The sequence below is a fragment of the Hemitrygon akajei genome, chromosome 2 (assembly GCF_048418815.1).
Source record: "Hemitrygon akajei chromosome 2, sHemAka1.3, whole genome shotgun sequence".
Classification (NCBI taxonomy): domain Eukaryota; kingdom Metazoa; phylum Chordata; class Chondrichthyes; order Myliobatiformes; family Dasyatidae; genus Hemitrygon; species Hemitrygon akajei.
The window spans coordinates 152761342-152833430 of NC_133125.1; the positions used below are offsets into that span (position 1 = coordinate 152761342).

Below are 72089 nucleotides of genomic sequence, written 5' to 3' on the forward strand. Positions count from 1 at the left end.
TCGTGCCTTATGAGCCTGATTAAATTTTTTGAGGATGTGATTAAACACATTGATGAAAGAAGTTGAGAGTTAAGGGGCAAAAGTTTAGGGGTATCACAAGGGGGAACTTCTTTACTTAGAAAATGGTAGCTGTGTGGAATGAGCTTCCAGTAGAAGTGGTAGAGGCAGGTTCGATTTTATCATTTAAAAAAAATTGCATAGGTATATGGACAGAAAAGTAATGGAGAGTTATGGGCTGAGTGCAGGTAGGTGGGACTAGGTGAGAGTAAGCGTTCAACATGGACTAGAATGGTCGAGATGTCCCGTTTCCGTGTTGTAATTGTTATATGGTTGTTATATGAAAAGCAGTAGATGTAGTGTATATGGATTTCAGCAAGGCATTTGATAAGGTACCCCATGCAAGTCATATTGAGAAAGTAAGGAGGCATGGGATCCAAAGGGACATTGCTTTGTGGATCCAGAAATGGCTTGCCCACAGAAGGCAAAGGGCGTTTGTAGGTGGGTCATATCCTGCATTGAGGTCGGTGGCCAGTGGTGTCCCTCAGGGATCTGTTCTGGGACCCGTAATTTTTATCAGTGACCTGGATGAGGAATTGGAGGGATGGGTTAGTAAGTCTGTTGATGACACAAAGGTTGGAGGTGTTGTGGATAGTGTGGATAGCTGTCAGAGGTTACAGCGGGACATTGATAGGATGCAAAACAGGGCTGAGAGGTGGCAGATGGAGTTCAACCCAGATAAGTGTGAGGTGGTTCATTTTGGTAGGTCAAATATGATGGCAGAATATAGTATTAATGGTAAGACTCTTGGCAGTGTGGAGGATCAGAAGGATCTTGGGGTCCGAATCCATAGGACACTCAAAGCAATGGCACAGGTTGACTCTGTGATTAAGAAAGCTTACGGTGTATTGGCTTTCATCAATCAAGGGACTGAGTTTAGGAGCCAAGAAGTAATTCTGCAGATATATAGGACCCTGGTTAGACCCCACTTGGAGTACTTTGCTCAGTTCTGGTTGCCTCACTATAGGAAGGATGTGGAAGCCATAGAAAGGGTGCAGTGGAGATTTACAAGGATGTTGCCTGGATTGGAGAGCATGCCTTTGAGAATAGGTTGAGTGAACTTAGCCTTTTTCCCTTGGAGCAACAGAGGATGAGAGATGACCTGATAGAGGTGTATAAGTTGATGAGAGGCATTTATCGTGTGGATAGCCAGAGGCTTTTTCCCAGGGTTGAAATGGCTAGCATGAGAGGGCACAGTTTAAAGGTACTTAGAAGTAGTTACAGAGGAGATGTCAGGGGTAGGTTTTTTTACACAGAGAGTGGTGAGTGCCTGGAATGGGCTGCTGGTGATGGTGGTGGAGGCGGATACGATAGGGTCTTTTAAGAGACACCTGGTCAGGTACATGGAGCTCAGAAAAATAGAGGGCTATGGGTAACCCTAGGTAATTTCTAAGGTAGACATGTTTGGTACAGCTTTGTGGGCCGAAGGGACTGTATTGAGCTGTAGGTTTTCTATGTTTCTATGCTATTTCTGTATTTTGGACACTGTAATTGATTTACTTAAATAAATAATTTTTTTCTTCTATATTATGTATTGCACTGAACAACTGCTGCCACTCAGCTAACAAATTGCACCCCACATGCCGGTGATAATAAACCTGATTCTGATTCCTCTTATCACTGGATCAGGCGTGATGGATTCAAGTCTCAAATAGCTCAAGAAGTAAATACTTTTTCATGTCTTGATCAATTTAAAAATCAAACTGGTGGTGGGGAGACCATCTGTATTACATTTATCAAAGAAAATGCTTCGATAAGGAAATTGGTTTTTGTATACGCAATGAAAGAAAATTGGAACATGTGGTTTTGGAGACAGGTTAATCAAATACGTTTATTGTGGTACTTTTTTAGAAGTGAAGTTGAAAGTAAATATATAGACACCATAATGTCATAGATAAAAAAACACTGATGAAGATGATAATGGAAAATGTATTTTAAAAATATAACAAGTTAGATTGACCAAATCACCAAGTCCTTGTACTAAAGAAGTCAGTAGCAAAACAATCTAACAATAATTTTCCTGTGAAAATGGATTTTGAGAGCAATTAATGTGGCATCTCTGCTCAGGGGTAGAGAAAAGGATGAAGTGAGTATCAATGTATAGCAAGTTTAATGTATTGTTTGTTAATTTTATACAATGGCAGGTTAGGTGGGTTAATCACATACAATGATCAAAGGTTTGTTAAGTAAAATTCTTTTGACAAATGGATGGAAATAGGTAAGTGGCTGCTTTTGGATTTTGACCAGAAATCATCTCTTCACACCTCATTACAGGGATATGGATTTGAAAACTGAAGACTCATTCAAAACTTTCAGAGTGATGGGCCAACAATGGAATATAATTTTGTGATAGAATGGAGCAAAAAATGAGTGTTATTAACCCTCCTGTCTGATATATAGTGTCATTATATATTCTATGTATTGGTGCGTGGCCAAGTGGTTAAGGCATTGGTCTAGTGTTCTGAAGGTCACTAGTTCGAGCCTCGGCTAAGGCAGCGTGTTGTGTCCTTGAGCAAGGCACTTAACCACACCTTGCTCTGCGATGACACCAGTGCCCTTGCCCTTCCCTTGGACAACATCGGTGGTGTGGAGAAGGGAGATTTGCAGTGTGGGCAACTGCTGGTCTTTCATACAACCCTGCCCAGGCCTGCACCCTGGAAACATTCCAAGGTGCAAATCCATGGTCTCTCGAGACTAACGGATGCCAATTGTATATTCTAGAACAGAACATTATAGAAGAGCACATAACCGCTACTGATTTGCTTATATGCACTTTATTTTATCACTAATTTCTAAAGCTGAGAGTTTCTAAGGTGCTAATTTGATGTGCTGTCAGTGAACTTCTATGACTAGGAGCGATATTCAGTGAGGAACGTATGCTTGCATGAGATCCTAATCAGGCATAATCAGCTCTGATAGGAAGACCGCATTGTCTGGCTGCCACACATCAGCCTCATGAAACTCTCATATTAATGTGTCTATCATGGCAAGTGATTTCCAGGGACTAAGACAACATCTCAAGGACTTTCAAAGCCACATCCTCATCAATCTGTTGGAAACCCTCCCACATGATTACTCAACTTGGAGAAGTTTCATCCAGGCAATGTGTGCTGAAGCTCCCTTGAGTGATTGGAATGGATCTTACCTGACATCCTGAGGTTATGAGTTTAATGAGAGTATCAGATGAAGCAATGGTAACATAACACAGTACAATCCAGCCCATCTGACCCAATTGTTAGAATCATTTGGTCACCTGCAGGCCAGTGAGGCAGTCATGCTAAAAGTTGTGCCACTGTGCCCAAAGGGCTTTGCATGTTCTTCCTCTGATGTGACATTCCTCTTAATGCTCTGGTTTCCTCCCACATCCCAAAGACAGGCAAGATGGTGGGTCAATTGGCCACTGAAAATTACCCCTGGCGTGCAGCTAAGTGCAAAATCTGAGGGGAGTTGAAGAGAATGGTAAGAGAATAAAAAAAGAATTTAACAAATGATATTAATACTGGATGGGTGGGTGATAGCCAATACAGACTTGATGGGCTGAAGGGCCTGTTTCCTCTAACTCAACTTGAACGTCAATAACTCAAACCTGGCACAACACTCATAGGCTATAGGATGTAACTGATCTCACCCTCCCTGTGCATTTCAGCGACACAGACTACCCACAGCACGTAGCTCAACACACTGAAGAGGCACCATCAATGCCACGTCCACAAAGTCCTCAGGCAGAATAGAAGAGAAAATGACAGCGGCAGCAGCCAGAACAAAGGCTTTGGTTACATTCGACCAGGCACATTATTCAAGCAGAAATTTCATGGAATTTCATCATGGCAAGAGATTAGCTGGAGGAAAGGGGAAACTAAAGGTATCTTTGAAAAGCCATTTTTAAAACAAAAAAGCAACATCCTCACTTCACTGACCTGTGGGAATCTCTGGCTTGTGACTGCTTTAAATGGAGATCAAGCATCCTGGGTGGAAGTGAGACTCAAGAGACTGCAGAGGCTGGAACCTGGAGCAGTTCAGCAAGTCAGGTGGAATCATCTGGAGATCATACATTGGGCCTCAACCACCAAGTGAAGTGATATAGAACTGCAGTGGAAACAGGCCATACTGGACTGAGGAGGACTATCTGAGAATGAAGTGATAGGAAGAGGATAATTTGGAGGAGGAGGAGGAAGTAAAAGAAAAAGGACAGTGAGAAAATGAGGCTGGAGAAATAACAACGGGGGACAAGGAGATGGCAGATGAACTAAATGAGTATTTTGCATCAGTCTTCACTGTAGAAGACACTAGCAGTATGCCAGATGTTGAAGGGTGCAAGGGAAGGGAAGTAAGTGCAGTTACTATTACAAGGAAGAGGGTGCGCAAAAGGCTGAAAGACCTAAAGGTACATAAGTCACCCAAGCCAGATGCACTTACCCTAGGGTTCCAAAAGAGGTAGTGGTAGAGATTGTGGAGGCATTAATAATGGATCTTTCAAAAATCATTGGACAAAATCAGCATGGTTTTCTTAAGGGAAAGTCTTGCCTGATGAACCTGTTGGAATTCTTTGAGGAGATTTGAAGTAGGATAGATAAAGGGGATGCAGCAAATGTTGTATATTTGGACTTTGACAAGGTGCCACACATGAAGCTGCTTACCAAGTTAATAGCCCGTGGTATTACAGGAAAGTTACTAACATGATTAGAGGATTGACTGTTTGGTAGGAGGCAGCAAGTAGGAATAAAAGGATCTTTTTCTGGCTGGCTGCCAGTGACGAGTGAGTCCACAGGAGTTGGTGTTGGGAAAACTTCTTTGTATGCTATATATCAATGATTTAGATGATGGAATAAATGGCTTTGTTGCCAAGTTTGCAGATGATACAAAGATTGGTGGAGGGGCAGGTAGTGTTGAGAATACAGGTAGCCTGCAGAAGGACAGACAGACTAGGAGAATGGGCAAGAGTGGCAAATGAAATACATTGTCAGAAAATGCATGGTCATGCACTTTGGTAGTGGAAATAAATGTGCAGACTATTTTCTAAATGGGGAGAAACTCCAAAATTCTGAGATACAAAGGGACTTGGGAGTCCTTGTGCAGAACAACCTAAAGGTTAATTTGCATGTTGAGTTGGTGGTGAAGAAGGGAAATGCAACATTAGCATTAATTTCCAGAGGTCCAAAATACAAGAGCAGGGACGACACGCTGAGGATTTATAAGGCACTGCTGATGCCTCACCTTGAGTATTGTGAACAGTTTTGGGCTCCTCATCTAAGAAAAGATGTGCTGGCATTGGAGAGGGTTCAGAGGGGGTTCACAAGGATGATTCCGGGAGTGAATGGGTTATCATATAAGAAAAATTTGATATATCTGGGTCTGTATCGCTGGAATTCAGAAGGGTGAGGGGGGAATCTCATTGAAACCTTTTGAATGTTGAATGGCCTAGACAGAGTAGATGTGGAAAGGATGTTTCCCATGGTGGGGGAGTCTAGCACAAGAGGGCACAGCCTCAGGCTAGAGGGGCGTCCATTTAAAACAGAGATGCGGAGAAATTTATTTAGGGTGGTGAATTTGTGGAATTTATTGGCACAGGCAGCCATGGAGGCCAGGTCACTGGGTGTATTTAAGGCAGAGCTTGAGAGTTCTTGATTGGACACGGCATCAAAGGTACGGCAAGAAGGTCAGGGAGTGGGGCTGAGGAGGAAAAAAATAAGATCAACCATGACTGAATGGCAGAGCAGACTCGATGGGCTGAATGGCCTGCTTCTTTTCCTATATCTTATGGTCTTACGAGATTGAGGACTTAATAACCTCAGTGTCAATTACAATGATGATAACGAAAAGGGTGTTTAAGGTAGACTAAAGCTAACTCGGAAGTTCCTCTGACCTCCACACCAAAATTCCTCCATTCAAATCACTTACCTCCACATCACCAGATACCACCTCATACACTGATCTATCTGTAAAATCTGGGCAATACAAGTTAGTGGTCTAGGTTACTGTCAGGAAATTAACACACACAAAATGCTGGAGGAACTTAGGCCTGATAGATGTTTAATTTCATATAGTCTTTTTTTAAGTTTTGTCCAGTATGTCGGAATGTTCAAGTTTTCTTGGTGTTCTATAATAAATGATTTTCTGTCTATCTGTTTGTGTTGAATCCCTGTTTGAAAGGGGGGCCCTGGAACCTGAGAAGAGCTCCTAGGAGGGCCGTGGCCATAAAATGGTTGAGAATCACTGCTCTACACAATGTTCAGTCATCAAATACGTGCACAGCTGAAGGAGGAATATTTAGGATTTCATTTAAGGGTGCAAACACTATTCTGAATGAAGAGACTGTCCCAGCTCTCACAATTCATTCCCTGATGTGACCATTATAAAATGAACATCTCCTCATAGTAAGCTGTGCAACAAGAGGAAATAAAATAGATTTCCCTCTTGGCACCTTAAACTGATGCTATCTCTAAAGCTTTCAGTGAAAATAGAAAAAACTCAACACCAGTTTAATAACTCTGAACTGAAAATCATACTCGTCTTTAGAATTCCAAATAAGTAGTTTTGCTGAACACCATTTTGACCTTCTCTCTTTCACTAATATGTCACTAATAAGTCAGTATTATCTAACATTGGATCAGGAGATTCTGAGGTCAGCGTGTTCAATGAAGTTAATATACAGTATTTACCACCTATAATCTGTCATCAAAGTATTAAAGGTTTTATATTGGAATTGATTTATATATTTGGAATGGGTAATATAGTTCATTTCTGCATTGTGGCCATCTTGAGTATTCCTGTCAGCTCCTGCCGATTCCAATAAGTTCATTCAGTTGGATTGCTGGTTGACAAATCCTGAGAACAATTTAAAGAGATGAAAGCTTGTGTTAGGAAATAGCTGGCAAAAACAAAATAAATATATTGAACAATCTTGTCTGAGAAACAAGTATGTAAAACCAACAGGAGGAAATGCCAGACAATCTAAGTTAGTGATTTTTAGTTGTCTTTTATGAACTGTTTTGTAATTCCTTTTAATGAGTGAGATATTAGCTGAACATACTAGCAGTAGGCAGCTGTCGCTCCCAGGGGATCATGGGCACGTGCCACAGGTGGACTGCATCCTCTCCAGGGTGCAAGCCTAGGTGGGATGATTTGAAGAATTGGTTGTTGCTCATGCAGCAGGTTCCCCCTCACAACGTCACTGATGTAGTCCGAGGGAAGGGCAAGCGACTACACAGCTTGGCCCCAATGTTGTCGCAGAGGTTGCCAGAGTGAAGTTGTAAACATCAAACTGCCTTAGGGACTCTGGCCCCGAATTTCTTCCTCAGGGTTTACTCCCAGTCTTTCCCATGGGTGGGTATGGCTGCAAGGCAGCAGAGGTTTTAAATGAGAGTTTTCCTTCTCCCAGGTGGGCTGCCGTCCAAGGCTGACGAGCCCCACCTGCCTGAATAATCCAAAGGCTCTTCCTTTTTCTGAGCATTGCAACACACACACACACACACACACACACACACACACACACACACACACACACACACACACACGCACACACCTGCTTTATATCAGACCTATTTTTAAGGTTTGGTCCCTGTTATATTTGTGTTGTGTTTTTTTAATACAATGAACATAGTTGTGCTGTTTGGTTCACTTATTCAGGGATAGGACATGATTTGAGACATGTTGGCATTTTACAATGTTTAATGCAGTTGGATATAGTGTGGTGTAAAATCATGAGCTAGTTTTAATCTCTGTGGATCTAACCTGCCTGTAAAGTGACTATGATTTGTCCTTCCCTGAAGAACAGTTGGAAACCAAACATATGAACTCAGTTCATTACAATGCCAATACAACTATCTTCAGTAGTTTAAGATGGAGGGCTGTTTAAACAGGATGGTGCTATATTTGCATTCTGTGGTAGAGAACAGATGGGTCACTATTGTGGTCATCTCTAATTTTTCCACTCAATCATTTTTGTGGTTTAAGGTCATACTATCAGTAAACAGAAACCGGAAATAAAAGTTAAACTCTGCCACACCATTACTTCTGTGCTAACTGGAACATATGCTTAAGCACCACCTAACTAAAGGTGTAACCTTGCAGAGAGCTAAAAATAAATAAGATGGACAGAAGTTTCCTATAACCCTGTGTGGGGCAGCTCACGTCTTAATAACGTTGAAGTTTTTGAGAAGACAATGAAGATGATTGATGAAGGGAAGGCAGTGGATGTTGTCGACATGGAGTTTAGTAAGGCATTGAATAAAGTTGCTCAGGGTAGACTCATCCAGAAGATTAAAATGCAATCTGATTCACAGTCAGGTAGCAGTTTGGATTCAGAGTTGGTTTGCCCACAGAAGACAGAGGGTATTGGTCGATGGGTCTATTCTGATTGGAGTGATGACTGGTGTTCCACAGGGATTTGTACTGGGACCTCCGCTGTTTTTGATATACAGTGTATATATACATAAAACTGGATGGGTTAGTTGGACAATTGCCAAAGGGAGTCGTCAGAGTATACATCTGTCACAGATATGGTTGCAGAAATATTAGATGGGAGGTATTGTATTTTGGGAGAGGGGAGGTATCGAGTTAACAGGGTTATTAACAGAGAAGGATCCTGACATCCAAGTTCATAGCTTCCTGAAAGTGGCCAGACAAATTGATAGGGTGATAAAGGCAGCATATGGCATGCTTGCTTTCATTAATCAGTCATTGAGTTTGAAGATATGTTACAAATCTACAGCGCTCTAGTTAGGCCACTTCTGGAGCTTTGCACTCAATTCTAATTGCCCCATTATAGAAAGAAAGTGCTGGCTTTGGAGAGGGTAAAGAAGGGGCTTACCATGATGGACAAACAGGGCATATGTTATCAGGATAGGCTGGACAAACTTGAGCTGCTTTCTCTGGAGTGGCAGAGGTTGAGGGAACCTGATAACATTATGAGAGGCATAGATAATTGGTATCTTTTGCCAAGGGTAGAGAGCATGCATCTAAGGTGAGAGGGGGAATATTCAAAGGAGAAGTGCATGGCAGGTTTTATTTTACATGGAGAGTGATGGGTGCCTGAAATGAGATGGCAGGGGTTGAGGTGACGGCATTGACAAATGAGGCACTCAAGAGACTCTTAGATACTGTAGGTATGTGAATCTGCAGAGAATGGAGGGATATGGACCATGTGCAGGCAGCAGAATCATTGCAATTAGGCATCATTAGCACAATTAGTTTGGCACATCATGTTCCTGTGCTGTACTGCTCCATTTTCTGTGTTCTAACTAAATATTAGGAAATTGAAACCCTTATCTTAGGGACCCACCACACTCTCTGTACCATCACTATAAATTCCACCTTCTTCCTCTGACTGACTGAGCCTAAAGCTAATAATTTGCAGCCTTGGTATCCTACTTGATCTCTCGATAAGAGACCCTCGAACCCAGAAAAACTGCCTGATAATTATTTCTTAACTTCTTTCGTGCCCCATCCCAACTGGTCTAGAAACCCTTCTCCTGAGCTACCTCCAGAGTCCAACACTCTCCTGGTCAGCTTCTCTTGTTCTTCTGCTGTAAACTTGAAGTCATTCAAATATACATTGACTGCTTCCAAATTTGCATCTTTGCTCGAAGACCTGCATTGCTTCCCTGTGAGCAAAAGTTCTTATCCCCATTTTCAAAACATCCCTCTCTGTCATCTTCTCCAGCCTACAGGTCCTTCATTCCTGGCCTCATGCACATCTCTGATTTTAGTTTTGATGGTGTCTCACCTGATCATATGCTTTTAAATTCACTTCTAAATCCTGCCATTTCTACCAGCTTCTTTTAAAAGTTCTCTCTCATCTGTGCTAATACTTCATTACATGTCTCAGTGTCAAACTATGTTTGACTGCACATATACAGTATGAAAATAGATCAGTAGGTACTTTATTAGGCACAGGAGTGAAACCCACTGTGGTCTCTGCTGCTGTAGCCCACCGACTTCAAGGTGTGACATGTTGTGCATTCAGACATGCTCTTGTGCACACCATTATTCTAACACATGGTAATTTGAGTTACTGTTGCCTTCCTGTCAGCTTAAACAAGTCTGGCAATTCTCTTCTGACCTCCCTCACTCAGAAATAATTTTCCCCCACAGAGGTGCCACTTTCTGGATGTGTTTTGCTTTTTGCACTGTTGGATACGAGGGTTATGGTCAAACAAAACAATGGCAGGAGTCACTTAGCACTTTTAGTGCAAGAGTGTTTATTAGGTGTGTCAAAAATCAAACATAAAATTTAATGAAAATAGAGAAAACTGCCAATCTTTCCAAAGTTATATCTAACTGATATAGCTCCCTACTATTTTTGTTCACTCTGAACTCCTGGCAGCTCCAATCTCTCTCTCTCTCTCTCTCTCTCTCACTAAGAGCAATGAGCTTTGTTTATTATCATCTTTAATTACCCATAAAGTTAACTTAAGACTACACATGAATTAGAATTTGATGCACTACACAATGTAGTTATAATCCTGTTGCAAAATAAACAGAAGTATCTACCTTAAACACAGTATACAAACAACATACACATTTGCATTACTAGAGAAATAGAATATTCCACAGTGTATGGAGGGAAAGTCACCATAAAGCCAAGCTGAGTGCATCAGCCTGATTTGAAACCGAGGAAGGCACTGAAGACAGCACAATGACAAGGCAGTGTGTGTGTGTGTGTGTGTGTGTGTGTGTGTGTGTGTGTGTGTGTGTGTGTGTGTGTGTGTGTGTGTGTGTGTGTGTGTGTGTGTGTGTGTGTGTGTGTGTGTGTGTGTGTGTGTGTGTGTGTGTATAAATTCACATGCAAGGAGTGCATTTCCTGAGCGCTCTCCATTACACACACCATTCTCTGTAAATTCTAGAGACTGCTGTGCGTGAAAACCCCAGGAGATCAGCAGTTTCTTAGACACTGAAGCAACCCCTTCTGATGCCAACAATAGTTCCACAGGCAAAGTCATTTCTTCCCCATTCTGATGTTTGGTCTGAACAACGACTGAACCTCTTGACCATGTCTGCATGCTTTTACATATCAAGTTGCCTACACATGATTGGCTGATTAGATATCTGCATTAACGAGCAGGTGTACAGGTTTACCTAATAAAGTGAGCACCCAGTGCACTTTGTGATCTGAAAGGAGAGATATGGGGAAGTTACTAATTACACAGAGAGGTTAAATAATAACAAGTTATACTTAAGGTTAATAAATATAACCAAGGTTAAATAAATACAAATTGTATTTAATAAACTTACCCCAGATTCCCAATGAATTTAGCACAAACAATATTCACCTCAACTAGCAAAGTTATTTTCACATCTTCTTCACATATGCTTGTGTTGCCCAGTGAGGACATTATTCCCAAAGGAAGAGAGGAGTCTTTGAGTAGCATTGGTTCAACAGTGCTGAGAAAGCAGTTAGGGAATTGTTAATAGAGACCAAAGAGTAGGGAACTCAATCTCTTTACCTTTACACAAAGTTTCCCACTTTGATCTTGAGCATTTGGCTTTTCCGTCTGCGCTTGAGTTTGTTTACAACCTGAAAGGAAAAGCCTTTTTTTAAAATTATTTCTGGGTCATAATTCATTGTTATCTCCTTGAGCCTACAGCCATTGACAAGAAATGAAACCAGACAAAGCACATTAATACCGTTGGTGAGAGGGGAGAGCGGTGGCTAGCTGTCTTCTAACCTCCCACAATCTTTTCATCATCTACAAAGCATGGTCAGAAACATGATAGAATACACCCGTCCTGCACTGCTGAGTGTTTGCCAATAATACTTCAGGAGCAGCAGCCTGGACAAACCAGGCCAGTCAATTAGCATCCAGTCTATCACTCTAAACATTCATTCCCTCCAGCACTGGTGCACCGTGGCTGCAGTGTGCACGGCTTGCAAAAGTGAACTGTGCTACCTAATTTGGGCATTTCAAAACCAGTGGCAAGTCAGGCAAGGGTTCAATGCAAACACCTCCTCCAAGTTACATTTATCCCAACTTCGAACTTTTCCTAACTTCCCTAAGCAGAACACTTCCATCAGAAAGGGTCTCGGGCTGAAACGTCAACTGTACTTCTTCCTATAGATGCTGCCTGGCCTGCTGCGTTCCACCAGCATTTTGTGTGTGTTGCTTGAATTTCCAGCATCTGCAGATTTCCTCGTGTTTGCATCAGAAAGGTAAGTTAGGTTCAGGATGGTAGGGTAACACATTCTTCAGGAACAATTGGAGATGATATGGAAACACAGGTCCAGAAAAGTTTGTAAATTAATGAAGAGGATACACAGCCTTGATCGAAGTACCTTGCATGAAAACTATTACACCTTAAGAAAAATACTTAGAACTGCGTGCCACTGAAGTTCCAGATCTGATACTGCAGCTCTTTTTCACAGATCATTATCTGATCAAGTATCACAATTTTAACAACACCTCCGCGTCAAGCAGAGTATAAGGTAGAGTTTTTGCACTGATGGCAGTTATTGGTCACTTAAACTATGCGGTGAGACCTGGTGTTCAGCAGGGAAAAAAAACTCAGAAATGCAAGGCTTTTAAAATTCTTGAGCAATGATAAAAGGAAAACATCGGGATTGTGCAGAATTATTATTTCGTCTTTTATCTACATAGTTAATGCATAGCATTGATATTTGTGAAATACTTACTATCTTACACTTATCAGAGATTTTAATCTTACCTGAATGAGATTCAGGTAGTGTGAAGCAATGAGATTGGGCAGAATCCCAACTGTTCATCTTTGCTGATCTTATTCTCCTTTGAATTTAATGGAATAAGGTTTTGAGCAGCATGTGCAGTGGGCGTACTTTCCAATTCTGGGGATTCTCATTTGACCAGCTTGGTTAAAATCACACCACTGTTTCACCCAGTATGAGGAACAACTAAGACTGGGCAATGCTGAACCATGAACATGTCAGTTTCATGAGCACAGTTTGAACAAAGGAGTAAACCTTCACTTAGTTCCTGTGATCTAAAGCAGAGCATTTGCTTGAACATAGGCTGTCAGTGCTTTATTTGAAGGTAAAAGGGAACACAGGGCATCCTACAGAGTGTACCCGAGACTGTACCCGAGACCTGCTTACCTCCATGGGATTTCACGATCCAATAGAGGAAGATAACAAAAACAACAAGTCCAATGTATCGAAGGTGAATTCCAATTCCCAGCGATGGCTCATTGTCTGTGTCTGTTCAAGACATGAAGAGAGAAATAGCGGATACTAATGATCATTTCAGTACATCCATCCCAGAAGCGTCAGTGTAGATAAATTTTCGATGCATTAATAATGGAATTAATGTCTTCCCATTGATTAATATACCAGAAAACGATAAGACCATAAGACATAGGAGCAGAGGTTGCTCTGCTATTCAATCCTGACTGATTTATTTTTCCAGTCAACTTCATCCAGGTAACATTTGATGGCATTACTGATCAAGAATCTATCAAGCTGTGCTTTAACCGTACCAATGACTTGGCATCCAAAGCCATCTTTAGCAATGAATTCCACAGATTCACCACCCTCTGGCGAAAGAAGTTTCTCATCTGGTTCCAAAGGGACATCCTCCTATTCTGGGGCAGAGATCTCTGGCCCTATCCTCTCCCACTATTGGAGACATTCATTCTGTGTCCACTCCATCAAAGCCTTTCAATATTCGGTAAGCTTCAATGAGATTTGCCCTCGTTCTTCTAACCTCCAGTGAGTACAGGGCCAAAGCCATCAAAGGCTCCTCATACATTAAACCTTTCATTCATGAGCTTATTCTCATAAACCTACTCCTCAGCCTCTCTGATGAGAGCACATCCTTTCTTCAATATGGAACCCAAAACAGATGACAATCCTCCATATCTAGTCTGACCTATGCCTCATAAAGCCTCAACATTTAATCTCTGCTTTCATATTCTAGTTCTCTTGAAATGAATGCTAACATTGCATTTGCCTTCCTTACTACCAATTCAACCTACAAGTTAACCTACACTAGGATCCTCAAGTTCCTTTGAACCTCTGATTTCTGAATTTGCCCCATTTAGAAAATAGTCTACACCTTTTTTTCTTCTACCAAAGTGCATGACCATGCACTCCCTACACACTACTCAGTCTTCCAATTTTTGCTCATTCTCCTAATCTATCTAAATCTTTCTTCAGACTTCCTGCTTCCTCAACACTACCTGCCCTCTATCTATCTTTGTATCATCTGCAAACTTAGTCACAAAGCCAAATTCCACCTTCTAGTTCATTAACTTATAACATAAAAAGTAGCAGACCTCTGTGGTTATCACTGGTCACCAGCAGCTAACCAGAAATGGCCCCCCTTTTCCCCACTCTTTGCCTTCTGCCAGTCAGCCAATCTTCTGTCTATGCTAGTATGTTTCCTGTAATACCATGGGCTCTTATCTTGTTTGGCAGCCTCAAAGGCCTCTGAAAATCTAAATAAATAAAATCCTATGACTCGTCTGTGCCGCCTCTTATTTCCTCAAAGAATTAAAAAAAAACTCAGACAAGGAAACCACTGTCAGTTGAGGAAACCATGCTGACATTGGTTTGTTAGTAGAACTTTTGCTAAGTTGCTTCCGAATCTGTAGATACTTCAAAAGACAGAAGGCTTTACTCTATAATATTATGAAGTTTTATTAAAAGTAAAATGAATAAAAGAGAACCTATCACTGTTTTTCAATCTTGATCTCAATCTTCACTCAAAGGGTGTTTTGCAGGGTGCAAAGACAAAGGTTTGCAACATTCCTGGCTTGAAGATTAGGAGGTGAAAGGCAAAGCAAATGGCCAGCCTTGCAGTTATTTGTGGCAATTAATTTTACACTGTTCAAGTTTTTCCTCACATGCTTTTCATTTTTAAAATTACTTACACGAGGTTTATTATGTTAAAGGTGTTTCAAAGATTCAATAAAAAGCCTTCTAGTTTTGACCCGAGATGAAGCTGTTTGTCAACAGCCGAGGATATACACTGCGACTCAGTGGAAGGCCTGTAGGTCCTATACTATCTGAATCCTGAGTGCAGCGGGCCAGAGAGAGTCAGAGGGCCAGTGAGTGCAGATGGGTGACCGTGTGTGGGGAGGTCAGATGCTGGCCCAGACCCAGTGAGATCAATCCCATTAGTGAAGGTGGAGAGATTTGCCAGAATAGTTCCCAAATAGATAAAGCACTGTAACAAGGCCTTTGGCTGTCCATGAGACACATCACTTTGCACATATGAATCCTGTCCTAACACATTTCATTCTACACACCTTCTCATCAACTATCCCCAGATGAGGGAATTCTGTCAACTGAATGTGGCAGAAGGGCAAGAATGGGCAAGGAGGGCGGAAAGGACCGAGGACACTCGGGAGTGTAGAAGAGGGTTGAAGGAGGGAGGGGGAGGGTGAGGAAGGAAAACAAAAAAGGGTGTCATGGTGGGGATGGTGATGGCGGAGTTCATTGAGAAAGTGGGATGTCAATATGTGGTGTAAATAACAGGGAAAAAAACAAACTGCTGGAGAATCTCATCAGATCAAGCAACATCTATGGACATCACCTCTAATTTTACAACTTACAATTCCCTGGCCTTCATGTTCAGTGTTGCAGCAAGCTCAGTGGCAGCTCTCACCCTGTGATATGGCTCTCATGTGGACCTCTTTAATGAGAAAGATGAACTCTTGGTCTCTCAGTTCACCTCACGATGGCCCTTGAACGTTATCTGTCAACTTGCACTGCATTTTCCTTGTGACAGTAAAACTATAATCTATACTCTGTATTTTTGTTTTCTTTATACTACCCCAATGTTGTGGTGAACTTAAGTCTGGGATGCACTCAGCGATTCAGGAACAACTTCATCTCCTCTGGCATCTGATTTCTAAATGGACATTGTGCCCATGAACACCCCCTCACTACTGTTTTATTTCTGGTTTTGCACTGCTATTCTTAATTTAACTATTATATATATACTGAAAACCCTTTATTTATTTTCTATATTTATCATGTATTGCATTGTACTGCTGCTGCCAAGTTAGCAAATTTCACGACATATGTTGGTGATATTATACCGGACTCTGATCTGGCTGGATGGAATGTAATCACCGTATCTCAGCACTACAATAGTGAACCAACGAACAATTACCCATCTTTGCACACCTCCTAGTTCCCCATCAGCAAGGGCTTGGGGCTCTCCACTTTTTTTTCTGGAACAAAGACCCAACCAGTTCCCCTCCTCCTGCTGTTTACATTCACCTCCCTGAGGACTATTTCTCCACATAAATAGGTCTAGTCCTTTTTCTCAGCAGATGTGGCTTGACCCACTGAGTTCCTCCAGCTGTTTTTCACCACAATCCAGCATCTGCAGATGTTTTTTGTCTCTGTACATTGGAGGAGCAGAATCCACAGGAGCATGAGTAAACAGGAGTGGGAGTAGGCCGTGTAGTCCTTCAAGTATATGATCATGACTGATCCACCCCAGGCCCCTTCTCCTCTGCGGCAGCTTCCCCTGACCCTCCCTTCAAAAATTTACCCACTTCACTTCAGGTTCTTCTATTGTGAGAACATTTTTATTTTGTGAGAGTCATTACCAGCTGATAAAAATCTAAATGTAAATAATGAAATTCCTCGCCATTTTTTTTACCTCTAACTTTCTGATGAAACTTTAAACGTTCACAGTTTTTCCTTTTCAAAGATGCTGCCTGAGTTAATGAATATTTCCGGCATTTTTAAATTAAACTAATTTATCTCTTAGGACGTTGAAGATCTGTATAAATCTAAACTGATGTCTGACATAAAGTATTTCAGCGAATGTAAAAACAAACCCAAACAATTTTTAAAGCAAGTCCTACAGGCAGGGAACTGTGTAAAAAAAAACAAATTTTCATGGTACGTTTGACTTTGACAATAATCTTGAACTTGACACCTGCTAATCACTGTTGGCATCTACAATTTTACCTACCAAACAATACAATCTGAGTGAAGACATTCTGAATAATTTAAGAAACTTACCCGACTCCTTCTGAGAGTACCAACTCGTTCTATTGCTGGTGTCTGGCTGAACCATCAATTTCAGACTGCGACTTTCTGTTCCCGCTGAGTGGCTGATGGATAATTCATAAATCCCGCTGTCGCTGATCTGCAAATCTCTCAGCAGCAGGGATGCATTCTCCGGGAAAAGCACAGTTCGATGTTTATAGTGATCGTCAGTGAGCATGGTTTGGGCACATTCAGCAAAGTTGCCATTTCTGCTGGAGGGGCATCGATAATCTGCAATTCTCCTCCCGGCTTTGGTCCACGTGATCCGCAGATACCCGTGTGAGTCCGGGTCGGTGTAAGAAGTGGGTAGGAGCACAGCCTGTCCGACGGTTCCATTCATCTGGTCCTGATGCACAGTCAGTGTTACAGCATCTAACAGTGGAGATGGTAATTGTTTCACGATATGGCAACACTATCGCAATAAAGCATTATGGTTGTAAATACACAGTAGGTCAGGCCGAACCTATGACAAATTTCTAGAATCTCCAATTGTTCTTTCTCTGTGAATAATAGATCAATTGTTTAAACCCTGGAGCTAAATCAGGTGAAGAAAACATTCTCTGCGTTTCACATCTTTCCAAAAGAATAGGAGGGTGTGATTAGGTACACGGATCTAAACTGTCATAATATTCCCTATAACCTGTTTCTCCACTCATATATTTCACACTTCGCCCGCCAGCGCTGTTCTTCGATCTCCTAGGTTTCATGAAAGAACTTTCTGCTTTCTGGGTCTAAACTGTTCTTCAACATAAATTAAAATCTGTGAGATTATTGATGTTACACTGATATTAGTAAAATGACCAGCACAGTGATTGTATCGCAGATTTATAAAGTATAACCAATGTCACTCTTATGTATTTGACTCACAGGGCCAAGTACAGACGGTATAAGCGGCTACAATCCGGCTCGAGAGTAATCTTGAGTAGTTTAATTCAGTGAATTTGATTCTGTTTGGAATGCAAGAGCGCAGGAGGGTGAAAATCAGCCCATCCTGCTGGTGCTAGTTCTTTTCTAAATCTTTCTGGTTAGGGTTACTGGTCCCTTTCCCCAACAACCCGGTAAAAATACTGTTTTCTCACACTCTGATATCTAAACACTGTATCTGAGGGAGCTGCAGATTTATTTCACTGAACTAACAATGCACATTCCCTGATATTCATTTATTTATTTTAGAGAAACAGTGCGGAAATGGCTTTTCCAGCCCTTGAAGCCACACTGCTCAGCAACACCTGACAACCCCGATTAACCCTAACCTTACTAGGGAAGAATTTATAATGCCCAATTAACCCACTACCCGGTACATCTTTTGGACTGTGGGAGGAAAATGGAGAACCCGGAGTAAACATAGAAAACCTAAAGCACAATACAGGCCTTTTGGCCCATAATGCTGCACTGAACATGTACTTACTTTAGAAATAACCTAGGTTTACCCATAGCCCTCTATCTTTCTAAGCTCCATGTACCTATCCAGGAGTCTCTTAAAAGAACCTATCCTATCCACCTCCACCACCATTGCTGGCAGCCCATTCCATGCACCCGCCACTCTCTGTGTAAAAAACTTACCCCTGACATCTCCTCTGTACCTGCTTCCAAGCACCTTAAAACTGTGCCCTCTCGTGTTAGTCAATTCAGCCCTGGGAAAAATCCTCTGACTATCCACATGATCAATGCCTTTCATCATTTTATACACCTCTGTCAGGTCACCTCTCATCCTCTGTCACTCCAAGGAGAAAAGGCCGAGTTCACTCAACCTATTCTCATAAGGCATGCTCCCCAATCCAGGCAACATCCTTGTAAATCTCCTCTGCACCCTTTCTATGGTTTCCACATCCTTCCTGTAGTGAGGTGACCAGAACTGAGCACAGTACTCCAAGTGAGGTCTGACCAGGCCCCTATATTGCTGCAACATTACCTCTCGGTTCTTTAACTCAACCCCATGATTGATGAAGGCCAATGCACCACATGCCTTCTTAACCACAGAGTCAACCTGTGTAGCAGCTTTGAATGTCCTATGGACTCTGACCTCAAAATCCCTCTGATCTTCCACACTGCCAAGAGTCTTAACATTAATACTATATTCTACCATCATATTTGACCTACAAAAATGAACCACCTAACACTTATCTGGGTTGAACTCCATCTTGCCACTTCTCAGCCAAGTTTTGCATCTTATCAATGTCCCACTGTAACCTCTGACAGCCCTCCACACTATCCACAACACCCCCAACCTTTGTGTCATCAGCAAATTTACTAACCTATCTCTCCACTTCCTCATTCAGGTCATTTATAAAAATCACAAAGAGAAGGGGTCCCAGAACAGATCTCTGAGGCACACCACTGATCTCTGACCTCCATGCAGAATATGACCCATCTACAACCATTCGTTGCCTTCTGTGTGGAAGCCAATTCTGGATCCACAAGACCCTACTTTACCTAGTAACTACAGACCCATTTCTATACTTCCATTCCTGTCAAAGGTTGTTGAAAAGGTTATTCTCAGTCAGTTGCTGCCCTACTTACACCAAAACAACATCTTGGAAAGATTTCGGTCAGGTTTTAAGGATTATCATAGCAGAGAGTCTGCCCTGCTGAAAGCGTACAGTGACCTGCTCCTCTCTATCGACTCAGGTGACTCTGCCATTCTAATTCTTCTTGACGTCAGTGCAGCGTTCGATACTGTGGATCATGCCATTTTAATAGAATTTCTCCAGTTTGGGACTGGTGTTGACGGCACTGCCTTGATCTGGTTCATATCCTATCTCAAAAATAGAAGCTTCTCTGTCAACATAGGCAAATTCTCTTCTGCCCCAGCTAGTCTCTCCTGCGGGGTCCCACAAGGTTCCATCCTAGGTCCCATTCTTTTCTCTACATATATGCTTCCCCTCAGCCAAATCATTAAAAAACACGACATTTCCTTCCATTGTTATGCTGACAACACACAGCTTTATCTCCCCTTGAAACCAAACGACCAGTCAAATCTAGCCTGCCTCATGAACTGACTTGAGGACATTGTTGGATGGCAATGTGTTGGATGGCACAAAACATCTTACAGCTGAATGAAGGCAAGTCTGAAGTTGTCCTATTTGACCGTCCTGACTCCATCAAAGTGATTACCAACAGTCTTGCTAACCTGCCCACCCTTGTCAAACCCCATGTTAAATCCCTTGGTATGATATTTGATTCCAGCTTTAAGTTTGACAAGTAAGTTAATGCAGTAATTAAAGCCAGTTTTTTCCAGCTTCATACCATTGCCAAAATCAAGCATTTTCTCTCTTTCAAAGATCTTGAGAAAGTCATCCACGCCCTTATATCCTCCCGCTTGGACTACTCCAACTCCCCATATACTGGGGTTAGTCAGTCGTCCCCGTCCCGTCTGCAACTGGTCCAGAACGCCGCAGCCAGGCTCCTGACAGGTACCGAAGAGGGACCATATTACTCCCATCCTGGCCTCCCTCCACTGGCTGCCAGTACGGTTCAGAATTGATTTTAAGATTCTCCTGTTTGTTTATAAAGCCCTAAATGGGCTGCCCCCCCCCCTTATACCGCAGATCTTCTAACCCCTTATTCTACTCCCAGGTCCCTCAGGTCAGCTGACTTGGGGATCCTGGCTGTCCTGTGATCTAAACTTAAGGGGTGACCGTGCCTTTGCTATTGTAGCCCCCAGACTGTGGAACAGCATTTCCCTCCCTATCAGATCTGCCCCCTCCATCAACTCTTTTAAATCCAGGCTCAAAACTTACTTTTGTCCACTAGCGTTTGAATCCTCCTGATGTGGCTGATTTTTGCCTTGTGCCTTGGCCCTTGTGTTGTTTCTTTTGTGCCTATAAGCTGTTTGCCTTGTTGGTTATGTCTGTGTTTCTTGTATTTGTGATCTTAGCTATCTGCTCTGATCTGTACAGCACTTTGGTCAACGTGGGTTGCTTTTAAATGTGCTATATAAATAAATTTGTCTTGACTTGACAATGTCCCCTTGGATCCCATGACTCCTTACTTTCTCAATAAGCCTTGGCATGGGGTACCTTATCAAAGGCCTTATCAAACCCACACATTCCACAGAGAGGATGTACAGATTCATTGCAGAGGACGTGGAAATTGAACTCTGAACTCCAACATCTCAAACACTAACTGCTGTGGCACTTAATTCAACTTGCAATTAAAAGTGTGTTTTAACATTCATTCAGAACAAGATTTCATTCTGAATACAGGTCAACGTACATTTTCAATTGTTAATCATGCAAACTCTCACTATTAATAGCAAAGAGATGTGAAAAAAAGATGTCAACATACACTCCCAAGTTCTCTTTAAACTGTATTTTGCAGTTGAAAGTGAGTTAAGTTTATAGAAGGATGTTCAGCCACTGTAAATATAGTAAGATCAACAGTATTGTTGATACAGTATTGATCAAATCTTGATCAAAGTACAGTATTGATCAAATCTTGTGTCGGGGACGTCAGTGAGATCTGGGCTGGGGGTCTACTCGGGTTTAACATATTGACGAGGGCCAAACCAATCCCAGCACCATTTTCTGCTTCCCTCAGGCAGGTGCTTAGAGAACAATGTAAACAATGTCTTCATGTATTTAATATGTCTGTGATGGGAGTGTGTAAAGATGGCGTTGCATTATTAGTGAGATTTTTTAAAAATCACATATGCACAGCAAACTCATGCAAAAAAAAAGTGGCAGTTGGTTAGAGGCACGTGCCGAGGTAGACCATCAGCGCTGCCCACCTCGCGTGGTCATCCTCACTCCTGCTATCCCGTACCTCACCACGGGCACACTCGGCCCAGTAACCCGTCCCGTTGGTGAGGCATCACCAGGCGGAAGGGAAGAATTCTCACCCACACTCAGGCAATCAGAATCCCTGCTGGCAGAAGGCACCACCGTTGAAATGAAATTGTTTCCCGAGTTAATCGCGACCACTGATGAACGAAGTAAGGTGAGATTAACATAGATGGTCAAAACCTGAAATAAAAATGCTGGAACTGTTCAGCTGTCCAAGCAACACCTGCAGGGAGAGAATGTTCTTTTAGTGAAGGCTACACCTTGCTTCTCTCTCCACAGAAGATTCAGCAGGATGAGGGGTTTGTCGTTTGAAGAGGTTGAGTACCTAGTGCCTCACTGAGAAAGCTAATTGAGACTTGTCATAGTTCAGAGTTTTTCAGCATGGAAGCAGCCCTTTGGCCCAATTCATCCATGGCGAACAGGATACCGACCTGAACGAGCTCTATTTGGCTCATATCTCTCAGCATTTCCTATGTTTGTACATGTCCAAGTATCCCTTAAACATTGTCATTGTACCTGTCTCTACCACTTCCACTGGCAGCTCATCTGTCATATCCACCACCATCTGTGGAATAAGTTGCCCCTCAGTTTAAAAGAGTCTCCTCTCACTTTAAACCTGAGTCCTCTCGTTTAACACTCGGAAAAGGACTGTGATCACCCATCATATCTATGCCTCTCATGATTTTATAGATCTCATTCGGGTCACTTGCTTAGCCTCTGACACATCAGGGAGAACAGTCACAGCCTATCCAGTCTCTTCTTACATTTCAACACTCCATTTCCAGTATAATATTCATGAATCTTTCCTGCACCATTTCCAACTTAATGACTTCCTTCCTGTAGCTGGGTGACCAGAAATACACACAGTTCTCTAGGTGGCCTCATCAGCACCCCAGCTCCCGTTATACAGTATCCTGACTGATGAAGGCCCGTGTGCCAAGCACTTTCTTCACCACCCTGTTTACTCGTGTCTCATTTTCGGGGATCTATGCATGTATCCCTTGGTCACTCTAGTACAACACTCTACAGGGTCCTGTCATTTACTGTGTAAAATCCTGCCCAGTTTAGCTCAAACAAGGGCAAAGTGTAGCAATTTGCTAAGTTAAGTTCCATTTGGTATTCCTTGGCCCATTTGTCAGTTGATACAGTGAAGAAAAGGCTTTTCCAGCCTTTTAGGTTAGAATCTACAATGTCCTCCTTTGCTGTCTACTATACCACTAACTTTGTTGTCAGTCACAAATTTATTAACCTTGGCTACTTCATTCTTGTCCAAATTGTTCATGTCAATGAGAAACAACAGCTGACCCAGCAAAGACCCCGAGACAGACTATTGGTCGGAGACCTTCAATCAGATTAACTGCACATCACTACCACTCTCTGACTCCTCCCATTTGGTCAGTTTGCAGAATCAAATCAAATTATCGTCACTGACATTAGAAATGAAACATAGTTGTGAATGCATCACGGGTAAAGCCCTCCCAACCGCTGAACACACCTACATGAAACACGGTCACAGGAAAGCAGCATCCATCATCAAAGGTCCTCACCAGCCAGGCCGTGCTCTTTCTCGCTGCTGCCATCAGGTAGAAGGTACCAAAGCCTCAGAACTCGCACCACCAGCTTCAAGAACAGTTACTACCCCTCAACCATCAGGCCGATGAACAAAAGAACTACACTCATCTGTTGAGATGATCCCACAACCAATGGTTTCACTTTAAGGACGCTTTATCTTCTTATTTCTGTTAAGGCATAGTAGTGTAGTGAGAACGGCTTCAGGGGCCATGTTTTGTATTGTGTGTGGATGTAGGAAGTCCAGGTCACATCCAGCCTCCCAGCTAAACACATCTGCACCAAGTGCATTGAGCTGCAGCTCCTGAGAAAACACATTGAAGTACCAGAGATGCAGGAGTCACCCTTAGATTGCAGGAGACAACCAAGCGACTGTCAGGAGAAGGAGGGGAAATGCACAGCCAGTGCAGAGTACACCTGTGGCCATTCCCTCAGTAATAATTATGCAACTTTAGATACTGTGAGCGTAATGTTCAAGGATACACATTGCATCAAAAGAACAGGCAGGAAGACAGAGGGGTGGCATTGCTCTGTTGGTAAAAAATGAAATCAAATCATTAGAAAGAGGCAACATTGGATCAGAAGCTAAGCAACTGCAAGAGAAAAAGGACCCTGACAGGAGTTTTATACTGACCCCAAACATTAGTAAGGATGTGGTCTACAAATGACAATGAGAGATTAAAAAAAGTATTATAAAAGGGCGCTGTTACAGTAGCCTTGGGTTAAATCAGGTTGGTGCTGAATCCCAAGAGAGGGATTTCTCGAATGTCTATAAGGTGGCTTTTTAGAGCAGCTCATGGTTGAGCCCACTAGGGGAATCAGCTATTCTGGATTGGGTGTTGTGTAATGATGAGAGATCTTTAAGGTAAAAGAATCCTTAGGGGAATGCGATCAAAATAAAATTGAATTCACTCTGAATTTTTTGAAAGAGAAGCTAACGTCAGATGTATCAGTACTACCGTGGAGTAAAGGGAATTACAGAGGCATGAGAGAGAAGTTGGCCAAAATTGATTGGAAAAGATGATGGCAGAGCAACAAAGGCTGGAATTTCTGCAAGCAATTTGGAAAGCACAGCATATATACATCTTAAAGAGGAAGAATTATTCTAAAGGAAAGATGTCACAACTGTGGCTAACAAGTGAAGTCAAAGCCAACATAAAAGCCAAAGAGACAGCATGTAACTGAGCAAAGAAGCTAGAGGATTGGGAAGCTTTTAAAAACCAACAGGATGCAACTGAAAAGTAATTAAGAAGATAAAGCTGGAATGTGAAAGTAAGCTAACCAATAATATTAACAGCGATAAAAAATGTTTCTTCAGATACATAAGTTGGAACAGCGAGTAGAGAGTGGATATCTATCATTGGAAGATTATGCTGGAGAGGTAGTAATGGGGGTCATCGAAATGGTAGACAAACTGAATGAGTATTTAGCATCAGTCTTCACTGAGGAAGACACTAGCAGTATGGTGGAAGTTCAAGGTGTCAGGAGTCATGAAATGCATGAAGTTACCATAACTAGAGAGAAGTTTCTTGGGAGACTGAAAGGTCGGAAGGTAGGGAAGTCAGCCAGATCAGATGGTGCACAACCCAGGATTCTGAAAGAGGTGGCAGAAGAGATTGTGGAGGTATTAGTAATGATCTTTCAAGAATCAATAGATTCTGGAATGGTTCTTGAAGACTGGAAAATTGCAAATGTCACTCCATCTTCAACAAGGGAGAGAAGCAGAAAAAAAGGAAATTACAGGCCGGTTAGGCTGACCTCAGTGATTGGGAAGATGTTGGAGTTGATTGTTAAGGATTGTTGGGGTACTTGCAGATAAAATAGACTGTAGTCAGCATGGCTTCTAAAGGGAAAATCTTGCCTGACAAATCTGTTGGAATTCTTTGAAGAAATAACAAGCAGGATAGACAAAGGAGAATTGGTTGATGTTGTGTATTTGGATTTTCAGATGGTCTTGACAAGATGCCACACATGAAGCTGCTTAACACACAATGAGCCCATGGTTTTACAGGAAAGATTGTAGCATTGATAAAGCAGTGACTGATTGGCAGGAGACTCAGTGTGGGCTGGCGGTGACTAGTGGTGTTCCTCAGGCATCTGTGCTGGGACCGATTCTTTTTATGTTATATGACAAATTTTTGAACGATGGAATTGCTGGCTTTGTTGCAAAGTTTGCATAAAATGTGAAGATAGGTGGAGGGGCAGGTAGTTTTGAGGAAGTAGAGAGGCTACAGAAGGAATTAGGCAGATTAGGTGAATGGCCAGATGCGAAGCAGTAGATGGAATACTGCATTGGAAAGTGTATGGTCATGCACTTTGGGAGAAGAAATGAAAGGGTTAACTATACAACATACAAAAAACTGAGGTGTAAGGGGACTTGGGAATACTTGTGCAGGAATCCCTGAAGGTTAGTTGCAGGGTGAGTCTGTGGTGAGGAAGGCAGATGTGATGTTAGCATTCAGTTCAAGAGGACTAGAATATAAAAGCAAGGTTGTAATGTTGAAACTTTATAAAGCACTGGTGAGGCCTCACTTGGAATATTGTGAGTAGTTTTGGACTCCTTCTCTTAGAAAGGATGTATTTAAAGTCGAGTGGGTTCAAAGTAGGTTCACAAAAATAATTCCAGGCTTGAATGGCCTGTCCTATGAAGTGTGTTGATGGCTCTGGACCTGTTTTCACTTGAATTCAGAAAAATGAGGTGTTACCTCATTGAAACCTATCAAATGATGAAAGGTCTTGATAGATTGGATGTGGAGAGGACGTTTCCAATGGTGGGAGAGTCAAAGACCAGAGGACACAGCCTCACAATAGAAGGATGTCCTTTTAAAATGGAGATGAGAAATTTATTTAGCCAAATAGTGGTGAATTTGTGGAATTCTTTGCCACTGGCAGCTGCGAAGGCGAAGTGTTTATGTATCTTTAAGGCAGAGGTTGATAGATTCTTGATTGGTCAGGGCATGAAGGGATACAGGGAGAAGTCAGGAGATTGGGGCTGAGAGGAAAATGGATCGGCCATGATGAAATGGTGGAACAGACTGAATGGTCCATGTGGCCTAATTCTTTTCCTATATCTTATGGTCTTATATTAGAACTTTAAGAATTGTCAGACAAGGATGAGAAATAAAGACGATATTTGGGAACAAGATTCTTCAGCTGTGGGCACCAAGCAGTATGGAGAGTTTGTGGGCTCACATTTGCTGTTCTTCACAACACAGGAACTATTCCAGACTCAGTTTAATGAAAGTAATAACCAATTCATCTGTGATGGCCAGTGCAATAACACAGAAACTCAAGAATGTTGATCACTGCTCCCTTCGGATGTATTGGCTTTTAGTCTCAATAACCTGTCTGCTACATTTTACTTAGTCATGGAATATCTTCTGTGGAGATCTACTGGCAGGGTGGCACAGTGGTGCAGCTCATAGAGCCTCTGTCTTACAGAGACAGGAATCCAAAGGGTTCAACTCTGACCTTGAGAGATTCTGCAGATGCCAGAAATCTTGAGGAGTACACAAAAATGCTGAAAGAACACAGCAGGTCAGATAATATCTGTTGAGGGCATTAAATAGTCAATATTTCAGTCCAAGAACCTTCATCTGGACTGAAAAGGAAGGGGGCAGTATCCAGTATCGTAAGGTGGGGGTGGAGAGGATGGACGGACTACAAGCTATAGTGATAAGTGAGACCAGGTGAGGGGAGAGGTAGGTGGGGGGGGGGGGGGTGAAAAATGATGCAAGAATAGCCCATCAATGTTGATGAGTGTAACTATTAACTAGATGCTCACACATAAATGCCTGAATGCAATAATAGGTCAAAGGTTGGCAATGTCGGGATTGTCATTGAAAATGCTCGACTTGCCTGGATGAATGCAGTTTTGATTACTATCAAGAAGATTGACACCTTCTAGTAAAAAGATACTTGTTTGATTGGTACCTCATCTACTATCAGAAACATTCCTTCTGTCTTCCCCAGCTCACAGTAGCTGCACAAGGTACCACCCAAAAATATAATACATTACTTGACCAGGAGAGTCTGACCTCAACCTGCAACTTGTGCAGTGAAGAAAGACAAGGGGAGCGGATGTAGGAAACCACTGTCATATACAGGCTTCCTTCATTGTCGCTGATGTAAGCCCTTGAATGCCCTCCAATAGCACAGTTTGCACCTCAGTAGAAGGATTGCAATCAAGTAGATGGCTCACACAATTTCTTAAGGGCAACTCAGGGTAAACAATATGTCCATGTCCAGATCTGAAAAACAAACAAATAGAATTTTAAAACTGCCTAGGTGTAATGCTCAGTAGTATAAAAGAAATATGCACTGCTCAATCTGGGAAGTGATGAATATTTGGGGAAAAGAATTGTATTTATCAAGGCCACAATCCGTTATGATCCTTAGCCATATTTGGGAGTCAGTGATTTGATTCTGTTTTTGTTGATTTGTCTGCAGTGGACGCTGCAACTGCTCCTCAATGCCCGGGAAGGGAAGAAGTTCTCTGAAATATTTCCTGAGGGATTTGGTTTATGTTTTGCTAGAAGTTCACCAAAAGTGCTTAATTAAAGGCACCATCTGCCTGTGGCACTTCTGACACAACAAAACCTGTGCCACTTGTGAAATTTCAGCTACTTAACATGTTTTACTATTCAGAGAAGTAGTTGTATTAGTTCCTGTTTGTTTGTCTATAATGCAAAGTTCATACTGACCATACTGGTTGAGGAGGACAGGAAATCTGGTTACTCATGGCTTACACATCCTGAAGCTGCTCTATCCATTACATTAAACAGCTCTCTAGTTACCGTCAGACATAGAAATATTTCGTTTTCCATAACTATTCATGATCCTATAGTATTACGTGCTCCTGCAAAGTATGCTCCACATCATGCACTTATTTCCCTAGAGATAGAAGTAACAGAGGTTTCCTTGTTTGCTGAATTGGAAATACTCTGTCTTCATTAAACAATTTTCTTCAATGTACAGTATGTCCAGCACTCCTCCCTCTCTTCACCCTTTAATATTATCCTATATCAGAATACATGAATCCATTGTCACATTATTTTGTAATATGCTTGAAAATTTAGTCCTCCACCCCATGCCGAGCTTTCTCTCTTCCCAGTATTTTTAAATCACTTAGAGCCAGCTATTAAATTCTCAGTCCTGAAAATCTCCGATTCATGTTACATCTGTTCATGCATATGCTCTTCAGACTCATCTGAGTTTGCTTTGAATAATCCTCTCGAACTCTTCAATCTGTTACTATTTTCCCAATGGACAGCTGTTTTTGCATTTAATTAATATCTCACTCTGCTGTTCATTTTGCTGCTAAATGAGTTCTAAATTCTAAAGAAAGTAACCCCTTTTCCCCAGCACTGGCTGAATACCATCTCCACACACACCTCAACTGTGTAATCTGTAAGAATTTAATAATTTCCTTGACATTATCCTCTACCAGTTATCACAATAAAGTGATTTAAGGAGAATGTAATATTTTTAATAATTATACTTTTATGTTTAATTTATTATCCAGCTTTCTCTTAATACATTAAAACAAATTAATGCACAGTAATATTACAAAAGGGCATTATGTTCGGAATCAGAATCAGGTTTTGTATCACTGGCATACGTCATGAAACATTGTTATGTGGCAGTGGTACATTGCAATAAATAATAAGAACACATAAATTACAGTAAGTATTCCATATATATTAAAAAATTAAATTAAATGTAAAGTGCAAAAAGAGAAATAAAAAGTAGTGAGGTAGTGTTCATGGGTTCACTATTCTACTTTACATTGCTTTGGCTTTTAATCTGTTTTTCCTTAAACATTAACTTCAATTATTTCAAGACTAACTTCAGTTCATGTGTCTCACTGAATACAATTTGTATATTAAATCTGAAACTATTTTCTGCCTGTAATAATATGCAGACAATAATCTTGCTTCCATGTACAGTAATGAAATCAGCAGAAACAAACTGGGAGATTATCAGACATTGACAAAATGAGAATGAAATTATCATTCAGACTTTAGACAATGTGAGAATGGAATACAAAGGCACTAGGGAAGATAGGGGAAATCAAATTCTTCGATTCATCTAGGAAAATCATGCAGTCAAAAGTTAACAGTCTTTAAAAGTGCTAATCTCCTGACCTCTGTAAAGCATTTCAGTGTCAGGATTTGCAATGGAAGTCATCACAGAAAGGCACAACATTGAAACAGACCCTTTTGCCCATCAGTCCATGCCGACAATCAACAACCTATTTATATAAACTTTAGATTAATTTCTAATTTCTCCCCAGATTCTGCCGGTGATCTATACACCAAGGGCAACATGTTGTGCTAATTCACCAAAGGACCTGAATGTCATTGGAAATTGAGGAACTGCAGGTGCTGGAAACCGAAAACAAACAGGAAATGTTGCTAGAGATGGCAGGCCAGACTGAAGCTTCAGCTCAAAGAATCTTCATCAGAACTGTGATCTGGCCTGACTTACTGAGTACTTCTGGCATCTTCAGTTTTTTCTTTTGCATATTTTTGGGATGTGGGAAGAAATTGGAATATGCAGAGGATACCCACATTGTCACAGGGAGAATGTATAAATTCAACACAGACAGCATCCAAAATCAGGATTGAACCCAGGTCTTTAGTGAGCCATTGTGCCGATGTGAACCTGTGTTTAAGACATGCCCATAGTTCCTCTCTCTAGTTTAATGAATTACGGAAAAGCTGTCAAGTTTTGATGGAAAGCTCTACTTCATCAATTGACCAGCATCTCTCGTCAGTGTTTTCCTGCAGATTTTTTCTGCATCTTTCCTATCCATTATTCCAGTCAATAATCATAATGAAAGAGATGCTTGAGGCCAGAGCTTACTTTTTACCAGTCCCCATGCCATATTGATCCTGGCTTAAAATGCATTTATCAATAGTGAAGCAAAATGGAGGACATAATGAACATATTCTGGAAGTGTTAATCGTATAACCATATAACAATCACAGCAGGGAAACAGGCCAACTCGGCCCTCCTAGACCGTGCTGAACTCTTACTCTCACCTAGTCCCACCAACCTGCATTCAGCCCATAAACCTCCATCCCTTTCCTGTCCATATACCTATCCAATTTTTTTTTAAAATGACAATATCAAACCTGCCTCTACCACTTCTACTGGAAGTTCGTTCCACACAGCTACCACTCTCTGAGTAAAGAAGTTCCCCCTCGTGTTACCCCTATACTTTTGCCACATAACTCTCAACTCATGTCCTCTTGTTTGAATCTCTTCTCTCAATGGAAAAAGCCTATCCATGTCAACTCGATCTATCCCCCCATAATTTTAAATACCCCTATCAAGTCCCCCCTCAACATTCTATGCTCCAAAGCATAAAGACCTAACTTGTTCAACCTTTCTCTGTAACTTAGGTGCTGAAACCCAGGTAACATTCTAGTAAATCTCCTCTGTACTCTCTCTATTTTGTTGACATCTTTCCTATAATTTGGTAACCAGAACTGTACACAATACTCCAAATTTGGCCTCACCATTGCCTTGTACAATTTTAACATTACATCCCAACTCCTATACTCAATGCTCTGATTTATGAAGGCCAGCATACCAAAAGCTTTCTTCACCACCCTATCCACATGAGATTCCACCTTCAGGGAACTATGCACCATTATTCCTAGATCACTCTGTTCTACTGCATTCTTCAATGCCCTACCATTTTCCATGTATGTCCTATTTTGATTATTCCTACCAAAATGTAGCACCTCACACTTATCAGCATTAAACTCCATCTGCCATCTTTCAGCCTACACTTCTAACTGGCCTAAATCTCTCTGCAAGCTTTGAAAACCTACTTCATTATCCACAACACCAACTATCTTAGTATCGTCTACATACTTACAAATCCATTTTACCACCCCAACATCCAGATCATTAATGTATATGACAAACAGCATTGGACCCAGTACAGATCCATGAGGCATGCCACTACTCACTGGCCTCCAATCTGACAAACAGTTATCCACCACTACTCTCTGGCATCTCCCATCCAGCCACTGTTGAATCCATTTTACTACTTCAATATTAATACTTAACGATTGAACCTTCCCAACTAACCTTCCATGTGGAACCTTGTCAAAGGCCTTACTGAATCAATGTCATTAACATACACAAATAATTTCAAAGCTCCCAGTTAGCACAAAACAAGAAAATTAGGTAAGTCCAGCTCCATGGGGTTTTTATTGGTGTTGGACTGGCATGTTTTCCAGACCATTGTTCCAAATAAATTTGTTCACTTCCAGATAGAGAAGATTTAGAGAGGATGCGGAGGAGAATACCAGGACATGCCTTATGGCGAAAGGCTGAGTCAGCTATGGTTTTTCCCTTCGGAGCAAGGCAAGATGGGAAACAACTTGGAGGTGTGTACAATGTATGAGACAACAACAGAAGTTACAGCCAGAGAAGCCAGAATCTTTTTCCCATCATGACATGGGCCAATACCAGAGCATATCCTTTCAAAGTGATTGGAGCAAAGTTCAGAGGAGATGTCAGAGGTATCTTTCTTTTTTACACGGAGAATTGTAAGTGTCTGGAATGCAGTGCTTGTGATGATAGTAGAGTCTGATACATTAGGGACATTTATGAGACCTGTTGATTTGCACATGGATGAAAGAATAATGGAGGGTCATGGACAGTATAGCAGGGAAGGGATAGATTAACACAACTTCCTGGGCTGAAGGGCCCATAGTGTGTGGTACTGTTCTATTTAATATTCCAATACACTTCAAATTCACTCTTTTTTCAAAATCAGAATCAGGTTTAATGCCACAGCTCAACAAGGCTATGTAATAAAATTCCCAGTGCTCCCAGCAAGTTTAAAGGAAATGCAGAAAACTGAACCCAGTGAATTTAAAAGAAGTGGTAGAAGTTGAGTGAGCTTAAAGGGAGTGTGGGAAAACCGGCCCAGGTGAGTTTAAAGGGAACACTGGAATTATTAAATTATATTATATATAATTTATTAAACGGGGAAACTGGGCAGCAGTGTTTACAAAGTGACTACAGGAAATGGGCCTCTGGTGAGAAAGTGGTGAGCCATTGGGATTTCCAAACAATGGACTAGCAGATTATCAATGTTGTACATGAGCGTGATTCACAGTTTGTGTGATTGTGAACACAGCAGGTGGGATTTTAAATGGGGTACATAAAACAATATACTAGTTGATGCAATTTGAATATGGTGTAAGATCATTGAAAAGCTTGTAAGATGGCAATATCATATCTACAGCAAGGAATATACATATACCTAAGTATGTAAACACCAATTGAATAATTAGTTTACTATGTCAAAATCTATAAAATGTGTGGAGAAAATTTTCTAGAAGAGTGCTTGGGAAATGCACGTTATGAGACAATTGTTGAAGAATATTTATCCTTCCCATATCAGAGATGTTCAACGTTCTATGGGTTTCAAAGAATATATGGAAAATGCGCTATAGTGGTGGTGGTAATGGGGGTGTGTGTGGAGGGGAAATGGTAAGTATTCGGACATTAGCAGATAAGTGTGAGGTAGCCGTGACATCTTAAAATTGCAAAGGTAGCGATCATATCCAACACCAAAACATCTAAACATCTGCTCTTGATATTCAACAACATTGTCATCACTTCATGACCAGCGTCAGCAATAAACAGAAACTCAACTGGATGGACTGTACCACATAAAACTGATCATGGGCTGCGTGGGGTATCCATATGCAGCAGCTCCACTGTACTATCTAGGAAATCCACTACTGAGGCTATCCTGAGAGCACCTCTCAAAACACCATCTCTCCCACCCACATGGATAATGAAAGGAGGCAGAAGGGCAAAATACTATACTGGCTGTAAGTCCCGTCAAGTCACTCACCCTTCTGAATTAGAAATGTATTGTTCTTCCACCGTTGCCAGGACTAAACACGGAGTTTGTAATGAGCACCGTGAAAAGGAGGACTTTCAAGTGGGTGTCTCGCTCTGAAGTTTCAAGTTCAATAGGCCGTGGGTAATGCCTATTTTCCGATATTTATTGCATTTTAAATAGAGGGTAGGTACTTGCCACCACCAGCATGAGGGGAAACAAAAATCAGCGCGAATTGCTCTGATCTCCTGAAAGCAAATTGAACAAATGCTCGAGATTCAGAGCATCAGAGTGCTACACAGTGATACAGGCAGCAGAGCGACTGCCTCTGTCCTAACCTCGGGAGAGCGCACATTCTCCCTGTGACGGCATGGGCTCCCCCCGGATGCTCCTGGTTCTTCACACATCCCAAACACTGTTGACTGGTCATTGTAAGCTGCCCTTACTAGGTGGGTAAATGGTAGAATCAGACTGCAGTTGGTGAGAACATGTGGAGATTAAAAACATACATAGATTGCCGACATTCCGGAAATAAAAAGTCCGAACTTTGTACAGGGCAGGACACGCAGCATCGCTTTAGTTATAAATCTCCTGATTAATGTTGACTTCTGGATGTCGTACTTGCCCACTCACTGGATTCAGAATGGAAACTTTCCTAACAATTGAAGAAAACGACTTCATATCATGTAAATGTACCTACCCATTCTATCGGACGGTTGCACCGTCAGCTTCAAGGTGCTCTTTTCAGTTCCCCTTGAGTGGCTGATGGATAATTCATAAATCCCGCTGTCGCTGATCTGCAAATCTCTCATCAGTAAGGATGCATTCTCTGGAAAAAGCACGGCCCGATATTTATAGTGATCGGGAATGGGAACGGCTTGGGTACATCCAACAAAGTTGCCCTTTCTGTCCGAGGGACATCGAAAATCTACAATTCTTGTGCCGGTCTTGGTCCATGTGATCCGCAGATACCCGCCCGAGTCCGAGTTGGTGTAGAAGGCCGGTAGGAGCACAGACTGTCCGACGGTCCCTGTCAGGCGGTCCTGATGCATTCTCAGTGTTACAGCGGCTGAAGGAAAAATAGCAATCGTCTTAATTTATAGAATTTGTTACCACGGGCAGCTGTGGAGCCAGGCCGTTGGGGGTATTTAAGGCAGAGATTGATAGGTTATTAATCGGACACGACATCGAAGGTTACGGGGAGAAGGCCGGGGAGTGAGGCTGAAGAGAGGAAAAAGGAACAGCAATGATTAAATGGCGGAGCAGACTCGATGCGTCAAATGGCCTAACTCTGCGCCTATGTCATGGTCTTCATATAAAGAAACATTCTATCTGAATAATACGTCTCCAATATACGTTGTTCATCATTACGTTCAGTGCTGGAAATTCCTGCTCACTGAGCTGTTCTTAGAGTCAGTCTGTGAAATGTAATATTAACATTACACTCTTATCTAGCGGAGAACAAATTCAAGTGGCGATTGGTCTTTTCTACCTTACACAGTGACTGATAAAAACAATGCCAGAATTTAGATCCCGCAAGCCGGTCCGAGCTTGGCGACAGACATCCGAGTTGATTTAGGTCCAATCTGCAGCAGTCGGCCAATGCGCTAACGAGGTGTCCAAATGTGTCTTTATTTAAACTAGTTTGCAAGTTACACTTTGTCAATGATACCCACCGCGTAGTGTTTTATGTCCGCTGAGCCGGGGGGAGAGGGACGGGGTGTAATACCCTGCAGGGTCCAAGAGGCGGTCTCCTGGGCGAGGGGTAGTTGCTTGCGGAGTCTTCGGTGATGCCGCCCGGAGGTTGTTGCTGAGAGATTTAGCTTAAAATAACACAACCCATTCTGCTGATGCCAGCTCTGAAAGCTCTTCCTGGTTGGCAAAACCGCCTCGCCCTTTCTCCACGAGCCTGCATTTATATTATGCTCTTAAATCTCGTATCCAAACAGAAACCAACTATTCAATCTACGGGACGTGGTTTTATTAAATGGCAGTCCACCAACATCTGACACAGACGTATATAGTATATTCATTGTTCTATCTACATTCCGAAACAAAGTTGAAACACAAACAGTATGTCCGATCGTTAATTCTGAAAACTCTTACCGTTAACAACAAGGTAGGTAAGAAGATTGAAGCTGCACAGCCCAGAAACCTCTTTCAGTGGCATTTTGTCGTAGGCCGTGTTTACTGTTAGGGTTAGTTGACTGTCTGGAAGGAGTGTTTAAATGCCGTCATTGATACTCGTCCAGTCTCGGCTCAGGGATGGACCTCAATTCAGCTGTAACTCAAGCAGGGAAGGGCGAGTGGACTATCTAAATTTACATAAGAATTAAATACTTCATTAACCGTATACGATCGCTGTTCGACACTAGATTCACACTACGGGAAAATAATATTGCAACGCCAAGGTAAAGCGAATGACTCTCGACCCCGCCTTCCCAACAAGAAACCAACCATTAACATTCCACACTATCTCGATATCAAAGGCAATCGCACGGACGCAAGCTGGTGCTCTTAGGTCACGTGCACCAAACTTTGTTTCTGACCTACGCGGGGTGCATTTCTTCAAATCTTTTTCAGATACATTGATAGCAACAGTGCAAATGCTTCCTACACTTCTGCAGAACTCGAAAGTATCATCACTTTTCCAATCAGTTCTCATTCTGCTCTCAACTTCAGGAGACTCCAAATCAGAATCAGGTTTATTATCACAAACTACGACACGTGTTGTTCTGAGTATCCGTGCAAGACAAAAAAAATCCTGAAAGCAATATGAAGTGTGTAAATAAAAAGAGTAGAAGTGAGATCGTGTTCATGGGTTCATTGACCGCCCAGAAATCTAATGCCGGAGGGGAAAAGATGTTTCTCAGACGTTGACTGTCGGTCTTCAGGCTCCTGTACCAGCTCGTTAATGGTAGTAATGATAAAAGGGTGAATCCCACATGCTGAGAGTTCGTCATGAGGCAGCGCATTTTGACGATGTGGATAGGGATATGCCCATGATGGAGCTGGCTGAATATAACTTTCCAGAGAACCTGTGTGGATCCTCTGCAAAGGTATCTTCATCCCAGATGGTGTTGCCACCAGTCAGAATGATCTCCATGGTGCACCTGTAGAAATTTGCTAGAATCCTTAGTGACACAAGGTTATTATAGTTGGGGATGGAAATGGGGACAAGCTCCCAATACCCATTAAATGCTCCCAATGGTGTGCACCTCAGATAGCCTCTGACAACCAAGTCCAGCTCCTGGCCTTCACATGTGGCTTAGCTACTAAGCCCAGCAGAACTGTTTCCACTAACAGGAGAAGGGGCAAAGGAGGGTTGCTGGCTGGGCCCTTAAAACCAGTCACTTTGGGCAGATGGGGCTTGTCAGCTGTGGTTGGCACTTCACTTAGGAGAAGAAAATTTCTGATCTCAAACCTTTGGTGTCTTGCAGCTATACCCACTCATGGGGAAGGCTTCGGGAGTAAACCCCGAGGGAAATATCTGGAGCTGGAATTCCTGCACTGAGTCAATGCTGACTGGCAACAACTGTAACACTGCTGGTACTAAACCATATCAGTCTCTGCCATTCCTTCAGGTCCATCAGATGTGTGGAGAGGGGGAGCTTGCTACATTGGCAAAAGCTCCCTCTCCATATTGTACTGCCCAGGCTTGCATACCTAGACAGCTAGGACACAATATCCATGGTCAACTCTGACTGATGAAAGCCCTCACCTCACCTTAGTGACATACCAGATCTCCTCAAACTTCCAAGGAAGTGTACAATGTACTGTGTATGTTAATCAAAATGGCTTCTTTGTTTTGTTAAGAGTAGAAATGCTTCTTTGTGTTTTCTCTCGCGGTTGTTTAGCTTTATACTTGCTGATATCGGGATTGTATTCATTTGTTGACCAATGGGGAGTTATTTTGTCTTGTGAGGCTGGGAGCTTGGGGGGTTTCGCGGTCTTTTCAGGGGAGTCGGGAAGATGACGCCGAGGAAGGTGGACGTGCGCGGCACTGCTCGGTCGACCACCAGGGTGGTCCGAGGTGCAAGGACATGGAGGTTGGAGGAAAGTGACGAGGGGTCGAATGGTTCGATGGTTGAGCTCCAACGATGTGCACTAATCTGACTGAACTTTGATAAGTTGGTGCCTTTTACTTAATTTTCTCTTCCTTCATATATATTGTATTGCATAGTACTCTTTAGTTTTAGTAAAATCTTTAAAGTGTATTGCATAACGGTATCTGGTGTGAGTTTGATATTGTGGGGTACGCGCGGCATAAACTTGATTCTCACTGCACCTGCGTGTACGGGAGGTGGGGTTGGTGAGTGGCTGGATCTCCTTTTCCCCTAGACGTATACCAGCCTGTTGGGTAAGTGTTACAGAAGTAAAGCCACTGGTGTGCTTTCTTTGAGATTACATCGATGTAACCTAGAGTAAATCCTCTGAGATGTTGGCACACAGGAGCTGCTCACCCTTTCCAGTGCTGACTCCCCCTTTCCAGTGCTGACTCACCCTTTCTCTACGAGAATGTATTCTCCTGAGTTCTCCTTCTTGAAGTCTTGCTGATATTGAGTACAAATTAGTTGTTGCAATACCATTCAACCAGCCAATCTATCGCAATCCTGTATGCCTCCTGGTCACTGTCTGAGATACTGCCATCAACATTTGTGTCATTGGCAAATTTACAGGTGGTATTTGAGTTGTGTCTAGCCGCACAGTCTTAAGTGTAGAGAGAATGGAGCAATGAGCTAAGCATAAATCCTTGAGGTGTGCCTGTGTTGACTGTCAATGAAGAGGAGCTGCCATTACTGATCGACACTGTGGTCTCCAGATAAGGAATTCAAGGGGCAAGTAGCAGAGGGAAGGGGAGTGGCCCAAGCTTTGAAACTTTCTGATTAGTAGCTGAGGTGAAAGATGGCATTGAATGCCGAGTATATTTGATAAACAGCAGTCTGCTGTATGCATTGCTGCGGTCCAGGTGCTCCAAAGCCAAGCAGCGAGCCAATGAAACAGCATCTGCTGTAAGCCTGTTGTGGAGGTAGGCAAATTTCAGTAAATCAAGGTCCTTATTCTTTGCAATAGTTGGAAAAGCAGTTCGCTTAGAAGTGTAACTGCTCCAAATAATCCAGCCAAACTGAGCTTTGCTGATATTGTGAATATAATGCAGGAACATTAACACTAACATTATTTAATTATTTATGGTTTTAGATTGCTATATTTCTACACTATTCTTGGTTGGTGTGGCTGTAAAGAAACCCAATTTCCCTCGGGATCAATAAAGTATGTCTGTCTGTCATTAACAACTGAAACAATTGTTGATTGCATAACACTTTAGGAAGGGAGTCCATTTCAGCTTAAGTGGCTGAATTGAAGAGATTGTCCGAGAATTGTCAGTTCAGTAATGGGTTTAATAATGCATTGAGAGATCATCTAGCTTGTGGGATCTTATAAGAAAGAATTCAAAAAAGGCTCCTAACTGAAGCACAACTCACATTTAAAAGAGCAGTTGAAATTGCTGTTTCAATGGCAGACAGCAGACAGACATGCAATTGAGTTGCAATCAGGAATGAAAGTGAGCACTAGCAAAATTGCAACGTCTAAAGAGAAACCTGCCTGGCCAAAAAATTGTGGGACTGTTGTGACAGGGACACACATACATCAGTCCAATACAGGTTTAAAGGCCTAACTTGCAGGAAATGCAACAAAGTAGGACAAATATAAAGAGCATATTGGGCTGACAAAAATAAATTGGTGGCACACGGAAGACAAAGAATTAAATGTTATGTTGTAGTTTCAAAATGAGCACTAATCTGCATGCTGTTGATGAAAAATTTGATAATGATGAGAGTGACACAAGACTGGGAAGCCTTGAGATTTACGATATGAAAACTAACAGCGGACATGTAATATGGCATACACCAGAAATGAATGGCAAATTAATTAAACTGAAATTGGACACTGGCTCAGCTGGTTCAGTCATTCCACAAAATGAGTTTGAATTGAACCAAAACATACTGCAGATATCCAGCTAAGAACACACTGGAGCAAGGACAACTCCTGTGGGAATGACATTCGTAACAGTGAAGTACAACAAACAACAAGCCTCATTTTGTATGTGATGAAAACAGAAGGGCCAGTATTGTGGGGCCTTGATTGGCTGAGACAATCTCAACTCAACTGGAAACCATCCGTCATTTGCACGCCAAATCCACCGCAATTGAGTCAACTGAAAGTGAAATAAGAAAAGTACTGGATAATGCCACAGCAGTGCTCAAGGATGGCGTATAAAAAAAAAACAGCCCGTTCCAATCCACACTTGCTAGATCTTTCAGATACCATCAAAATCGGTCTTTCTTCAATCTAACATCTCAACCTGTGGACCACACCTGTTCTGTTACATATTTGCTTTGAAGCTAATGGCATTATGATCACTAGGTGCAAAGTGTTCCCCTACACAAACTTCTGTCACCTGCTCTGTCTCACTTTGCCTGCCAAACAGGAAACATCTTCCTGTTAATCTCATTGGGAATCAAGTATCACAATGCTTTCTCATTGGGACTTCTATGTGCTGACTAGGGAACTTTCCTGAACACATTAGACAAACTCAATCCCATCCAGTTCTTTTACAGTATGGGAGACCCGGTCAACCCTGGAAAATTGAGCTGCCAGTCCATTCCTGTAACCAAGTATCACTAATGGCTACAATATCATAATTCCATGTGCTGATCCAATCCTGAACTCATCTGCCTTTCCCTACAATAATTCTTACATTGAAATATATGTAGCTCAGAACATTAGTCACACCTTGCTCAACCTTTAGGTTCATGACTTTGTCTGAGGTCTTGCCATCTATCTTCACAAGCTCTCCATATCTGTTCACATTCTAGTTCCTGTCCCCCTTCAACTCTAGTTCAAATTGTGCCCCCCACCCCTTGCAGCACCAGCAAACCTTCCCACTAGGATATTAATCACCCTCCATTTCAGGTGCAAGCCATTTCTTCTGTACAGCACCCACCTTCTCTGGAACAGAGCCCAATGAACCAAAAATCTGACAGCACCCCTCCTACACCAGCCCCTTAGCCACATGTTAAACTGCATGATCTTCCTATTTCATTAGCATGTGGCATTGGCATCGATCCTGAGATCACATCGCTGGAGTTCCTGTCCTTTAACTTAACACCTGCCTTCTTGAACTCACTTTGCAGAACCTCATCATTCTTCCTATGTCATTGGTCCCGATATGGACCCCATCTCTAGCTGCTCATCCCCCCACTTAAGAATGCTGAGGGCTTGATCAGAGATGTCCTGGACCCTGGCAACCATGAGGCAACATACCATCTGGGAATCTTGTTCTTGCCCACAGAACCTCCTTTCTAGTCCCCTAACTAATGAATCCCCAACCACCACAGCTCACCTCTCTCTCCCCCTCTTTCCTTCTGAGTCACAGAGTCAGATTCAGTGACAGAGACCTGGCCTCTGTGACTTTCCTCTGGTAGGTCACCCCCCCCCACCCCACCCCAACAGTATCCAAATTGGTATACCTGTTATTGAGGAGAATGGCCACAGAGGTACTCTGCACTGGCTCCTTAACCCCTTTCCCCTACCTGTCACCCTTTTTCCTGTGTTCTACACTTGCATCTGAAAGACCCAACAGCTGGTGAGTCAGTATCCTGGCAAAAACTACACCATGAAGGCAAAAGAACACTCTAAGCAACTCTGCAAACAGGTTATCGAAAAGCTCAAGTCAGGAAATGGATACAAGAAAATTTCCAAGTCACTGAATATCCCTTGAAGTACAGTGAAGTGGATCGTCAATAAATGGAAAGAATATGGAACAGCTGTAAATCAGCCTAGAGCAGGTCATCCTCAAAAACAGTGACCGTGCAAGGGGACTAGTGAGGGAGGCCACCATGAGACCTATGACAACTCTAGAGGAATTACAAGCTTCAGTGGCTGAGAATGGGAGAGACTGCACATGCAACAACAGTTGCCTGGACACTTCACCAGTTACAGCTTTATGGGAGAGTGGCAAAGAGAAAGCCACTGTTGAAAAAAAACATATGAAATCTTGGTTCGATTTTGCCAGAAGGTTATATGGAAGAATCTGAAGTCAGCCAGATGAAAATTCTATAGTCTGATGAAACAAAAATTGAACATTTTGACCATCAGACTAAACACTGCATATCATCAAGAACACACCATTGCTACTGTGAAGCATGGTGGTGGCTGCATCATGCTGTGGGGATGCTTCACTGCAGCAGGCCCTGGAAGGCTTGTGAAGGTAGGGGGTAAAATGAAAGCAGCAAAATACAGGGAAATCCTGGAGGAAAATCTGACACAATCTGCAAGAGAACTGCCCTGCCACTTGGGAGAAGATTTGTTTTTCAGCAAGACAGTAGCTACACAGCAAGCTACTTAAAAACAATAAAGTTAATATCCTGGAGTGGCCAAGTCAAATCCAGACCTCAATCCAATTGAGAAATTGTGGCTGGACTTGATCCCCATGCAATCTGACCGAGCTTGAGCAGTTCTATTAAAAGAATAGGGAAAAATTGCAGTGTCCAGATGTGCAAATCTGATAGAGACCTGACCACAGAGACTAAAGGCTGTATTTTCTGGCAAAGGTGCATCTTCTAAATACTGACTTGAAGGGGGTGAATACATATGCAATTAATTATTTTATGTTTTATATTTGTAATTAATTTAGATCATTTTGCAGAGATTTGTTTTCACTTTTAAACAAAAGTGTATTTTTCTATTGATCACTGTCAAAAAAAAGCCAAATTAAATCCACTGTGATTCAACACTGTAAAATTCCTCATTCTTCTGGTTGCTGAATCTGGCAAAGAAACATTGATTAAAGAAAAGCATTAAACATTTGTGGAGTTTCCCATGTCACAGGTTTTCAACTTATAAAGCTGAATGTTTTCCAGTTTCTACATCTGATATCAAAGTGACATCTGAAGATACCTTCTAGGTGAACAATAGTGTGAATATAAAAAAACATATATATGAAAATTGAAGCTGGAATAGGTAACTTGCTACAAAATACAGGCATGGAAGGAATGGGGGGTGGTGGGGGGGGGGGGGGGGGGTTGGAGGAGCACCAGAGGGAGGTGAAGGGCAGGTAAGGAAAAAGGTGTGAGAGAGAAACAGGAATGTGGAATGGTGAAAGTGGAGGGTGGGCAAATACCAGAAGTTCATTAAATCGATGTTCATGCCATCAGGTTGAAGGATAGCCAGACAGAATATAAGGGAACACACACAAAATGCTGGTGGAACTCAGCAGGCCAGGCAGCATCAATAGGAAGAAGTACAGTTGACGTTTCGGGCTGAGACCCTTTGTCAGAACTAACTGAAAGAAGAGATAGTAAAAGATTTGAAAGTGGGAGAGGGTGGAGGAGATCCAAAATGATAGGAGAAGACGGCGGGGGGGGGGGGGGGGAGGGATGAAGCTAAGAGCTGGAAAGTTGTTTGGCAGAAGGGATACAGAGTTGGAGAACGGGGAGGATGCTACACCTGCCCTTACACTTCCTCCCTCACCACCAAGGAGCGGATTTTTTGCGAGCTCACAGCCTGCTGGTCGACCTGCAAAGGAAGAGACTAGTCCACGCCAAGACTTTTCAAACATTCTCCCTGGGTGAAGCCAAGTTGCCAGCCCCACACCTGGACTCAATCACGCTGTCCGACAACGACTTCACCAGAGTCCTGGCGGATTTCCCATCAGTTCTGGCACAGCGTTCAGAGACCACAAACCGTCCACCTTTGCGTTCACGAAGGCATCCGATCCCTGGTCATCCCGCCAGCGACATCTGTCCTACATCTCTGAATACACGACAGACATCCGGCATATCTCGGGAAAGGACCACGTTGTGGCGGACTCCCTATCCAGACCTATCATCCAGGCCCTGTCCCAGGGGGTGGACTATGCAGCACTGGCGGAGGCACAGCAGGCAGACGATGAGATCCCTAGTTACAGATGTTACGAATGAGGAGCAACTCTGATGGGCAGAAGGGTACAGAATCGCCAATGCCCCCCCCATCTTTTTGGAGAATCACAAATCGCTACTATTCTGATGCTGTTATCAAGGGAGATGAGAGAGACGCAGGATAACAGAAAAGGCAGTTCTTATTGACAACGCAGGGATACACAAAAGTGGAATGTCTCCTTCCAACAAAAGCAGAACGGAACCACAGATTACTGCTATTGTCTCTTGGAGAAGGAATTGTGTATTGAGTACTGTTCTATTCATTGAAACCCCTCAGGGGGCAACCAGAGTGGTCTGGTTGATATGTTGCATCATCCCAGCCTGATTGACATCTGAGACCCCGTGAGTGTGGATAAAAGTAGGGTCTGGGGAACACCCCTCAGACACACCAGGAGAAATGAAACGAGACCGGTGGGGGCTTGTGTGTGTGTCCACCCTTGCCTGGGTGATGAGTCCACCACGGAACGGTCTAGCTAAAGGACGCGGAGGGGTCATGCGTGAATGGCCACAACAACAACGAATCGAAGGATCCAGATCATAAAAGGAAAGTCGGCAAGTTAATAGCTGTTACTGCTTTTTCTCCCTCTCTCTCTCCAACAATTGCAACACAGTGATCAACAACGACTGCAGCCTGTATGAACTGAACTGAACTTTATATTTCCATCGGACAATTCATTATCCCCTAGACAACGATAGAGCTTATTTCTTATTGATGATTATTATACCCGCACTTTTAGGTTAGGTATTGATGATGTATATTATCTGTATATTTGCATTGATATTATTTTTGTGTATTTTTACTAATAAATACTGTTAAAAATAGTATCATCAGACTTCAACGGATACTCCTATCTTTGCTGGTAAGACACCCAGTTACGGGGTTCGTAACACAGAATGGCAGTCTCCGGTTTGCACATCCTTGACTTCCCCGTAGGCCCAGGTGAGAGGACCCTACTTTGTGACGTCACCACCGGCCAACCTCGCCCCATCATCCCGGTAGCCTGACGGCGGCGCGTTTTCGACTCCATTCACAACTTAGCGCACCCCTCCATCAGAACAACCATCCCAATGGTCTCCAACAGGTTCGTTTGGCACGGACTCCGCAAGCAGGTCAGTGAATGGGCCAAAACGTGCATGCAGTGCCAAACAGCCAAGGTGCAGCGGCACACCAAAGCTCTGCCACAGCAGTTCCACCCCACCCACTGGCGTTTTGACCACATTCATGTGGATATCGTGGGCCCCCTGCCAGTGTCACAAGGAGCACGGCACCTCCTGACTACTGTGGACCGGTTCCCAAGATTGCCAGAGGCGGTCCTGCTCACCGACACCACCTCTGAATCCTGCACCTGAGCACTGATTGCAACCTGGGTATCTCGCTTTGGTGTACCGGCCCACATTACCTCTGACAGAGGCGCCCAGTTCACCTCCAGCCTGTGGTCAGCTATGGCCAGCCTTTTGGGGACACAGCTGCACCACCCAACTGCCTATCACCCACAGTCGAACGGACTAGTGGAGCGTTTCCACCGTCACCTGAAGTTCGCTCTCATGGCCCGCCTCAAAGGGCCTAACTGGGTGGACGAGCTTCCCTGGGTCCTGCTCGGAATTCGCACGGCGCCCAAAGAGGATCTGCACACCTCGTCCGCTGAGCTGGTGTACGGCGCACCCTAGGTCATCCCAGGAGGGTTCATACCGGCCCCAAGGGGCAGGAGAAAGAACCCGCAGCAGTCCTGGACAGACTACGTGAAAGGCTCGGTAACCTGGCCCCCGTACCCACTTCACAGCATGGGCAGAACCCGACCTGCATACCCAAAGACATGCAGAACTATAAGTTTGTTTTTGTACGACGGGGCGGACGTCGGGCACCGCTACAGCGGCACCACGAGGGGCCATTTACGGTGATCAGAAACAATGGGTCCACATTCGTACTGGACATTGGGGGAAAGAGGAGGTTTTCACGGTGGACCGACTCAAACTGGCCCATGTGGACTTGGCGCAGCCGGTCGGGGCTCCGGCACCGTGGTGCAGAGGCAGACCTCCCAAACAGAGACCGACTCAGACTGTGGACACTGGGGGGGGGGGGTTATGTGGCAACCCACTTCCCAGCGCACTTGAACCAGCTCACAAAATGGCATGCTCCGGCAGGGAGGCCGGTCCCAAAAAGGGCGCCAGGCCTTCTTCACCAGCAAGGGGAAAAGCCCGCGCGCGGGACGGGACTGTGAATATGCGCCCCCCTACAGCATTCCCACCCCGGGAGGGCGGAAATGGGAAGGCTTAAAAGCGAGGCCGCAAAGTTTGAATAAAGCTTTAAAGCAACTTCAACTCACCGACTGTGTGTCGTTATTCCAGCGCTGTGTGTAGCCACCGCTACAACAGGATCCATACTGGACTGTGTCTTAAGATGGGCAAACCACTGTTCATCATGATATCCTTACTTTTGTACTCTATGCACCTAGATAAATCCCAGGATGTCATATGCTTTTGGAATCTTTTCTCAATCTGTCCATACTCCCACAATCTCCCCCCCACCCCTGCAAGATTTACCTTCTGTACCCCTTTTACAATTTGTTTACAAAATCATTCTGGGTCTTCGCCAACCAGCTGCCCTGGATGAAGTTCAGATCTGTGCCATTTTGGATAGGCGATCCAGTCAATCATGCCATCCAATTCCAGCTTCCAGGTGATTATTGTGCAAAGGCATATTTCTGAACAAAACTGGAGTCACTTACAAATACTCAGCAGCTGTGGCATAGCTTGCGTGCCTTCTTAACTTTCTGTAAGGCAAAGGCAGGTGGCAACCTTGCAATACTTCTAGATGTGCTCAATGCCTTTTATAGAAGCTCTCAAAAAGAGAATAATGACACTCCTACTCCAGCTCCCAAAACAACAGCATTATTGTGATCTCAGTCTCTTTCAAGAGGGTGAACGGTCTGTCCAATACAGTGTGTCTGACCAAGTGCTAAAGATCTGTGCAGACCAGTTGGTTGGTATATTCAATGACATCTTCAACTTCTTTCTTCTACGGACTGTGATTCCCACTTGCTTCAAAAGGTGCAAAAGGAAAGCATGCTGATCTGCCACAATAACTGCCATCTAATAGGACTTATATCCACCCTAACAATGTGCTTTGAGAGGTTGGTTATAGCATAAATGAACTCCCATAGAAGAGATGACCTGCATAACACATCAGGGCAACAGCTATTTTCACTGGCTCTCCATTCAGTCTGGATAATCTGGATGGCAGTAATGCATACAGCAGGCTGCTGTTCATTGACTACAGCTCCACATTCAACATTATTAGCCCCTCTATACTTATCATCAAGTTCAAAGATATGGATAGCTGTACCTCACCCTGCAACTAGATCCTTAACTTCCTCATCAGCACATCGTAATCAGTACAGATCAGTAACATTTCCTCCTCACTGGTAATCAGAACAGGTGCCCCACAAGGCTTACTCCCCAATCTACTGACTTTACACCCATGACTCTGTGGCTAAGCACTTCTCCAAAACTATCAATGAATATGCAAATTACACCATTGTTGAAAGAATCCTGATTGGTTAGGGTTAGAGAGCCTTGGCAGAACACAGTCCCATCCTCTGACAGTCTTCTCCACCATTGACAGGAGCACTTAGAAGAGATGCCCACTCGGGGAGACTGCGTCTATCGTCAAGAATCCCCACCATCCAGGTCATGCTCTTTTCTTGCTAATACCATCAGGCAGAAGGTACAGAAGCCTAAAGACCGACACCACTAGGTTCAGGAACAGCTGCTTTCCTATGGCCATCAGGTTCTTGAACTGACCTGCACAACACTAACCCTACCTCAGTCAGAGAACATGATGGACAGCCTCTTGCACTAAAATGGACTGGTCTCTGATTTAATCTTATTTATGCACCAATGTCTTTTTTTCTGTCTTGTATAATTTACATCCTGTGCATTGTCTGCACCTGAGTGCCTATGATGCCGCTGACTTGCCTTTTATTATTATTCTATTAATAGAATGAGAAGAGATCTACATTTTACAGGATTAAATATAATCCTTTACTTATCTTCCCAATTCAATAACGTGCCAACCTCTTCTTGAAATTTACTACTATTTGTCTCACAGTTCACACATCTCACAAGATTTAAAAACTGTGTTCTGCATACTTAAGTCCAATCCAATAGCTTACTTTAGGAAAAGCAGTGTCCTTGTTCCAACCTTGAAAGAACTCCACCGCATGATTCACTCTCGTCTGAAAAACATATTAGTTTCCTTTTTGCAGCACCAGAGTTCAGGGTGAGTAGTCCAGGATTTGAATCCAGCTGGCTTCTTGTACAGTTTCCATCCGTGCTGGGTTGAGCATTGAGCTAGCAACTTAGCCTCATTTACACAGACAAAATGCTAAAGAAACGGCAAGGTTGCTGCTCAATGCATGGAAAGGAGTAACATCAACAATCTTCCTCTTGCTTAACCAAATTTTATAACAAAGAAAGCCCTTTTATTTGAGGGCTTTCAATTTTTATAAGTTGTTATGTGCCATTTTATTAACTACCTTATGTAAGTCTACATTTATCACATCACAAATAGGTGTTTTGGCCCTTTAGACCTGCTACCATGAACAACATCAGAGTTCACATTCTACCAAAGTGCCATGTTCCAGCACTATTTCTACATTCAGTGCTTTAGTATCTGGAAAGGCATTAAAATCTGCCTTAAATGTACTCACCAACAGAAGACTTGACTAGGGATCCTGTTGTCTCAATAAATTGCCCCTCATTCTTTTAAAGTTAAAGTACACACCAGGTCTGTCCAATATTACTATATTGGACAAATTCTCAGTCTCAAGAATCAATATGATATCGCATTTGATATAATGATTAACTGATTTCGTTTCATCTAAAAAAATTGGGCCTTAAGAATAAACCACATTACAGAGGTGTGAGTTAACAGTTGACTATGATAGGCTGGGAAATTACATTAAAAGATAACAACAGTAATCAAGCATTTAAATAATTGATACATAGTTTAAAAGAGACACATCTTTTTAAAGCAAAAAAGAAAAACAGGAAAAGTGGTCCAATCATGGTCATATAGAGAACTTTAAGATCACATTGATTAAAGAGAAACATGTCAAATTGGAAATTGTGAAACTGAGTTGATTATAGATCAATCTGGGGGAATTAGTGAGTGAACAAACAAGACTGGCATACCTACAAACAAGGAATCGGACAGGAAAGACTTCTCCACAGAGCTGCATGCGTGCTCAACAACAAAAGCAACAGGTAGAACAATTGAGTTAAATTCAATTTTATTCAATTATTTACAAAACTGCTATAACGAATTTTACAAAATATTCTTACAAAATACATAATCTTACAAAATATCTTAGTTTACAAAATATTAACATCAGCTTATTCAAATACAGGCAGTCCCTGGGTTACGTATGTGTTCTGTTCCTGAGTTCATCTTTAAGTTGGATTTGTACGTAAGTTGGAACAAATACATCTGGTATTATTTAGCATCAGTTCAAACAATTAAGAAACATATGTACTCCAATAATTAAAACACTGCGTTGCTTAGTAATAATTAATTTGCAAATTAAAGTTGAGACAGTCATTGAGCTAGTCACTGATTGCCCACCGATCCTTGTACATAGCATTTTTTATAGCAATCTCCTGGTTTTGTTGCATTAGCATATCCAATCGGTCTACAGTTGATAGATAGATAGATACTTTATTCATCCCCATGGGGAAATTCAACATTTTTTTTTCCAATGTCCCATACACTTATTGTAGCAAAACTAATTACAACCAATACTTAACTCAGTAAAAATATGATATGCATCTAAATCACTCTCTCAAAAAGCATTAATAATAGTTTTTAAAAAGTTCTTAAGTAGTTTACTTAAATACATTGAGTCCTAACCCCGGCACTTTAACATATCTTACTCCTGGCGGTTGAATTGTAAAGCCGAATGGCATTGGGGAGTATTGATCTCTTCATCCTGTCTGAGGAGCATTGCATCGACAGCAACCTGTCGCTGAAACTGCTTCTCTGTCTCTGGATGGTTGACCGTAGCCTACTCAGCGCCCTTCGCTCTGCTACCGATGTTATACTCTCCAGTACTTTGCCCACGACAGAGCCCGCCTTCCTTACCAGCTTATTAAGACGTGAGGCGTCCCTCTTCTTAATGCTGCCTCCCCAACACGCCACCACAAAGAAGAGGGCGCTCTCCACAACTGACCTATAGAACATCTTCAGCATCTCACTACAGACATTGAATGACGCCAACCTTCTAAGGAAGTACAGTCGACTCTGTGCCTTCCTGCACAAGGCATCTGTGTTGGCAGTCCAGTCTAGCTTCTCTATCTATCTAGTGATATCTAGCGTATCACTAGTACATCTATTACCACTATTGTTTCTACCCATTAACTTAATCATGTTCTAATCTACATCTCTTAGCTACCTCTCATTAACTCACCATTATCTTCTTATTTGGCTACATTCTTAAGTCACATGTGTTCAATAGTACAGAGACAATACAGAGATTTCATTCTCCTACTAAATTGGATACATGCATAGCAAATAGCAAACTCAAAGCTGACTACATAGTTTTGGTTCCACAGCAAACAATGCAACTTTTATACTCCAATAACATCTGATACAGCAGGGTCTCCCTCCCTTCAGCTTGGCACCTGAAGTAATCTGCTCATTCTCTATAAAACCAAACTCTGCAGGAGGACCTTAACATTGGTATCTATCTTTCCAAATTTCTTCTTGAGCGGTCCCCATGTTCTTCACACATCTCCATTCTTTTGTTTTTTCCTCCAAATTCCTGCACTCTCTTGAGAATGTTCAGAGCATCTTATTGGTCAAAATGTTTAGAAGTCAATTCCCATTGACCAATTCAACAAGCTTAACATGCTGAAACTCAATAAATATATATAAATTTCACCTGAGTCACTTTTCAAATTACTCCAAATAATGAAAATCTTCCTTGGATTCCCTAGATGCCAACTAAGGCCATTTTACAGTGGTACTCTGCTTCTCAGTGGGTCGAAATAGATCAGCAGAAAGAGGATGAGAGTAAACATTTAAGGAAAAGAAATCTTCATCAGAAATGGAAGGTAAAACTAAACGCTTGAAATAGCAGAATCCAGTCAATAGAAGTGAAAATAGCATTTCTTTGTTTATCAAGCCAAAGTGAGATGTACAGAATTGTTGCCTGTCACTCCAGTTTGAGAGTTTAGAGGAGGTCCATTTGAACGATTCAGATCTCCAGCCTTTAAATCTTGTAATTCTTCATTATGCTTAAATAAGAAGAGGATATTTGTTATATGCATTAATAATACATTCACATGTGGCAGCAGGAAGTCAGAATGAACAGAGAAATGAAACAGCAAATGCACAGAACAAATAAGGAAATGAGGCAATAATAGCCATCTTAATTATAGCTAATAAGTCTGGGCAAGTCTGAATGTGGAAAATGTTAAACACTGAACATTATGGGGCTGATTGGGGCAACAGAAAAGTACTTGCATACTGGGATGAAAGTAGAGTAGCAATACTAAATAAAGATTTTGTATTGGTGGTCCCTATTACGGAAGAGGATGCTACAAAAATCTCAACAGTAAGAAAGGTTTCAGGGAGACACTGGGAGTATGTACAACAGGTTCAGAAAGTGGTATGGCATTAACAAAGCATAAAGGATGCAGGGATCCACTAAAAGAATGGTTATATGAAAAGACAAGAATGCCATGTTGAACCAGACTAAAATCATTGGACCCAATTCCAATCATTTAAATTTGAAGGTTCAAGAGAGTGAAGAAAAGGCGTAACAAAATAGTTCAGTGGATAAGGGGTTGCAATGGGTTGTAAGGTGAGACCAGGAATTGGAATTATTCAACATTGGAGCACTGAAGGCTGAGAGAAGTGCAAAATCGCAAATGGCTGAGTTACATAAATAATTTAGACCATTAGCAGATGGCTCAAGAACTGACTCATATATTTTGTGTTGTAACAGTTCTCGATACATCAGATTTTGAATACTACATAAAGTCAAGCAAAGTATTGTGCCACCTTTGAGAATTACTCTTGATGATAGACTCCCTTTAATCTGTTTGAAGTATTGACATAAACATAGTGGGAAGATTCACTCTTGTTTTGTAGGTCAACAACTTTATAAAGAAACTAAACTTAAAGCAAAACATTTCAATTATATCATACCTGCTGTTCTGTTTCAGCACTTAACTCATTGCTTGCATTCCTTTTTCTGCCTGTAATAAATAAAATTATACTTTATAAATTGTGTGTGTGCGCGCGCGCACATGTGCCCTTAACTCCTGGTGGAATCATCGGGGCGCCATCATGACAAGCTTTTTGCACAGATGTTTTCGGTGATTGCTCATCGTACAGCGTGTCCTGGGCATCTGAAAGCTGGTGGAACCCATCCCTCCCCAGGTTTTTTTTAAAACGAGGTCGAGATGCTAGCTCGACACTCAACCCAGGACCCGAACTCTTGCCCCGAAGTCCAGTGCTGATGTCACAACGCCACCAGCTGGTTTATAAATAGTGGGTATTTAATTGAGAATATTGTTTATCAGTACCAGATGCTGTGAGAAAGTCACAAGTGACTTTGGTCCTGATAGTTTAATGTAGTTCATTGTGTTTCCTTGTATTTGTTACCGAATATTGTGCATGATTTTGCTGTGAAAAGTTTGGTATTCGAAGGAAAAGGGTTAAAACATCAACGGAAAACTGCTTTACCCTCATTGCCTCATAAATAACTTTATTTAGTTGATTATGAAATTGCAATCACATGCCCCTGTGATTGTAGTGGGATACGGAATCTTGACTGAGAGTTGATATTTTGAATACAAACTCTCATTGTGAGGATGAAGCCAGGCAGAAAAACCTGCCTCTCACTGCACATCAACCCCAATGATAAGACAAATTGTGGTTCCAGCAGAAACTGAGGTACCGGAAAATAGAAAGTGACTAATGTGCCTTTATTTAAGAAGGACTGCAAGGACAAGACAGGAAACAACAGGTTGGTAAACCAAATATTAAGTGGTGGAAAGTTACCCAAAGGGATTATAAGAGACAGGATCTATCTGCGTTTGGAAAACCAAGTACTGATCAGGGATAGTCAGCATGGCTGAGGGTGTGGGAAGTTGGACTTCATGAATTTTAATTTTTTTTTTAAAAAAGGTAACTAAGAGACTTGATGAGGGCTGGGTGGTGGGCAGAGTCTGCTTGGTCTTTAGCAAGAACTTTAATAAGGTCCCATATGGCAAGCTTGTCAGGTATATTAGAACACTCAGAATCCAGAGTGAGCTAGCGAATTGGACATAGGATTGACTTGGTGGTAGGGGACTGTTTTTAAGTGGATGGTAATGATTGATAGATTGAGTCTACAAGCACTGGTGTGGGATCCTCTGTTGTTTGACATGTATATTAATAATTTGGATGAGAACATAGGGAGCATGATTCAGTTTGTGCATGACAGTAAAGGTTGCCTGGGATTACAATGGGATCTACAGTACTGTGCAAAACTATTAGGTACTGAATTTGTCATCGAATTTGATTTTTGTGGCATAAAATTACTGTAGTAGTACTATGTGTGTGTATATATATACACACACATAGTACTACTACAGTAATTTTATGCCACAAAAATCAAATTCGATGACATATGTAAGTGATGATAAACTCAATTTTTGATATGAGTCTCTATTGTGGACTGAGGGTGGGAAGGGATCAGTGAGAGAGGAATCATGATTGAGAAAAGGGGAAGTGAGACAGGAGGGAATAGGAAGCACCAGGGAGATATTCTGTAATGATCAATAAACTAATTGTTTGGAACCAAATGACGTTACCTGTTGTCTCAGGGCTGTGTGTGTATACTCATGCCACCCCACACCCTGATACTCCTCTGTCACCTGTCCCACTCCCCTTCCGTGGCACTCCATCCTTGCCATTCCCAACATCCTTTGCATCCACCAGATTTACAAACTCACTTGCTGCTCCACATTGACAAATATACTACCCAAAATATATCATGTGCCCAATACCTTTGCACAGTACTGTAGGTCAATTGGAAAAGTGGTAAAAATTAAAAGTGGAATTTAATTTGGATAAGTGTGAAGTAATGCATTTTGGGAAATTAAACAGGGCTGAGACATGTGTTGTCAATGGCAGGAACCCAAGAAATATTGTAGAACAACATGACAAATTTTCTGGAATGGTTTCTGAGGACTAGAAAATTGCAAATGTCCTCCACTTTCTAAAGAAGGGAGGGAGGCGAAAGAAAAAAAATTATAGATCAGTAAGACTGACTTCAGTGGTTGGCAAGATATTAGAAAGCATTATTAAGGATGAGGTTTTGGGAACCCAGAGGCATATGATTAATTCGGCCACAGTCCGCATGGTGTCTTAAGGAAAAATCACGCTGGACAAATTTGTTGAGAAAATGACAGGTAGGATAGACAAAGGACAGTCAGTGGATGTGATTTATTTGGATTTTCAGAAGACCCTTGACAAGGTGTCACATGTGATGCCTCTACAAGATAAAAGCCCATGGTATTATAGGAAAGATACTAGCGTGGATAGAAGATTGGCTGATTGGCAAGAAGCAAAGAGTGGAAATAAAGAGGGCCTTTCTGGTTGGCTGCCGGCGACTAGCAGTGTTCTGCTGGGGTTGATGTTGGGACCACTTCCTTGAATGTTACAGTGCCTATAAAAAGCATTCACCCCTCTTGGAAGTTTTCATATTTTACTGTTTTAAAACATTGAATAACACTGGATTTAACTTGGCTTTTTCTAACATTGATCAACAGAAAAAGACTCTTCTGTGTCAAAAAGAAAACAGATCTCTACAAAGTCATCTGAATTAATTACAAATATAAAACACAATGTAACACCCTGGTTAACATTATTACTGCTATATTGCAGGTATTTCTTTTTAGCAGGTCTGTAAGAGCACTCTGTTCTGCTTTTAGCCTATTTGGGTTTGAGCTGAGATAAGGGGCTTTGTTGCTCAACTACAGAATGTGGTGTCAGCCACTCAGGATGGTGGAATTGAGAGAAGGTTCTTGAAAAGGCAGGGCGGAGAGGTTTTATGAGGGACACGGGTGTGGGTCGAGGCTTTGTATTGGAGAAGACAGGAGGAAAGATGGCTGAGGTTGCCGTCCCTGTTGCAAAAGGTGCTTTGTGCAGATGAATGGCTTCAAGAAGGAAGGGCCAAAACACGCGTGAGAGAGCTCGTTTGTTTGAGATGGATTTCAAGCAACATTCAGAAGTTGGTGTGTGCTTTCACACAGACCATGCATGGGCCTAGCGTGTGAGTTACAGATAGGTTCAAGACGAGCACCAGCTTAAGTGCACATTTGACTGGTTAATTATAATGTGCCCTTTTTTTTCTTTCTATTGTTTAGTATCTCTTTGGTTAACGTTCATAAATATACTTTCTTTATAATTGTATGCAGTATACGATCTGTTACTTCTTGCCGATGGGACATTGCCGGGGGCAGTAAACCACACAGCAGCCACACAGACCGGGGTTTGGGTGGGCAAGACATCCCAACCTCACGGGTTTGGCGGGGCCAAAGTCGTACACGCCCTAGATGTAGAGCCTGAGAAAGGTGGGTTTCTCAGCACGGAGTCCAGTGGCTTTTAGTGAGAGGCTAACGAGCCTTATCCAGAGATGCCCAGTAAAAAAGGGTTTCGACAAAATAATTGATTGCACAAGTATTCACCCCTTTCAAGTCAGTATTTAGTATATGCACCTTTGGCAGAAATTATAGCCTCGAGTCTGTCTATCAGCTTTGCACATCTGGACACTGCTATTTTCCCCACTCTTCTTTACAAAACCGTTCAAGCTCTGTCAGATTACATGGGGATTGTGAGTGAATAGCCCTTTTCAAGTCCAGCTGCAAATTGTCAATTGGACTGAGGTCTGACTCCGACTTGGTCACTCCACAACATTAAATTTGTTGTTTTTAAGCCATTCTTGAATAGCTTTGGCTTTCTGCTTAGGGTCATTGTCTTGCTGGAAAACAAATCTTCTCCCAAGACCCAGTTCTCTTGCAGACTGTATCAGGTTTTCCTCCAGGGTTTCCCTGTATTTTGCTGTAATAGTTTTACCCTCTACCATCACAAGCGCTCTAGGGCCTGCTACAGTGTAGCATCCCTACAGCATGATGCAGCCACCACCATGCTTCAGGGTAGGAATGGATGACCTGCTCTGGGCAGATTTACAGCTGTGCCATATTCTTTCCATTTCTTGACGATTCACTTAACTGTACTCCAAGGGATATTCAGGGACTTGGACATCTCCTTGTATCCATCTCCTGACTTGACTTGTGCTTTTCAATAACCTGTTTGCAGAGTTGCCTGGAGTGTTCCTTTGTCTTCATTGTATAGTTTTTGCTAGTATACTGCCTCACCAGCAGTTGGACCTTCCTGATACAGGTGTATGTTTACTACAATCAATTGAAACATCTTGACTGCACACTGGTCTCCAAAAACAGATCTCCATTTAACTACTTATTTGACTTCTAAAACCAACTGGCTGCACCAGTGATGATTTGGTGTATCATATCAAAAGTGGTGAACACTTATACAATCAATTATTGTGTTATATATTTGTAATTAATTTGGATCACTTTGTAGAGATCAGTTTTCACTTTGACATGAAAAGTGTCTTTTTCTGTTGATCAGTGTCAAAACAGCCAAATTAAATCCACTGTGACTCAATGTTGTAAAACAATAAAACATGAAAACGTTCGGGGGTGGGGGGGGAATAATTTTTATAGGCACTATAGATGTTAATGATTTGGATGACAGAATTGAAGGATTTGTGCCCAAGTTTGTGGATGATATGAAGATAGGTGGAGGGGCAGGTAGTGTTCAGGAAGCAGGAAGACTGCAGAAGGGCTTAGCCACATCAGTAGAATGGGTAAAGAAGTGGCAGATGAAATACAGCAGCACACACAAAATGCCGGAGGAACTCAGCAGATCTGGCAACATCAGTGTAAATGAATAAACAGGTCTTCAGGACTGGAAAGGAAAGAGGAAGATGCCAGAATAAAAAGGTGAAGGGAGGGTAAGCAGGATAGCTGGAAAGTGATAGGTGAAGCCAGGTATGTCAGAAATGTAAAGGGCTGGAGAGGAAGGAGACTGACTGATAGGACAGCAGAGTGGACAATGGGATAAATGGAAGAAGGGGCAGCAGAGGGAGATGATAGGCAGATGAGAAGTGTTAAGAGGGCAGAGTGGAGAAGAGAAGAAGATGGAAGTGGGAGGGGGAAAAATACCAGAAGGAGAAATCTATGTTAATTCCATCCGGTTGGAGACTACCCAGATGGAATATGAGGTGCTGTTCCTCCTCCCTCAGAGAGGCCTCATTGTGGCACAAGGGGCAGCCATGGACTGACAGGTTGGAATAGGAATCAGAATTAAAATGGGTCATCAGGAAATTCTGCTTTTGGCAGATGGAGCAGAGGTGCTCGACAAAGTGGTCCCCCAACCAATTTATGACAGATTTCATCAATGGAGAGGAGGCTGAATTGGAGCACCAGATACAATAGATGACCCCAACAGATTCACAGCTGAAGTGTTGCCTCACCTGGAAGGAATGAGTGGGGCCCCGAATGCAGGTAATGGAGGAGCTGAAAGAGCAGGTATAGCACTTTGGCTGCTTCCTGAGATAATTACCAAGAAGGAGATAGCGGGAAGCGATGAATGGCTAAGGGAATCATGGAGGGAGAGATCCCTATGGAAGGCCGAAAGTGGGAGGGAGATAAATATGTGTTTGGTGGTAGGATCCCTTTGGACGTGACAGAAGTTGCGGAGAATATTTTGTATGCAGAGGCTCATGGGACGGTAGGTTGGGATAGGAGGAACTCTATCCCTGTTAATGCGGTGGGGAGATGGGCTGAGCTCGGATGTCCGAGAAACGGAGAAGATGTGGGTGAGGATAGCATGAATGGTGAAGGTAGGGAAACCCCGTTCTTTGAAGGAGGAAGATATCTTTGATGTCCTGGAAAGAAAAGCTTTATTCTGAGAACAGATGTGGTGTAGACAAAAGAACTGAGAAAAGGAAATAACATTTTTACAGGAGACAGGGAGGGAAGAGATATAGTCAAGATAGCTGTGGGAATTGGTAAGTTAATAAAACATGTCTGCAGACAATTTGTCTCCAGAAATGAAGCCAGAGAGATTGAGGAAGTGGCGGAGGTGTCAGAGATGGACCAAGTCAATTTAAGAGTAGGGTGGAAGTTAGAAGCAAAGTTGATGAAATTGACGAGCTCAGCAAGGGTGCATGAAACAGCACCAATGCATCATCAATGTAGCAAAACATAGTTGGGGAAAATTACCAGGGAAGGTTTGGAACATGGACTGTTCTGCATATCCAATGGAAAGCCAGGCATAGCTGGAGTCCACGTGGGTGCCCTTGGCTACCCCTTGAGTCTGGAGAAAGTGGGAGGTGTCTAAGGAAAATTTGTTAAGGGGGAGGACCAGTTCTGCCAGATGGAGCAGGGTGGCAGAGGAGGGCATTTGGTTGGTTCTTTTGTTGAGAAAGAAGAGGAAACCTTCAAGGTCTTCTTGATGGGGTTAGAAGTATCTAGGGACTGGATTTCCATGGTGAAAACAAGGTGGTCAGAACCAAGAAATAGAAAGTTGCTGAGGAGAATGAGCGCATGTGAAGTGTCGTGGATGTAGGTAGGAAGGGACTGAACCAAGGGAGGATAGTATGGCCATTCACTTGGGAGATGGAATAAAGGTGGAAACCATTTTCTTATTGGGAAGAAAATTCAGAAGTTAAAGGAGTAAAGGGGCTTGGGAGTCCTTATGCAGGATTTCCTAAAGGTTAACTTGCAGATTAAAGCAGTGGTAAAGAAAGCAAATGTAATGTTAGCATTCATTTCGAGAGGACTAGAATATAAAAGCAAAGATATAATGTTGAGGATTTATAAGGCATTGATCAGACTGCGCTTCAACCATTGTGTGGAGTTTTGAGCCCCTGATCTAAGAAAAGATGTCCAGAGGAGGTTCATGAGAATCATCGCAGGAATGAAAGGGGAATGTTTGATGCCTCTAGGCCTGAATTCACTGAAGTTTAGGAGAATGATGGGTGCATCCTATCAAATATTGAGTGAGCGTGCAGAGGATGTTCTCTATAGTGGGTGAGTCAAAGATCAGAGGGCAAAGCCTCAAAATAGAAGGATGTCCCTTTGAAATAGAGATGAAGAGAAATTTCTTTAAGCAGAGGGGGGCAGATTACTACGGTGGCAGTCATTTTTAAAGTGATGGTTGATAGGTTCTTGATTAGCAAGGGTGTCAAAGATTACAGGGAGAAGGCAGAAGATGGAGTTAATAAATCAGACATAATGAAATGGCACAGCAGACCGGTTGAGGTCAGTTGAGGAGAAAGGTTGGTGGGAGGGGAGAATGTAAGAAGCTGGTGGTGATGGTGGAAGGGGACTCGAGCAAGAAGCAGATTTGGAGCAAGAAGGCTGCGAGTGAACGGCTGATTTTTCAGAGCGAAGGAAGCTTCTTACTACTCGGGGTAAAAGAGAGGCAAAACTGCGCAGGCGCAAGACGTCAGCCAGTAGAGCGCGAAAGGTTTAAGAAGAAGACTGCCATATCCAGCAGGCAGCAGAGTGATAGGGTTTTGGCTCAACGGGCTTAGGCAGTAATGGGACGAGGCGGGGTAGGTTTACGTCTATTATTTGCAGAAAGGAGGAAGTATGTGTGTGAACATGAGGAAATCTGCAGATGCTGGAAATTCAAGCACAACAGCAATTCAATGCTGGTGGAACGCAGCAGGCCAGGCAGCATCTATAGGAAGAAGTACAGTCGACGTTTCAGGCCGAGACCCTTCATCAGGACTAACTGAAAGAAGACAGTAAGAGATTTGAATATTGGGGGGGGGGGGGGGGGAGAGATCCGAAATGATAGGAGAAGACCGGAGGGGGTGGGATGAAGCTAAGAGCTGGAAAGTTGATTGGCAAAAGGGATACAGAGCTGGAGAAGGGAAAGGATCATGGATGGGAGGCCTAGAGAGAAAGAAAGGGGGAGGGGAGCACCAGAGGGAGATGGAGAACAGGCAAGGAGTGATTATCAGAGGGACAAAGAGAGAAAAAAAGAGGAAAAAGCGGGGAAATATTAAATAAATAAATAAGGGATGGGGTAAGAAGGGGAGGATGGGCATTAACAGGATTTAGAGAAATCGATGTTAATCAGTCCCTATATACCTTCACCCTCCACCGGGAAAGTCTCAAAGCTCTCTGCTTCTTTTTGGATTCCAGACCTAACCAGTTCCCCTCTACCACCTCTCTCCCCCATCTAGCGGAATTAGTCCTTTCTCTTAATAATTTCTCCTTTGGCTCCTCCCACTTCCTCCGAACTAAAGGTGTAGCCATGGGCACCTGTATGGGTCCCAGTTATGCCTGCTTTTTTGTTGGCTTTGTGGAACAGCCCATGTTCCAAGTCTATACGGGTATCCGTCCCCCTCTTTTCCTTCGCTACATCGACGACTGCATTGGCGCTGCTTCCTGCACACATGCTGAGCTCGTTGACTTCATTAACTTTGCCTCCAACTTTCACCCTGCCCTCAAATTTACCTGGTCCATTTCTAACACCTCCCTCCCCTTTCTTGATCTTTCTGTTTCTGTCTCTGGAGACAGCTTATCTACTGATGTCTACTATAAGCCTACGGACTCTCACAGCTACCTGGACTATTCCTCTTCCCACCCTGTCTCTTGCAAAATGCCATCCCCTTCTTGCAATTCCTCCGTCTCCGCCGCATCTGCTCTCAGGATGAGGCTTTTCATTCCAGGACGAAGGAGATGTCTTCCTTTTTTAAAAGGGGCTTCCCTTCCTCCACCATCAACTCTGCTCTCAAACACATCTCTCCCATTTCACGCACATCTGCTCTCACCCCATCCTCCTGCCACCCCACTCCGGATAGGGTTCCCCTTGCCCTCACCTACCACCCAACCAGCCTCTGGGTCCAACATATAATTCTCCATAACTTCTGCCACTTCCAACGGGATTCCACTACCAAACACATCTTTCCCTTCCTCCTCCTTGCTGCTTTCCGCAGGGATCGCTCCCTACACGACTCCCTTGTCCATTGGTCCCCCACATCCCTTCCCACCGATCTCTCTCCAGGCACTTATCCTTGAAAGTGGAACAAGTGCTACACCTGCCCTTACACTTCCTCCCTCACCACCATTCAGGGCCCCAGACAGTCCTTCCAGGTGAGGCGACACTTCACCTGTGAGTCGGCTGGTGTGGTATACTGCGTCTGGTGTTCCCGGTGTGGCCTTCTGTATATTGGTGAAGCCCAACACAGACTGGGAGACCGTTTTGCTGAACACCTATGCTCTGTCCGCCAGAGAAAGCAGGATCTCCCAGTGGCCACACATTTTAATTCCTCGTCCCATTCTCACTCTGATATGTCAATCCACAGCCTCTTCTACTGTCAAGATGAAGCCACACTCAGGTTGGAGGAACCACACCTTATATTCCGTCCGGGCAGCCTCCAACCTGATGGCATGAACATTGATTTCTCGAACTTCCGTTAATGCCCCTCCTCTCCTTCTTACCCCATCCCTTATTTATTTATCTATTTATTATTTTCCCCCTTTTTTTCCCTCTCTGTCCCTCTGACAATCACTCCTTGCCTGTTCTCCACCTCCCTCTGGTGCTCCCTTTCTTTCTCCCTAGGCCTTCCATCCCTTGATCCTCCCCCTTCTCCAGCTCTGTATGCCTTTGCCAATCAACTTTCCAACTCTTAGCTTCATCCCTCCCCCTCCTGTCTTCTCCTATCATTTCGGATCTCCCCCTCCCCCTCCCACCTTCAAATCTCTTACTACCTCTTCTTTCAGTTAGCCATGACAAAGGTTCTCGGCCCGAAATGTCGACTGTACTTCCTATAGATGCAGCCTGGACTGCTGCACTCTACCAGCATTTTAAGTATGTGTGTGAGGCCAGTTTTCTGTGCTTGGTGTCAGATGTTGGAGGTCCTGGCGGCCATATCTGCACCAGGTGTGTTGAGCTGCAGCTCCTGAGAGATCGAGTTAGGGAACCGGAAATGCAGCTCGACGACCCTCGCCTGGACAGGGAGAGCGAGGAGGTGATAGAGAGGAGTTAGAGGCACGTGGTCACACCAGGGCCACGGGAGACAGACAAGTGGGTCACAGACAGGAAAGGGAAGGGGAAGAGTTGGGTACTAGAGAGTACCCCTGTGGCTGTACTCGACAATAAGTACTCCTGTTTGAGTACTGTTGGGGGGGGGGGGGGGGGTCAGCCGACCTGGGGAAAGCGACAGTGGCTGTGCCTCTGGCACAGAGTCTGGCCCTGTGGCTCAAAAGGGTAGGAAAAGGAAGAGGAAGGCAGCAGTAATAGCAAACTCTACAGTTTGGGGGTCAGACAGGCGATTCTGTGGACGCAGGAAAGAAACTTGGATGGTAGTTTGCCTCCCAGGTATCAGGGTCCGGATGTTTCAGATTGCGTCCAAGATACCCTGCAGTGGGAGGGAGAACAGCCAGAGGTCATGGTACATATTGGTACCAATGACATAGGTAGGAAAAGGGAAGAGATAATGAAAAAAGACTACAGGGAGTTAGGAAGGAAGTTGAGAAGCAGGACCGCAAAGGAAGTAATCTCATAGGTGGAGGATAAATGTATGGCTGAGGGATTGGAACAGGGGGCAGGGATTCACATTTCTGGATCATTGGGATCTCTTTTGGGGCAGGTGTGACCTGTACAAAAAGGACGCGTTGCACTTGAATCCCAGGGGGACCAATATCCTGGTGGGAAGGTTTGCTAAGGCTACTGGGGAGAGTTTAAACTTGAATTGTTGGGGGGTGGGAACCAAACAGAGGAGACCGGGGAAGAGGAGGTTAGCTCACAAATAGAGAAAGCTTGTAGACAGTGCAAGAGGGAGGTGAGGCAAGAAGGGATGCGCTCAGACTGAAGGCTTGAGATGTATCTATTTTAACGCAAGGAGTGTTGTGAAAAAAGCAGATGAGCTTAGAGCTTGGAGATATGATGTGGTGGCCATTAAAGAGACTTGGATGGCTCAGGGGCAGGAATGGTTACTTCAAGTACTGCGTTTTAGATGTTTCAGAAAGGACAGGCAGGGAGGCAAAAGAGGTGGGGGAATGGCACTGTTGACCAGAGGTAGCGTCACGGCTGCAGAAAAGGTGGGCACCATGGAGGGATTCTCTTCGGAGTCTCAGTGGGTGGAGGTTAGGAACAGGCAGGGGTCAATAAAGTTACTGGGTGCTTTTCAAAGGCTGCCCAATAGCAACAGGGATATCAAGGAACAGATCCTGCAAAGGTGTAGCAATAATAAGAGTTGTCGTGATGGGAGATTTTAATTTCCCAAATATCGACTAGCATCTCCCTACAGCAAGGGGTTTAAATGGGGTGGAGTTTGTTAGGTGTGTTGAGGAAGGTTTCTTGACACAATACGTAGATAAGCCTACAAGAGGAAAGGCTGTACTTGATTTGGTATTGGGAAATAAACCTGGTCAGGTGTCAGATCTCTCAGTGGGAGAGAGCATTTTGGAGATAGTGATCATAATTTTATCTCCTTTACAATAGCATTGCAGAGAGATAGGAGCAGACATGTTAGAAAAGCATGTAATTGGAGTAAGGGGAATTATGAGGCTATCAGGCAGGAAATTGGAGGCTTAAATTGGAAACAGATGTTCTCAGGGAAAAGTACGGAAGAAATGTGGCAAATATTCAGGGGATATTTGTGTGGAGTTCTGTATAGGTACGTTCCAATGAGACAGGGAAGTTATGGTAGGGTACAGGAACCGTGGTGTACAAAGGCTGTAATAAATCTAGTCAAGAAGAAAAGCTTACAAAAGGTTGAGAGAGCTAGGTAATGTTAGAGATCAAGAAGATTATAAGGCTTATAGAAAGGAGCTTCAGAAGGAAATTAGGAGAGCCAGAAGGGGTCATGAGAAGGTCTTGGCAGACAGGATTAAGGAAAACTCCAAGGTATTATACAAGCATGTGAAGAGCAAGAGGATAAGACGTGAAAGAATAGGACCTATCAAGTGTGACGGGGAAAGTGTGTATGAAACTGGAGGAAATAGCCGAGGTACTTAATGAATACTTTACTTCAGTATTCACTATGGAAAAGGATCTTGGTGATTGTAGTGATGACTTGCAGCAGACTGAAAAGCTTCAGCATGTAAATATTAAGAAAGAGGATGTTCTGGAGCTTTTGGAAAGCATCAAGTTGGATAAGTCGCTGGGCCCGGATGAGATGTACCCCAGGCTAGTGTGGGAGGCGAGGGAGGAGATAGCTGAGCCTCTGGCGATGATCTTTGCATCATCAATGGGAACAGGAGAGGTTCCGGAGGATTGGAGGGTTGTGGATGCTGTTCCTTTATTCAAGAAAGGGAGTAGAGATAGCCCAGGAAATTATAGGCCAGTGAGTCTTAACTCAGTGGTTGGTAAGTTGATGGAGAAGATCCCGAGAGGCAGGATTTATGAACATTTGGAGAGGTACATAATGATTAGTAGTCAGCATGGCTTTGTCAAGGGCAGGTCATGCCTTATGAGCCTGATTGAATTTTTTGAGGATGTGACTAAACGCATTGATGAAGAAAGAGCAGTAGATGTAGTGTATATGGATTTCAGGAAAGCATTTGATAATTTGATCATGCAAGTCTTATTGAGAAAGTAAGGAGGCATGGAATCCAAGGGGACATTGCTTTGTGGATCCAGAACAGGCTTGCCCACAGAAGGCAAAGAGTGGTTGTAGACGGGTCATATTCTGCATGGAGGTCGGTCACCAGTGGAGTGCCTCAGGGATCTGTTCTGGGATCCCTACTCTTCGTAATTTTTATAAATGACCTGGATGAGGAAGTGGAGGGATGGGTTAGTATGTTTGCTGATGACACAAAGGTTGGAGGTGTTGTGGATAGTGTGGAGAGCCGTCAGAGGTTACAGTGGGACATTGATAGGATGCAAAACTGGGCTGAGAAGTGGCAGATGGAGTTCAACCCAGATAAGTGTTAGGTGGTTCATTTTGGTAGGTCAAACATGATGGCAGAATATAGTATTAATGGTAAGACTCTTGGCAGTGTGGACGATCGGAGGGATCATCGGGTTCAAGTCCATAGGATACTCAAAGCAGCCGCGCAGGTTGACTCTGTGGTTAAGAAGGCGTACGGTGTATTGGGCTTCATCAATCGTGAATTGAATTTAGGAGCCGAGAGGTAATGTTGCAGCTATATAGGACCCTGGTCAGACCACACTTGGGAGTACTATGCTTAGTTCTGGTCGCCTCACTACAGGAAGGATGTGGAAGGCATAGAAAGGGTGCAGAGGAGATTTACAAGGATGTTGCCTGTAATGGAGAGCATGCCTTAAGATAATAGGTTGAGTGAACTCGGCTTTTTCTCCTTGGAGCAACGGAGGATGAGAGGTGACCTGATAGAGGTGTATAAGATGATGAGAGGCATTGATCGTGTGAACAGTCAGAGGCTTTTTCCCCAGAGCTGAAATGGTTGCCACAAGAGGACACAGGTTTAAGGTGCTGGGGAGTAGATACAGAGGAGATGTCAGGGGTAAGTTCTTTACTCAGATAGTGGTGAATGCATGGAATGGGCTGCCGGCAAAGGTAGTGGAGGCGGATACGATAGGAGTGCTCGAGGTCGACAGACGACTGGAGATCGGAGGATCAGCCGTTGTAGGTAGGCCGAGACCATCAGACCTACCTGGAGAGTACCAGAGGAGGAAGGTAAAACTGCGCAGGCGCGGGTGACGTCAGCGACGAGCGCGGGGTTTAAAAAGAGGCCCACTTTCAGGCGCGGGCAGCGGAGTGCGTGGGAGCAGAGTGCTGGGCTTCGGCTCAGCGGGCTTCGGCGCAAGGGGACTTTGGTGAGAGGAAATCAGTGAGCCTGAGTACGTGCTTGCTGAGGTAAAAAAAGGTAAGGTCAGTAGGTACTTTTTTCATTTATTCTGACTAATCTGGGATCAGGTAATGGGGGAGACAGTTAGAGCAGTGGTGTGCTCCGTATGCAGTATGTGGGAGGTCAGGGTCAACACAGTTGTCCCTGATGACCACACCTGCAATAGGTGATTCCAGCTGCAGCTCCTATCAGACCGAGTTAGGGAATTGGAGCAGGAGCTGGATGAACTACGGATCATTCGGGAGGCAGAGGCAGAGATAGATAAGAGTTATCGGAAGGTAGTCACACCGAAAAGTCAGGAGGTAGGCAAATGGGTGACAGTCAAGAGAGGCGGGGGAGCAGACAGAGAGAGCAGAGCACCCCTTTGGCCGTTCCCATCAACAATAAGTATACCGTTTTGGATACTGTTGGTGGGGATGACCTACCAGGAACAAGTTGCAGTGGTCCTGTCTCTGGCACTGAGGTTGGACCCTCGACTAGGAAGGGGAGGAGGGAAGAGAAGAGAGCGGTAGTGATAGGGGATTCTATAGTCAGGTGGGCGGATAGGAGATTTTGTGGGGAAGATCGGGAGTCTCGGATGGTATGTTGCCTCCCTGGTGCCGGGGTCCGGGACATCTCAGATCGGGTGCAGGTTATTCTCGAGAGGGAGGGCAAGAACCCAGATGTTGTGGTCCATGTAGGGACCAACAACGTGGGTAGGATGAGTGAGGGGATCCTGCGTAGTGAGTTCAGGGAGTTAGGTGCGAAGCTGAAGGGCAGGACCTCCAGGGTAACAATCTCAGGATTGCTACCTGTGCCACGTGCGAGTAAGGCAAGGAACAGAAGGATTATACAGATTAATACGTGGCTGAGAGGATGGTGCAGGAGGGAGGGCTTCAGGTTTTTAGATAATTGGGTTTTGTTCCAGGGAAGGTGGGATCTGTTCCGACGGGACGGTTTACACCTGAACTGGAGCGTTACTAACATTCTTGCAGGAAAGTTTGCTAGTGCTGCTTGGGGGGGGTTTAAACTAAATTTGCAGGGGGCAGGGATCCAGAATGCGAGAGAGGATAGCGAGATGAAGAATAAAGGACAGGTGGGGACTACACGGTTCCGGAATATTAAGTGTGTAGTAGAGAAAGGTGAGGCGGAACAAGTGATAAGGAAGACACATGTACAGAGGGATGGTCTGATGGAACATGGAGTTAAATGTGCAGAAAGTATAAGTAAATTTAGAAAGGACAACAAAATTCAAGGGGCGTATAGCCCGAAGGGAGTTCGGGGATCTGGGTTAAGCACAATAGGCAGCGATTTAAACAGAGAGAGGAGAAATGGGCTAAAAATTCTATATCTGAATGCACGAAGTGTCAGAAATAAGGCGGATGAGCTTGAAGCTCAGGTGCGAATGGGTAACTATGATGTTGTTGGGATAACGGAGACATGGCTGCAGGGAGATCAGACCTGGGAAATGAATGTACAAGGATATACATGCTATCGTAGGGACAGAAATGTGGGCAGAGGGGGTGGGGTGGCCCTGTTGGTGAGGAATGAGATTCAGTCCTTTGCAAGGGGGGACATAGGATCAGGAGAAGTAGAGTCAGTGTGGATAGAACTGAGGAACAGTAAGGGCAAAAAGACCCTAATGGGTGTTGTCTACAGGTCAACAAACAGTAGCATGGATATTGGGTGCAAGTTGAATAGGGAGTTAACATTGGCATGTGGCAAAGGTAATGTCGCAGTAGTTATGGGGGATTTCAACATGCAGGTGAACTGGAAGAATCAGGTTGGTGCTGGACCCCAGGATAGGGAGTTTGTAGAGTGCCTACGGGATGCATTCTTGGAACAGCTTGTACAAGAGCCGACCAGGGACAAGGCTATTCTGGATTTAGTCTTGTGTAATGAACAGGATTTGATAAGCGATCTTGAAGTAAACGACAATTAGGAGGTAGTGACCATAATATGATAAGTTTTTATCTGCAATTTGAGAAGGATAAGGGCAGATCGGAGGTGTCAGTGTTGCAGTTGAACAAAGGAGACTATGGAGCCATGAGGGAGGAGCTGGCCAAAGTTAACTGGACGGATATCCTAGCAGAAAAGACAGTGGAACAGCAATGGCAGGTATTCTTGGGAATAATGCACAAGGTGCAAAATCAGTTCATCCCCCGGAGAAGGAAGGATTCAAAGGGGGGAAAGGGGCCACAGTGGTTGACAAAGGAAGTCAGAGATTGCATAGCATTAAAAAAAAGGAAATATGACAGAGCTAAGGTGAGTGGGAGGACAGATGATTGGGAAATTTTTAAGGAACAACAGAACTTAACTAAAAAGGCAAAACGGGGAGAAAAAATGAGGTACGAACGCAAGCTAGCCAGGAATATAAAGGAGGATAGCAAAAGCTTTTTTAGGTATGTGAAGAGAAAGAAAATAGTTAAGAACAATGTTGGGCCCTTGAAGAATGAATTGGGTGAAATTGTTATGGGAAACAGAGAAATGGCAGAAGAATTTAATAAGTACTTTAGATCTGTCTTCACTAGGGAAGACACAAGCAATCTCCCAGATGTATGGATGGGCCAAGGACATAGGGTAACAGAGGAATTGAAACAGATTGACATTAGGACGGAAACGGTGATGAGTAGACTGATGGGACTGAAGGCTGTCAAATCCCCAGGTCCAGATGGTCTGCATCCTAGGGTACTAAAGGAGGTGGCCCTGGAAATTGCGGATGCATTGGTAATCATTTTCCAATGTTCCTTAGATTCAGGATCAGTTCCTGAGGATTGGAGAATGGCTAATGTTATCTCACTTTTTAAGAAAGGAGGGAGGAAGAAAACAGAGAACTATCGTCCTGTCAGCCTAACATCAGTAGTGGGGAAGATGCTAGAGTCCATTATTAAAGATGAAATAGTGGCATATCTAGATAGCAGTGATAGGATTGGGCCGAGCCAGCATGGATTTACCAAGGGCAAATCATGCTTGACTAATCTATTGGAGTTTTTCGAGGATGTAACCAGGAAGTTAGACAAGGGAGATCCAGTGGATGTAGTGTACCTCAATTTTCAGAAGGCATTTGATAAGGTCCCACATCGGAGATTGGTGGGTAAAATCAGAGCTCATGGCATTGGGGGGAAGATATTGACATGGATAGAAAACTGGTTGGCAGATAGAAAGCAAAGGGTAATGGTGAATGGGTGTTTCTCGGAATGGCAGGTGGTGACTAGTGGGGTGCCACAGGGCTCGGTATTGGGACCACAGCTGTTTACGATTTACATCAATGATTTAGATGAAGGCATTGAGAATAACATCAGCAAGTTTGCTGATGATACTAAGCTGGGTGGCAGTGTGACATGTGATGAGGATGTTAGGAGAATTCAGGGTGACTTGGATAGGCTGAGTGAGTGGGCAGATACTTGGCAGATGACGTTTAATATGAATAAGTGTGAGGTTATCCACTTTGGGAGTAAGAACAGGAAGGCAGATTATTATCTGAACGGTGTAGGGTTAGGTAACGGAGAAATACAAAGAGATCTAGGAGCCCTTGTTCATTAGTCACTGAAGATGAATGAGCAAATGCAGCAGGCAGTGAAGAAGGCTAATGGAATGTTGGCCTTTATTACAAAGGGAATTGAGAACAAGAGCAAGGAAACCCTTTTGCATTTGTACAGGGCCCTGGTGAGACCACACCTGGAGGATTGTGTACAGTTTTGGTCTCCAGGGTTAAGGAAGGACATCCTGGCTATAGAGGAAGTGCAGCGTAGATTTACAAGGTTAATTCCTGGGATGTCCGGACTGTCTTACGCAGAGAGGTTAGAGAGACTGGGTTTGTACACGCTGGAATTAAGGAGATTGAGAGGGGATCTGATTGCAACTTGTAAGATTATTAAGGGATTGGACAAGATAGAGGCAGGAAATATGTTCCAGATGCTGGGAGAGTCCAGTACCAGAGGGCATGGTTTGAGAATAAGGGGTAGGTCATTTAGGACAGAGTTAAGAAAAAACTTCTTCTCCCAGAGAGTTGTGGGGGTCTGGAATGCACTGCCTCGGAAGGCAGTGGAGGCCAATTCTCTGGATGCTTTCAAGAAGGAGCTAGATAGGTATCTTATGAATAGGGGAATCAAGGGATAAGGGGACAAGGCAGGAACCGGGTATTGATAGTAGATGATCAGCCATGATCTCAGAATGGCGGTGCAGGCTCAAAGGGCCAAATGGTCTACTTCTGCACCTATTGTCTATTGATCTTTTAAGAGACTTTTGGATAGGTACATGGAGTTTTGTAAAATAGAGGGCTATAGGTACGCCTAGTAATTTCTAAGGTAGGGACATGTTTGGCACAACCTTGTGGGCCAATGGGCCTGTATTGTGCTGTAGGTTTTCTGTCTACTGTGGATTAAAGGGAAAGAGGTGGAAAACCAGAGGGAGGTGCTGGGCAGGTCGTGAGTGCAGGGACAGAGCAGCAAAAGGGTGAGTGGGCAACCAGAATGTGGAATAGCAGTAGAAGAGGCCATGGACAAATAAGTTGGCTTGGGAAACATGCCTTCTCCTCCCTGGCACTCTTAAACTTGATCCATTTGCTAAACTCGTGAACCCTACCTTATGCTACATCATGGTCTTGGAAACCAAAATGCACATGAGAAGAGAACATATAGTAATGTGCTCAAGCAGTTCCTTCACAGTTGTAATGGTTAAAAGTGGTTACAGTGGGTGACTCATGTAAGTGAAAGTTACCAAATGATTTAACACTTACTGCAATACATTGCAGAGCACAAGCAAACGATAATGATACAACAGATGACTGGCGAAACAATAAAAATCGGAGTTAAACTGATGGTCTGACAGCATTGATCTGAAATTGAACAACAATGAAACCAATGAACATCAACCAAAGCAAAAATGTAACAAAACACAGCTTTATATTGTATCTTACCAAAAATAATTTGATGCCAAACCACCTATGAAAATACCATTACATATTAATGGAGACCAAAGCACTGAATCGCCAGCACAGACACCCGTGCAGTAACATTTACGTGCCTGTGCTGAAGCCGTGAAGCTGATCCACAGACTAGTCAATAAGCAGACAGACTAGGATTCATTGCTTGTAGTGAGTGCCTATGAGTCCATCATCACCCTCGGTGCAGCTTTGAAACAGACCCAACAGGAAAGAAGCACAGTGATGAGCAGCCAGGGAGGAAAGACCCTGGAATCCCTCAGCATTGATTCAGAATTACACAACATCAGATTACATACAGACAAGGATATTTCCCAGTTACCACTAAACCTTTCTCTCAATTGATAAACCTGGATACTTCCATGTTGAGGACTACTTAGAAGTAGTACCAAGAAGAGCAAGGCAGCAGACTCCACTTTGGTGAGTTCTCCATCTTTAGTCATAGAACAGTACAGACCACCTAGTCTGTGCTGAACCAGTAATCTGCCTACTCCCACTGACTTGCACCTGGCCAATAGCCCTCCCTTTCATCCATGTACCTATCCACATTTCTCTTAAATGTTGAAATCAACTTCCCATGCACCACTTGTGCTGGCTGCTCGTTCCACACTCTCAACATTTTGTGAGTGGAGAAGTTCTCACTCAGGTTCCCCTTAAATATCTCACCTTTCACTTTTAATCCATGACCTGTAATTGTAGTCTCACCCAACCTCAGACTTGAAGAAGGGTCTTGACCCAAAATGTTGACTATTTATTCATTTCCATAGACGCTGCCTGACCTGTTAAGTTCCTCCAGTATTTTCTGTGTGTTGCTCAGTGGAAAAAGCCTGCTTGCATTGACCCTATCTGTACCCCTCAGAATTTTGTATAAAACATCTTCCCTCAATCTTCTACATTCCAGAGAGTGACGTCCTAACCTATTCAATCTTTTCTCCTAACTCAGGTCCTCAATTCCAGGCAACATCCTTGTAAATTTTCACAGCACTATTTTAATCTTATTGACATCTTTCCTACAATAGGTGACTAAAACTGAACACAACACTCCCAATTAGACGTCTCATACAATTTCAATATAACATTCCAACTCCTGTATTAACTACATTGATTTATGAAGAACACATGCCGAAAGTTTTCTTTACGACCCTATCTACCTGTGATGCCACTTTCAAGGAACTGTGGATCTCAATGCCCTACACTGTGAATGACCTACACTGGTTGATCTCCTCACACTTGTCTGCATTCAATTCAATCTGCCACTTTCAGCCCATTTTTCCACTTGGTCCTATCCCACTGCAAGCTTTGATAGCCTTCCTCACTGTCTAGAACACACCCAATCTTGGTGTCATCCACAAATTTGCTGATCCAGTTTATCACATCATCCAGATCACTGATATAGATGACAAACAACAGATCCAGCAGCGACCCCTGTGGTACACCATTAATCACAGGCCTCCAGTCTGAGAAGTAACTATTTCCAAACGTTCTCTGGCTTCATTAGCAAAGCCAATGTCTAATCCAATTTAACACCTCACCTTGAATGCCAAACAACTCAACCTTCATGACCAACCTTCATGTGGGATCTTGTCAAACGCCTTGCAGAAGTCCATGTAGATAGCATTCACTGCTTTACCTTCATCAACTTTCATGTCTTCAAAGATACATCACTCGTCTCAACATTGAACTGACTCCATAACCTCCATCACAAAGCATGTTAACTACGCCTAATCAGTGGAACTATGATGTTGTTGCCATTACAGAGACTTGGATGGCTCAGGGGCAGGAATGGCTGCTGAGTGTGCCGGACTTTAGATGTTTCAAAAAGGACATGGAGGGAGGCAAAAGAGGTGGGGACTGACATTGCTAATCAGGGGTAGTATCACGTCTGCAGAAAAGGAGGAAGTAATGGAGGGATTGTCTACTAAGTCACTGTGGGTGGAAGTCAGAAACAGGAAGTGGGCGATAACTCAACTGGGTGTTTTTATAGAAC

The 72089-nt window shown here is 43.2% G+C and overlaps 1 protein-coding gene and 1 long non-coding RNA gene across 2 annotated transcripts; both read right to left on the minus strand.

The window, feature by feature from the left end:
* Nucleotides 1-6776: 6776 nt before the first annotated feature.
* LOC140737810 (uncharacterized) lies at nt 6777-35050 on the minus strand. The gene is made up of 6 exons (XM_073064477.1): nt 34945-35050; nt 33969-34337; nt 17009-17407; nt 13121-13222; nt 11502-11572; nt 6777-6882 (listed from the first exon to the last, which is right to left on the minus strand). Exons 2-6 carry the CDS (start codon nt 34318-34320, stop codon nt 6853-6855), a joined length of 954 nt encoding a protein of 317 aa, XP_072920578.1. The 5' UTR covers nt 34321-34337; nt 34945-35050; the 3' UTR covers nt 6777-6852.
* Nucleotides 35051-48552: 13502 nt separating this feature from the next.
* LOC140737815 (uncharacterized) lies at nt 48553-69991 on the minus strand. The gene is made up of 3 exons (XR_012101253.1): nt 69899-69991; nt 51458-51507; nt 48553-50541 (listed from the first exon to the last, which is right to left on the minus strand). It is a non-coding gene; the product is annotated as an uncharacterized lncRNA (long non-coding RNA).
* Nucleotides 69992-72089: the final 2098 nt, after the last annotated feature.

Coding starts and splice junctions, on each gene's coding strand:
- LOC140737810 (XM_073064477.1), bottom strand. CDS start 34,320: ATGCATCAGGACCGCCTGACAGGGACCGTCGGACAGTCTGTGCTCCTA. Junction 13,223..17,008: donor GTACTCTCAGAAGGAGTCGG/GTAAGTTTCTTA, acceptor TGTCTTGAACAG/ACACAGACAATGAGCCATCG. Junction 6,883..11,501: donor GTGGGAAACTTTGTGTAAAG/GTAAAGAGATTG, acceptor AATTGTTCTCAG/GATTTGTCAACCAGCAATCC.